Source organism: Vicia villosa, linkage group LG2 (genome assembly GCF_029867415.1).
Source record: "Vicia villosa cultivar HV-30 ecotype Madison, WI linkage group LG2, Vvil1.0, whole genome shotgun sequence".
NCBI lineage: Eukaryota > Viridiplantae > Streptophyta > Magnoliopsida > Fabales > Fabaceae > Vicia > Vicia villosa.
The window spans coordinates 54,301,957-54,374,045 of record NC_081181.1 but is presented as its reverse complement, the minus strand read 5'-3'; the positions used below and the strand labels follow the sequence as shown (position 1 = coordinate 54,374,045).

Sequence of the window (72,089 nt, the reverse complement as noted above, 5' to 3'; positions counted from 1 at the left end):
ATTTTATTATAAAACAATCTCCACACCAAGCTGGAAATTTTGGTTAGAATCGCCTTATTCCAAACTTTCGACCAAAATTTCCCTTGAGCAAGGCTGTCTTCTACCATTAAGCCATTATATACTTCTTTCACAAAATATTCTATTAAAATCTCTACCCCCTCCTATATCCAAATGAGCTATCTCCATCCACCAGCTTGATGAACCAGAGTTAACTATGTTCCTCTCTAGACTATTCACCCCATACCTATTTACTAGAGCAGTATACCATAAGCCCTTTTTTCTACTTTAACTTTCCACTTCCATTTTCCTAGTAACTCTACATTGAAAATCCTCAAATTTCTAACTCCTAGGCCCCCTTCTTCTATTGGTGTACACAAATTTTCCCATTTAATCCAGTTTATTTTCCTCTCGTCCTCGCAACCCCCCCCCCCCCCACCCCCCCCCAAGAGGAGAGAATGGGTTTATTATGAGAGAGAAGTGTTATATTATGAGGAGAGATGAAAGTTTTTTATGGTTCAATGTTTTCGAATTCTCCAAATAATGTTTCATCCTAGAATTAAGTGTGAAAGGGAATCTTGACCTGTTTTCTCACGTGAAGGAGAAACAAAATTAAAGAGGTGAATCTCTTTGTTTTCTTTTAAGAAATCTTCTGACAATTTAATGTACCATTATTCTTTTTATTTTCCTTTTTTATGTGAAAGAACTGTTGAAACATTGAAGAAAGAATGAAAGAAAATTAATTTGAATTTTGTTTTTTCCTTCCCTCTGTCCATCTCGTGATTCGCGTTAAGCAGCTGGTGAGTGACAAGTGGCCATTAGAGCCACTTGTCCCCACCTGAGAAGATGATATAATTTGTTGATTCTTTATACTTTGCCTACTGTACTTATTGTGTACTTCTGATCTAGACCTTTCGATGTCAATACTGTGTTGAAGTTGACTAGATCAGATGATTGAGATTTATCTGTTTTAACATTCTCTTGCTATTTTAGTTTTTATTTCGAAGAGACAAAATTTATTTTAAAAACCAGCATAAGATATGCCAGAGAGATACAGTATAGAACATGAAAACCAAAAGCAAAATAAGATCCTTATTTTACATATCCATGGCCAATATAAAACAAAACCAGCCACTATAGCACCGCTAATGACAGACCCCCAATCACTACATATATAAGAAAAACAACTAGGTTCCAGCTATAGCAAGATAATTGGCCTCAAATCAGGAACTTATTTGCTGTGGGAATAAAGAAGCAACACCAGCACCAACTACTTACCGAGCCTAGAAATTGATAGCAATTGAAGCAAGCAGAATGCTTGTACAATAGTGTCGCCGAGACAGAAAAGGACATTACAGCATAAGTGCTTCTGCAGCAGATATCCACATAAAAACTAGAGACAAGAGGCCTATCCAATAATGATTCTTGGATTCTGTGGTGTCGTTTTTTTTACCTCCCCGTTTCACTTGGGAGGACGACACGCTAGACCCCTCACGCGAAATTTGGAAGGAGAATGCGCACGTGGTGGGATGAATTTTGTTTCAGTTCTTCCTACGATATCACACGAACTTTCTTATTGTCCTACGAGTAGGAAAGGGAAAAAAAGATCTCAACTAAACCCTAGGAGTTTGCTAAGTGTGGGGATTCACCTAGACTAGAAATTCTGGAGTCCGGGGGGTCGGTTATACATAGGGAAGTGTTTAAGCACCCTACATATCCATAGTACTCTATGAGAACCTTCTCTGTGTCATTGTGATTGTGTTTATTGCTAATGATTGGGAAAGTTTCTCCTTTGTGTTAGGAGAAGGAATTGAATTGATTTTAAAAGACAAACAGACAGATAGACAAACAGACTATTTTTGATATTTTATTAGCTCGCTGAGATTCCTTGTGAACCTCATGCCTACATATCCCTAGTGGAAGTCAGAGCTTAATGTAGTTCGGGGAACTAACTAGGGAAATTAATTATTTTTGGGTGCCTTGCTTGAAGCTCAAGGTTGAAGCTTGAATTAAATCTCTGTTTACAGTAAAGAGACATGAAGTCATCTTTATAGAGAGGTATTTCTACTATTCCACCACAAACATTTAAAAGAGTGACAGAATAACTGAATTCATTTCATTCAAGAGGGGGACCTTACTTGTGTATGTGCAAGTATACTAGTCAAATGCCTCTTAAATGAAAGAAAAATGCTCATCCAAATTAGGGAAAGTTACCACATGTCTGGGTTTTACTGCCAGCTCATGCCTTTCAAAATCCTAAATGGGAGACTTGATTAAAATGAAATGTAATGTTTGTTTGTTTGAATGTGGTGAGATAGAGGAAAGATCTCTCTATAGAGATAAGCTATGTCTATCTACTGTTTGAAAGATTTGATTTTTTTAGCTGGCTTGCATGAGGCCCAAGCTTGAGGCTTTTAATTGATTTATTTATTAAAAGACTGATTTTTTTTGGAAGCTAACCCTTTCCAGGGGTTTAGACTCAGCTGGAGAAATTGACTATTAAAAGACTGAATTTTTATCATGTTTTTGGAGGCTGACCCTTTCCAGGGGTTTTGACTCTTTTGGGGAATTATCTTTTAAGAGGAATAAATCTCTGGATTTGAAGGAGTGATTTTGGAGGCTGACCCTTTCCAGGGGTTTTGTTAAAATGAAGGAATGTGTTTTTGGAGGCTGACCCTTTCCAAGGGTTTTTGTTGAAATGATTGGCAGAAAGATTATCTAGTGGAGACCTCTTGTTTTAAAGCCACAGATTAAGGCTGACTCTTGCTGGTGATGAGCAAATATGGATCCTAGACTCTGCTAAGGAAAATTGATGAAGATAAGGGTGACAGAGACTGTCCATGTCTCTCATTCCAAAAAGTGTACTCAATATGAAATTGAGACAATCTTAGCTTGTTTAAAGTCTGGTTTAAATTGGAAGAAACTCACCAGGGTATGTTAAAACGTGACTAAAGACCTGTTCCTATGTTCATAAGAAACCTGATGGGTCCTTGTATACAAGCTCAAGAGGAAGCTGGAAATGCTTTTAAGAAGCCTGTGGGTCCTTGTACAAAGCCCAAGAGGAGGCTAATTGAGGGTCATCGAGGGTCCTTGTTATAGCACAAGAGAAAGCTATGTAGTTTTGAACTTATTTTGGCTTTAAGCAAATGGGTAAGAGGTTTCACCGGGAATAATTCCTCTTTGGGTGGATGTGCCCTATTTTTGTTGTTCTAAGGTTTTTGCCAAGATGTTTCACCGGGAATAATTCATCTTGGGGGTTTGAACTACAGATCTCTAATTAGGAAAGAGCCTTCACCGGGAAGACATTCTCAATCCTAGGCCATATTCCTATAATATATATATATATATATATATATATATATATATATATATATATAGTTTAACTGTCCTAGGGTTTACACTCAGACGTAGTTCTAATATATATAAACAGTTCTATATTTGACAGTAATTTAAATAAAGACTGTAAATTGAAAGCTTGTAAAGCCTAACCTAGATGGAGTGGAGGCCTTTGTAGAAGTATGTACAAAGCCTTACCAGCAATTTTTTTATTGTTTTGTTGATAACAGTTGAATATTTATTATAAACAGTTAAGGGTTTTGAAAACAGAAGAAGTGAAGATGGACAAAGGTCACATAGGTATCTGAAGAGTTTCACCAGGAATAATGCCCTTCAAATACCAGAAGAATGTTTTGAAAACAGAAAGGAGATTTTGAAAATACAGTTTTTGAAAACAAACTATGAAAAGAAAGAAGGTGTTGGGTCTTACACTCTAATAGAGGCTCACTGAAAATGATTTACTGTTTATGAAAACAGTTGGAAAAAAAGATTTGAAATGATATAAGGTTTTGTTGTTTGAAAACCTTAACCATCTGTTTAATCGGAGACTGAAAATAGTTTTGAACATTGACAAAAGTCAACTTAATTAAGGCAAAGATGAAATCTATACCTAATTAAGACCTAAATAATTTAGGGTTTTATCATAAAATTATTCACAAAATAATTAGGTTAAAACAAAATGAAGATATATATTTTCAAAGTATTTAAGAAAATACTTAAAACATACTATTTTAAACCTAATAAAAATATATGAAATAAATAATATTTTTATGATTTTTTTGATTATTCACAAAATAGGTATATTAAATAACAAGTGTGTGAAAAATGAGGTGAAAATGGATTTATTTGATAGGTTAAATAATTGTGTGAAGTTTGTGAATAAAACAAAGAAAAATAGTGGTAAAAAAATTGGGTTTGTCTCCTCCAAGGTTTGAACACACGCCCTCTAAGTCACCAGCTCAAAATAACACCACTGAGCCAACGCGCGCTTGGTGATTATAACACTCACCCATTTGGTTATGTTTCAAAACAAGTGATAAATCATTGAAAAATAAAAGAATCAAAAAGTCTGGGGCGAGGGGGATTCGAACCCCAGACTTGAGGCATGAGGAGACTAAGAGCGCATGTGAGGCCACTAGGGCAAGTTATTCATTCGTTTAGAAAACGCCTATCATTAAAAATAAAATAAACTTTGCCCAGAGATTTGAAATTTGCGCGCCATAGCCATGGTCGTCTTCTTCCTCAAGCTCTCAAATTTTGAATTTGTGAACTTGCTCATTTCTCAACCATTTGCAAAGATGTAAAGACCAAACTTGCTCTAAATTCACTCACGATTCTAAATATGTAACTAATATGAATTTATATTAACTACATCTACTGAATTATCTAAAATACGTGAAGAACCCTAAAATTTGAAATTTAAATTAAATGGCTATACTGAAGCATAAATGATTGATGATAGAGGGTTTTTAATCCTCTTATGATGCTGAATGAAATGGTGTTGAGTTTTAACCAAAAAGATACACGAATTAAAGAGATGGAGTTGAGAAACTTACCTCTGAAAATGGAGATCGTGAGGATGTTAGAGAGCACCTGGGCTTGTATGAATGATCCTAAAAGCTTCCTTGGGACTCAGTGATGCTAACTAGATGCTTGTTGTGACCTCAAACCTTTTGAACTGCTCTATGGACCTCCCTCGATTTGAGCTTCAAGTGGACATGGAGGGTGATGAATCTTGAGTTACAGATGAGCTGCAGCCATCTGAACAGCTTCACTATGACCTGAGGAACGTGTCTGGATGCTTGGCTTTGTTGGAAACCTTCTGAATTGCTCTATGGACCTCCAACTGCAACAGCTCCAAAGTGAGAGCAACAATGGTGTTCCTCCACTTACAGAAGTGATCCAGGTGCTTGGATCACCTCAAATGAACCCCCTTGAGATGTTAGAATGCTTACTTTCCAAAGATAAGCTCTGGTTTGAAGAAAACGATTCTTCTTGCCAAAGAACTTTGAAAAACCATAAGCATGAGAAGAGAAAGAGAAAGAAAGGAATATGGTTGCTTTGGTGTGTTTTCTGAATGAGAAAGAGCCCTCGTTATATAGGCAATTGGTTCAGAGTAATTGTGTATATTGAGCTTGCTTAGTGAAGTGAGTTTGGTTTCTTAGCCATGAAGAAAATTTGAAAAGATCCCAAATGCAATGATGCATTTTCGGGCTAGCTTCCCCAACCATTGATCTTGTATGATCTTAGGGAACATTTCTGATTCAGAGGAGAGTTCTAATTGGCTTAGAGCAAGATTCCTTGATGATTCACCATTTGCCATAAATTCAAAAATGCAATCATTACATAATCACATGCCTTTGTTTTTGGGAATCTTCTCTAATCCTTATGCAATGATGAATTTGGATGTATGGCATGTTTTCAGATGCATTAGAGGTCGGGTAGCATCATTTAGAGAAGTCACTTGCACAAAATTGCAAAGTTTCAAATTGTACATGACCTATAATTTTCACTTCAAGTGCCTAACTTTGATCAACCATATCTTTTAGCTCAAAATGAATTTGGGAGAGGTTGAGCACAATTTGGAAATCCCTTAATATGTACTTTGATTCATTAGTTTAGTGTTTCCCCAAATTCTTTAGGGAAATTAGTGAAAAAGTCCCATGAAGTTTGAAGAAAACTAGGGTTTTCTTGCATGTTTTGTGAAGGCAGCCACTTTGAAGCTCCATAACTCTTCAATGGTTGATTTTTAGCCAAAACATCATATGTGTCAAAGTTGTTTATTGGATCAAAATCTACAACTTTCATGTTGAAAGTTTTTTTCAGTTTGTAGGTGAAATTTTGAGAAAATCCCTTCCAAAGTTTGGCAAAAATCACTTGAAAACACTTAGAAAATTTTCTAAGTATGAAAAGTCAAACTTTTGACTTTTGATTTTTTGATTGATTTTCTTGATTTTCTTTGATCAAATGACTTTAAATATCATATATTGATGATTAGAAACTCCAATAGTCATGGTTGACCAAAATTTCCAAAAAGTCAAAGATGATCCTGTGCAGTTGACTTTTTTTCCAGATGAAGTGAATTCTTGGACTTTTGTGATGAATCAAAATCTCCTCTTCAAATGAGTGATTTGAATGGATTATATTGAGGGAATAAGAGCTCTTGAGTCATGCTTTGAGTCTTGGATCCATGTCCTGATTAAAAGTCAACTATCCTGGTGAATTAGGTCAAATACCCTAATTGTCGACCAGATGAAAATGATGACTGTAGGTCTTGAATTGAGGTGTGATGTCCAGTGGATCTTGTCATATGAGCTATTTGAAGATGATTGATGTCTTTGAATGATCCCCTGGGGCTTTTTAGGGTTTCCCAAAGATGATCCCTGATCTCAGTTCTTGATAGGCTCAAAAACCCTAATCTGGTGACCTGAGTAAACCTGTACTCAGATGACTGGGTGTCTAATCAATCATAGGTGAATAAAAAGTGAAGCTTTTGAGTCCTATGATTGTGTTAGAGACCAATCCTTCTATTGATTGATCCTTTGCCTGAGTTTTCCTGTCTTTGAACATCCTTGATTAAATGCCAGATGAAGAAGTGACTGCTCTGGGTACTTGTTTTGACCTGATAAAAATCCTGAAGATATGTCATCTCAGGGGGGTCAAAAATTAGGGTATGACAGATGCCCCTATTTAAGTTTCTTTTATCTGGAGGGAGAGAGATTGATATCTCGATCTCTCCTGCGTGAAATAGACTTAAATATCAGAGAATGCCCGAATTTTGGGCGCTCCTGAGATGTTGTAATGGATAAAATCTTTGCATGACTTGATCCCGTGGTCGCACTTGGCGGGCGATGAGGAGACAAACTCCTGTAGAAATACTTGATGTGGATTCTGGAGAATGGATGGCAGTGTAGGATGCGCAACCCATCTTCTTTAACTAAGTGTTGATACTTAGAAAAAGGTAAACAACCTCCCCTCGTTTCGGATGTCAATATCTCGAAACTGGTCTAAGTTGTGATTTTGGACAATATCTCAGATAAAGAGAAATTCTCCAAAGATTTGTTTCCTCATCAAACTTCTCATCAGCACTTGGAGATGAGATACCATTTGATGGTAATAAAGAACTTCAAAGGTTTGTTTCTTCATCAAACTTCTTACCAACACTTGGAGGTAAGATACCATTTGACGGTAAATAAAGAAACTTCAAAGGTTTGTTTCCTCATCAAACTTCTTACCAGCACTTGGAGGTAAGATACCATTTGACGGTAAATAAAGAAACTTCAAAGGTTTGTTTCCTCATCAAACTTCTTACCAGCACTTGGAGGTAAGATACCATTTGACGGTAAATAAAGAAACTTCAAAGGTTTGTTTCCTCATCAAACTTCTTACCAGCACTTGGAGGTAAGATACCATTTGATGGTAATAAAGAAACTTCACCATCTTCCCTTTTGACTTGACGTCTTTGAAAGAATGTCATATGGCCTCATGATCTTTTGAGGGGCTAATGACTTTGCTTGAAAGCGGACGAACTGTTTTCGGGGTGAAAACCACCATTCGTCGACTTGTGCCTGGGGAATCAACAAACTGTTTTCCTAAGAGGAAAACCGCCATTTGTCGACTCTGAAGGGGATGAAACATTCCATAAATGGACAAACTGTTTAAAGAAACTGCCATTTGTCGATCTCTTGAGTGTTTAACAAACAAACTGTCTTTCCTTGGGGAAAGACCGCCATTTGCCAATTGCCAGGGGAACAAACTGTCTTCTACTGGGAGAGACTGCCATTTGTTGACCCTGCCATGAAAGAAAGTGAGCAAACTGTCTTCTGCCGAAAGAGACTGCCATTTGCTGACTTTGTTGAGGAATCTTTAAGCGAAACGAACTGTCTCCATGAAGAAGGCTGCCATTCGTTATTTTTGCCCGAAAAAGTGAGTGAACTGTCTTTTGCCGAATGAGACTGCCATTCACTGACTCCGCTGGGGATCATTTGTCGATCTGCTGGGGAGATTCCAAATTATTTTCTTTGACAAAGAGTGGCATCTCTTGACCCTGCTGGGGAAATACCAAACTGTTTTCCAGGAGGAAAAACTACCACTTGTTAATTATGTCGGGGAATCCACACTTCTTGGAGAAGAGAACCGCTCATCGACCCTGTGGGGAATTCCAAAATGCGAAATAGACTATCTCATCTGAAGAAGACTATCGAGCGTCGCTCTGCGGGAGAATCTCGGCTGGGGAACTCCAAAAGTGAACAAACTATTTCTTTGAGGGAGACTACCCTTTGTTGACTTGCTTGGGTAATTTGGGTGTATGAACCTTCTTCATGAATAAGAAAAGCCTTTCACAACTTTGCAGGGGAATCTCGAGTATATGCCCAAGTAATTTGGGTATTAACACGATCAAAACCTGGCTCGACTCTCTCATTACGCAAATATGGTGTGAGACGAAATGCATGAATATTACGATGATTATGAAATGCAAAGTGAATGTGAATAGAATTGTCGCGGATGTAAAATCCTATGATACGACTTGAATCTTGTTGATCAGAAGATGTCCTCTTCTTGTAGTTCGAACTCTGTTGGGGATACCTCGTTATCAGTTGGCCGCTGTCCGAAGTGAGTAATATGAATTGAAGTGAAGATCCGTCATCGGGAGATGTTCGCAAAGCGACCTCATGGGGAAATCTTGGTTCTCGGAGTCTCAACCGTTCTCGGAGCAACTGTTTGCATTCTTCCTATTGTTTGTAAACCTTAGAAATAAATTTCACCTTTATTTTTTGCAAGTAAATTCATTTTTATTTTATGAAAATATTTGTTTCAAGAAAATGACTGTTTAAACAAAAAATGCATTTCAAGAAACTGAATAAGACTAGATTTGCAAAGAAAAGCACAAGGCTCAAATTATTATTTATGGAATGGTAACCAGCCAAATGCTTGATTCCATGGAGTATTTACAAAGTTGGAAATTGGTAATTTTTTGGGAAAAGGGCTATGATGAAACGTGACGACCGTTATCTTTCCCTTCCACTCCGAGTTGTGTTGTATTCGTGCTTCGTAGAAGATGACCTACTGCTGATGAATACTCTGCTATGGATTTTTGAATGATCAAGTTTGTCCTGAACACAGTTACTTGCCATATATCCCTAACTTTTGCGTAAACTACCCCTCTCTGGTTTTAAGTCTACCGGGATTGATGATATATTTTTTATGTCTCTAACTTTTGCCTGAATCGCCCTTTCGAATTTTCGATTCACTGAGACGCTCTTTTTTGCCTAAGTCGCTCTTTGCGAGTTTTCAACTTAGCGAGCTGTTCTTTTAATTATTTAGGTGAAGTATTTCTTGACTGCGTCGACGTTCACAGGACGGGTGAATTCTTCTCCATCCATAGTCGTGAGTATTAAGGCTCCTCCTGAGAAAGCTCTCTTGACCACGTAGGGGCCGTCATAATTGGGAGTCCATTTCCCTCTCGAATCTGTGAGAAAAGATTGAATCTTTTTGAGTACAAGGTCGCCTTCTTTGATTGTGCGAGGTCGAACCTTTTAGTCGAAAGCTTTCTTCATTCTTTGTTGATATAGCTGACCGTGGCATAAAGCTGTCATGCGCTTTTCTTCGGTTAAGTTCAATTCATCGAATCTGCTTTGACACCACTCGGCTTCTATTAATTTCGCCTCCATCAATATTCTCATTGATGGGATCTCAACCTCTATGGGTAGGACTGCTTCCATGCCATATACAAGGGAGAAAGGAGTTGCTCCAGTCGAAGTACGTACTGATGTACGGTAACCATGAAGAGCATACGGGAGCATTTCATGCCAATCTTTGTAAGTGATGACCATCTTCTGAATGATTTTTTTGATGTTTTTGTTAGCTGCTTCTACAGCTCCATTCATCTTTGGTCTGTAAGGAGATGAGTTGTGATGCTCAATCTTGAATTCTTCACAAAGCTCCTTCATCATTTTGTTATTCAAATTTGACCCATTGTCAGTGATTATATTGCTAGGAATGTCGTAGCGACAGATGATGTGATTCTTGATAAACCTGACGACAACTTGTCTTGTAACGTTTGCATATGAAGCTGCTTCAACCCATTTGGTGAAATACTCTATAGCTACCAAGATGAAGCGATATCCGTTGGACACTTTTGGCTCGATCATTCCAATCATGTCGATTCCCCACATGGAGAAAGGCCAAGGGGAAGAGAGTATGTTGAGAAGAGATGGCGGCACATGAATTCTATCGGTGTAGATCTGACATTTGTGACACCTCTTTGCGTACTGGTAGAAATCTGACTCCATCGTCAGCCATTAATATCCTGCTCTCAGTATTTTCCTTGTCATGGTATGTCCATTGGTGTGAGTACCAAAGGAACCTTCATGTATTTCTCTATGAGTACTTCTGCTTCTTTTCTGTCAACGCATCTGAGCAGAACCATGTCGAAGTTTCTCTTGTACAGAACATCTTCATTCAGGAAGAATCTACAAGTCAACTTTCTCAAAGTCTTTCTATCTTTCTTTGATGCCCCAAGAGGGTACTCTTGCTTTTGAAGAAGGTTCTTGATGTCGTGATACCACGGTTTGTCGTCGATGATTGCTTCTACTGTGAAAACATGAGCGGGCCTATCCAGGCGCATAACATCGATCCGAGGAATGTCATTCCAATGATTTATCCTAATCATGGAAGAGAGTGTGGCTAATGCATCAGCCAAGTTGTTTTCTTCACGAGGAATGTGATGAAAATCTACCCTGTCGAAGAATGGTAACAATCTCCTCGCGTAGTCTTTGTAAGGAATTAGCCCTGGTTGGCGTGTTTCTCATTCTCCTTTGATTTGATTGATGACCAAAGCAGAATCCCCATATACATCCAAGTGTTTGATTCTTAGATCCACGGCTTCTTCGAGACCCATGATGCAAGCTTCATATTCGGCCTCATTGTTTGTGCACCTGAAAGTTAATCTGGCGGTAAATGGAACATGGGTACCCTGAGGTGTAACAATGATTGCCCCAATTCCTCGTCCATAAGCATTGACAGCTCCGTCAAAGATTAAGCCCCACTGGGATCCTATCTCAGGTCCTTCGTCTGGTAGTGGCTCGTCGTAATCTTTCATCTTGAGGTACATGACGTCCTCGTCCGGAAAGTCGAAACTGGTTGATTCATGACCATTGAGTGGGTGGTGAGCCAGGTGCTCAGCTAGAATGCTTCCTTTCACAGCTTTCTGTGCGTGATACTCAATGTCATATTCTGATAACAACATCTGCCAACGGGCAATTCTCCCAGTTAAAGCAGGCTTCTCAAAGATGTACTTGATTGGATCCATATGAGAGATCAAACAAGTAGTATGTCGAATCATGTACTGGTGGAGACGCTTGGCAGCCCAGGCCAAAGCACAACACGTCTTCTCGAGCATGGAGTAGCGGGATTCACAGTCAGTGAATTTCTTGCTTAGGTAGTAGATGGCATGCTCTTTTCTTTTCGTCTCGTCTTGCTGTCCAAGGACACAACCCATGGAATCTTCTAAGACGGTTAAGTACAGTGTCAAAGGTCTTCCTTCCACTGAAGGAGACAAGATGGGTGGTTCGAGCAGATATTCTTTAATGCTGTCGAACGCTTTCTGACAATCGTCTGTCCAGACGCAACTTTGATTTTTCCGTAGAAGTTTGAAAATAGGAGCGCAAGTTGCAGTCATGAGATATATGAATCTCGAGATATAGTTCAGACGTCCAAGAAATCCTCTAACTTGTTTCTCGGTTCTGGGTGAAGGCATTTCTTGAATTGCCTTGACTTTGTCTGGATCTACTTCAATTCCTCGTTTGTTGACAATGAAACCAAGGAGTTTTCCTGAGTAGACACCAAAGGTGCACTTGTTGGGGTTCAGGCGAAGCTGAAACTTTCGTAAGCGTTGAAATAACTTCGTCAGATTTTGTATGTGATCTTCTTCATTTTCTGATTTGGCAATCATGTCGTCCACATATACTTCCACTTCTTTATGCATCATGTCATGGAAAAGCGTAGTCATGGCCCTTTGATAAGTTGCTCCTGCGTTTTTTAGTCCAAAAGGCATAACACGATAGCAGAACGTGCCCCAGGGGGTGATGAAAGCTGTTTTCTCCATGTCTTCAAGCGCCATTTTGATTTGGTTGTATCCTGAAAATCCGTCCATGAACGAGAAAACTTTGGATTTTGCTGTACTGTCTACCAACATATCAATATGTGGTTAAGGAAAATCATCCTTAGGGCTAGCTTTGTTCAAATCTCTGTAGTCGACGCACATGCGGACTTTTCCGTCTTTCTTAGGAACGGGAACAATGTTAGCTAACCACTGAGGGTATTCTGAAGTGACGAGGAAACCTGCGTTGATCTGCTTTTGAACTTCCTCTTTGATTTTCATGGCCATCTCCGGATGAGTTCTTCTTAATTTTTGCTTGACCGGAGGGCATTCTGCTTTTAATGGCAAGTGATACTCCACTATACTGGTATCCAACCCTGGCATATCTTGATAAGACCAAGCGAAGACATCTGAGAATTCTTTGAGCAGTTGTATCAAACTCTCTAATCTTAACCACTTTTCTGTTTCCATTGGAACCAAGGTTAATGATCTCTAGAGGCTCATTGTATGGCTGAATGGCCTCTTCCTTTTGTTGAAGTAATCGTGAAATTTCCTTTGATATTTCTTCGTCTTCTTCTTCCTCTGCCTCGAATACAGGAAACCCAAAGCTTGGAGAAGTCATACGGTCGTTCGTTTCAACGGGGTATTTTATGATTAATCTGCATATGTGTGATAAATTTTATTTAGACAACGAGGGAAGACTCGGTGTATGCAGTTAATGGAATATTTTGATGTTTTTTAGGGTGTTTTTTAGGATTACCAATTTCCGAAAAAAGAAAAGGAAAAACTAACGAAGGAACAGAATGACATTTTTATTTATTGACAGTCATTTCTTGAAACAAAGACCCTATAAAACAAAACTCTATTGCTTTGGGCGAAGCAAAGAGGGACATTTTCCTAAGAAATAGTAAAATGCAAAGCCCTATGAAACATCTCTTCACCCTGGCCTATGGTGAGAGGACAAAATAACGGTGAAAGTTCCTACTTAGGAGTGCGAACAACAGTTGAAACTTCAACAGCTGTCCAGTAGTGGCGAACCCCATTGTGCACTAAGTAATCTGGAACCTTAGGCTTAAGCTGGCCTGTGGTAGGTCTTGATTTACCAACCACTGTCTTTGCAACACTCAGACGATCTTCTTCTACTTCAGCAGACTGAGCGGTGTGAGCATACCCATTTCCAAGTGGAGTATGTCGGTTTTTCTTTTGAGGAAACTTCCAATCTTCTGAATGGAGAGACTCGTTGTCGGAGATACTTTCGAGATCATCCTCTTCTGTATTTTGGTCTTGCTCTTCTCCCAAGATGGCATTGACTAGATATGTGAACTCTAAATCAGTAGCCTCGGAAGGTGACTTGGGGATATAATCCTCAATGATGATTTCACCAGTCGATGATGATGAATAGCAAGGGTTATACATCTCTTTTGGCTGAGAGAGGTACTCATAGTCAATGTTCCATCCAGTTGGAACAATATCTTCAAGAGTGATTCTTGAACTTTCAGGAGCGGAGTATTTCACCATGTAGTCGAATTTTCTGCTTGGTTCTCCTAATGTATCCCAAGTCTCTTCGGGGATAGGAGGAACTTCTTCTGATGAACCATGACTTCTGGTGGTGAAACTGTTAGTAACTTCGTCACTGCTTGGTTGAGTCTTACTTTCAGATCTTTTAGTCGGTTAACAGCAAGGTGAATCAGACTCTGGTAGGGAGATGTATCCTGCTTTGTTAAGATAGGATAACCATTCCTCTTCATCGGTGTTTTCCGTACCGATGGTATTGACTGTTTGCTGAACAGGTTGAAGAAAACCTCCACTGCAGAAAGTTTCTTGAATTGGGAGAACTACCTCAATCCCTGGGATAGCATTTGATGATGTTGGAAAGAATCCAACTCCTGTTTTGTTCTTGTTGTTGGTAGGAATATTAATGTGCCCCCAACCACTGGTAGTGCCATCCTTTACAACTTGGATTGCATCTTCGTATGAAGAGATAGACGCTGCTTTCTCCTTTCCTTTGTCCAAGGAAAGTGCTTGGAATTTAGTTCCAACAACTTCTTTTAGTTCTATGTCGGAGAATGATGACAGGTTGCTGACGATCAGAGCTCGTTCTCAAAATACGGTTACCAATTTGTCATTTCTTATGAACTTCAGTTTTTGATGAAGTGTTGAAGTAATTGCCCCAGCCTCATGAATCCATGGGCGACCTAGCAAACAACTGTATTATGCTGGAATGTCCATGACCTGGAAAGTGATTTTGAACGTCTGAGGTCCAATAGTTATGGGAAGATCCACTTCTCCAAAAACTGACTTCATTGATCCATCAAATGCTTTGACGATGACATGACTTTTTCTTAGAGGGTAATCTTCGAAGGATAATCTTGATAATGTGGATTTAGGCATGACGTTGAGAGAGGATCCGTTGTCTATTAGGACTCTTGTGAGTATATCACCCATGCAGCTAACTGAGATGTAAAGTGGAAGATTGTGGTCCGCTCCTTCTTCAGGAAGATCTTCGTCACAGAAACTTAGGTTAGTTCCGGCGGAGATGTTGGCAACGATGTTGTTGAATTGGCTTATAGTAACACGAGGTTCTACAAAAGCTTGTTCCAAAACTTTCTGTAGAGCTTCCCTATGAGCTTCAGAACTCAATAGCAGGGAAAGAACAGAAATCCTAGACGGAGTATGTAGTAATTGATCTACAATATTGTATTCACTCCTATGGATTAACTTCAAGATCTCATCATTTTCTTTCGCTTGAACAGCATTGGTCGGATGATTGTCTTGCCTATGTGGTACTTCCTCCGAAGGTTTCTCCACATTTTCTGTTATTCTGTTGAAGACTCGTCCACTTCTGGTGACTCGACTAACATCAGCAATGTTGACAATAGACAATAATGGTGTTTCCTTACCATTTTCAATGAATGTAGCGTTGTATTTGTATGGTATAGCCTTGTCAAATTCATACGGTACAGGACCTGGTAAGTAGATGACTAATGGAGCAATTGCTGTCTTCCTGCTATCGTACTTAACTTGCATTGGTTCAACTTGATTAATTTGAGGAGATACGGTAAAGACTGCATCATCTTCTCTGTTGGCAAGAACAGTAATGGTATTGTCATCCATCATCTTTTGAATGTCGTTGCGAACACGCAAACATCTTCGTGAATTTCTTCGACAAATCTCGCATCTACTGTAAGCGTGGAAATCTGTTCCAAAGTAGGCAAGTCCATTTAAAGTCTTATGGAACCTGACTACCGATCTTTCAAGATCTTCAACTTTGTAGATTTTGTTTTCTCTTGGACATCCTTGAACCATGTTGATGTCATAATCAGTTCTGACTCGGATATGTTGAATCCATCCTAAGTCCATTTGTTCTTGTAATGCAGCTTGAACTACGGCACATCCTTGATTATTCTTTGGACAAATATCGCATGTGAAGTAGTTGTGAGGTGGTACATGGCCGTACCCAGCTTGTTTAGCGTGCATCTTGACAAGATTTTCCCCTATCTGACGAATGTCGTAGATTTGAATGACGTTAGGGTGCTGACCTATCAGATTCACTGAAGCTTCTTTATGCTGCGGCAAAGGATTTGCTTGGACGTTTGGACTAGTATCTTTGAAGGATAGCATTCCACTCTTCACTAATTGTTGGACGTCAATCTTGAAAGGGAAACAGTTCTCAATATTGTGACCTGGTGCCCCCTGATGATAGGGACAAGATTGGTCAGCCTTATACCATGGTGAGGAACTATTTGTAGGATTTGGAGGACTTCTTGTCTGAATGAGTCCTTTTGCCAGTAATGTTGGAAACAATTCCGCATACGGCATTGGTACGGGGTTAAAGGCAGGATACCTTGGAGCCCGATTGTTGTAATTTAGAGGTCGAACCTGCTGCTGAGGTTGCTGCGACCTTTGTTGAATTTGTTGTTGCGGGACCTGAGGTTGATAAGCTGGCGCTGAGTTAACAACCGGAGTTATCGCTGCAACTTGAGGTTGGAATTTCTTCTTGATTTTGTGCAAGACATTGCTGACATCTTGATCCTTTTTCTTCTGGAAAGAACTTCCATACTTCCTTGGACCAATAGAAGATTCTGGTTCTTTGTTCAAGCGTCCTTCCCGAACTGCTTCTTCTAGACGTACACCCATGTTTACCATCTCGGTAAAGTCACTTGGTGCACTTGCAACCATTCGTCCGTAGTAAAATGGACTCAAAGTTTTGAGATAGATTTTTGTCATTTCTTTCTCTTCAAGTGGTGGACAAATTTGAGCAGCAACTTCACGCCATCTTTGAGCGTATACCTTGAAGCTTTCTCTATCCTTTTGAGTCATGGCCCGGAGTTGATCTTTGTCGGGAGCCATATCCAAATTGTACTTATACTGTTTGACGAAGGCCTCTCTGAGGTCCCGAAAAGTACGAATCTCTGAACTGTCCAAGTTCATGTACCATTTGAGTGCAGCACCAGTCAGGCTGTCTTGAAAATAATGAATGAGTAATTGTTGATTATCAGTCTGAGTTGACATTCTTCGAGCGTACATTACGAGATGACTTTGTGGGCATGAATTCCCTTTGTCCTTCTCGAAATCTGGTACTTTGAATTTGTGAGGAATCTTAACATTTGGAACCAGACAGAGGTCTACAGCATTCTTTCCAAATAGATCTTGTCCTCGAAGAGTCTTGAGTTCCTTCTGCATTTGCAGAAACTGTTCCTGGAACTCGTCCAATCTTTCATACACGCCAGCATCCTCACTTGGAGCGTGATGATATACTTGTCTGCCCGGTGGAGGAAAAGTATGCATAATCGGTCGTGGAGAAGCCATGACAGCAGATCTTGGAATCTCAGCATTCTGTTGTGCGAAACCCATTGCCGTTGCTCTTGGAACTTCAATTTCCAGAGGTTTGTAACCCTCCAGTGGATGCATATCCATGGTGACTTTTGGAACTTCAGAAGCTGGAGGTATGTACCCTTCGGGAGTAAAGTTATACGGCATGCCCCAAGGTCGATCAGGCGGCATGGAATACTGAGGAATGGGAGTAGAAACAATCTCGGAAACCACAGTCCTTTGCGGTTCTTTTGGCGTTGGTCGATTCTGCGCAACTACTAGGGCTTCTACCATACTATTGAGTCTTTCAACAGTACCTTTGAGAGTATTAATCTCTTCTCTAAGTTCTTCATTCTTTTGCTCAAAGTCTTCCATTCTTTTCTTGCGACTTGAACGAGTGTTGTATGGATGAGACAGCTTGAAAGTCTCGGTTCACCTCCTTCTCCTCCTCTCTTTCTGGAGAAAGGAAAGTGACTATTAGATCCGCGACAATTCTCGTGTCAGTGCGTACAGCTAAAGCGATGTATGATATGCAATTAAGTTAATATTTTTCAAGGAAACACCATAATTACGTTATGAAACATCAAACTTTTATTAATTAAGCGAAAACGCCGTTTTTACACACTTTGAAAAGGGAAATACAGAGAAACTGAGAGAAAGGACTCTAAAATTTTGACGAAGAGCCGACTTCACGCTCTAACATCTTCTTCTGTTTCTTGAGCTGAGCGTTCTCTGACGTGAGCTGATCGATGATCCAGGAAGCAGGAGGGATATGATGAGAAAGTGATGATTGTGTCACTTGTCGATCGAGTACTTCAAGTAACTCATCCTTCCTTCTAAGGATGTTTTGAATCTCAATATTTTCCGTGTTGACGATTCGATACTTGTTCCTCCAAGCATTCCTTTCTTGGCATACCTTATTTAATGCCGCTTGCAGTTTTTCAACATCGGTTAAGAAAAGGTAAATTGGTTCCCTTAGTGGAATAGCTTCTTGATGTTGATATGGCATCCTGATCTTGAATGCTCTGACGCGTACCCATTGAAGGTAAGGATCCAGGGAGATGCAAAGATGTTTTCCTAACAATCTTCTCCCTTTGCTGTGAACAAGACGCCAGGCTTGGACAATTTCCTTCTTCAGCATGTTGCCATGATCGCCGATATTTTTGAAGAACAGACCCTCCAATTGGATGTTACTTGGAATATTTTTCATGGGATAGCCATATTGACGACGGGCTAAAGCTGGATTGTAACTGATTCCTCCCTTAGTTCCAATAAGGGGTATGTTGGGAAAACTTCCGCAACTGAAGATGATCTTGGTTTCGTCGTTGTCAGGACTACACCACTCAATGTCCGTATGAGTGAGGGACGTGATTTTCTGTGACCAGTAAAGGCCATCCCTCATGCTCCAGAAAGTGCTAGACTTCGGCAGGTGCGAAACGAACCATTCGTATAACAACGGTACGCAACATGTGATTAATCCTCCTCGCTGCAGGTTTCTTGAATGCACAGAGTGATAAGCATCCGCAAGCAAGGTTGGAACTGGATTTCCAATTAAGAAGATCTTAATTGCGTTGATGTCGACGAAATCGTTAATGTTAGGGAACAAAAACAATCCGTAGATAAGCAAAGCCAAGATTTCCTCAAAAGCGCTCATATCTTGGATGCTGACAAAGTACCGAGCTTGATCAAACAGGAATTTGGAGGGCAATCCTTGAATTCCTTCTCTACTCACCATATGAGTTCTGATGTCGACTACGTTCAAAGGAGTAGTTGCAGCAATGATAATGTCGTCAGGATTCTTTTCCAAACCGGAGCACGGATCTTGCGCGTACACGAGTATTCCAATCAGACGAGAGTACTCCTCCAACATAGGCATGAGCTGATAATCTGGAAAGGTGAAGCAGTGATACGTTGGATCGTAAAACTGTACCAAGGTGGGAAGGATCCAATCCACAATGTTGGTATTGAGCAAAGGAAGAAGTTTTCCATACTTCTCCTTGAAAGCCTGGGGGTTGACCACCAGTTTTCCGAGCTTTCCCAGTTCCTCGACCTGGGGAATCTTGAAGGTGTATTTCCTAGCTCTCTATCTTTCGTAATCCATGGTATAGATCCTTAAGTCCTTTCTCCGTTTCTCTCTTTCTATGAAGTTTAAAACGTTTGTTATTTAGTTTCCTTGAAAAACGACTCGAAAAAGACTCTTTTGTTTTTAGTTGTTATTAATGAATGATGCATGAATGCATGAATGCACACACAAGAGTTTTAAACAAACATGGCGTTGAAGGGTATAGTGGTCATGAAGTCAAAACGCAAACCTCGCCCCAATGGTAAACTAAGGATAAGGATTTTTGTACCTGTAGAACGGGTTCTAGGGGTCTCAGAGTTTTTGCTCAACCTTAAAGATACGTTGATTGGTATCTATAAGAGAGTTTTCTCTGAGTGTAGTATCTGCGTGACAATTACTTTCGTAATCACCGCTCTACGTCCTAAAAAAGGCTTTAAGTGGGGTTAATGTGTTTCTAGGTCCTCCTGGTACAAATCAGTCTCGGAATGCAGTGGCGCAGTTAATCACAACCAGCCAGGCGAATCCCAAAAGTAGACTTGGAAACCAAGATTAGAGGGTCTTCACCGGGAAGAAATCCTCCATCCTATCTTATGTTGCACTCAAATCCGGGTATAGGATTTCTCACCACAAGGGGGAATCAAGCCCTTTCCCGATACAGAATAAACAAAATAAACAAATATATATGCAACAATCACATGATATGAAACAGAGGTTAGGCAGGACCTCTCTTGTTTGAGGGGGAATTTGGCATCCCTAATTCCTCATTGGGGCTGGACCAGCAACAGGTCAACCATTGGCTTGGATGAAAAACCAAGGTTTTTAACACTTATATCCCCAGCAGAGTCGCCATTTTTACTGTGGTGTCGTTTTTTTTACCTCCCCGTTTCACTTGGGAGGACGGCACGCTAGACCCTTCACGCGAAATTTGGAAGGAGAATGCGCCCGTGGTGGGATGAATTTTGTTTCAGTTCTTCCTACGATATCACACGAACTTTCTTATTGTCCTACGAGTAGGAAAGGGAAAAAAAGATCTCAACTAAACCCTAGGAATTTGCTAAGTGTGGGGATTCACCTAGACTAGAAATTCTGGAGTCTGGGGGGTCGGTTATACATAGGGAAGTGTTTAAGCACCCTACATATCCGTAGTACTCTACGGGAACCTTCTCTGTGTCATTGTGATTGTGTTTATTGCTAATGATTGGGAAAGTTTCTCCTTTGTGTTAGGAGAAGGAATTGAATTGATTTTAAAAGACAAACAGACAGATAGACAAACTGACTATTTTTGATATTTTATTAGCTCGCTGAGATTCCTTGTGAACCTCATGCCTACATATCCCTAGTGGAAGTCAGAGCTTAATGTAGTTCGGGGAACTAACTAGGGAAATTAATTATTTTTGGGTGCCTTGCTTGAAGCTCAAGGTTGAAGCTTGAATTAAATCTCTGTTTACAGTAAAGAGACATGAAGTCATCTTTATAGAGAGGTATTTCTACTATTCCACCACAAACATTTAAAAGAGTGACAGAATAACTGAATTCATTTCATTCAAGAGGGGGACCTTACTTGTGTATGTGCAAGTATACCAGTCAAATGCCTCTTAAATGAAAGAAAAATGCTCATCCAAATTAGGGAAAGTTACCACATGTCTGGGTTTTACTGCCAGCTCATGCCTTTCAAAATCCTAAATGGGAGACTTGATTAAAATGAAATGTAATGTTTGTTTGTTTGAATGTGGTGAGATAGAGGAAAGATCTCTCTATAGAGATAAACTATGTCTATCTACTGTTTGAAAGATTTGATTTTTTTAGCTGGCTTGCATGAGGCCCAAGCTTGAGGCTTTTGATTGATTTATTTATTAAAAGACTAATTTTTTTTTGGAAGCTAACCCTTTCCAGGGGTTTAGACTCAGCTGGAGAAATTGACTATTAAAAGACTGAATTTTTATCATGTTTTTGGAGGCTGACCCTTTCCAGGGGTTTTGACTCTTTTGGGGAATTATCTTTTAAGAGGAATAAATCTCTGGATTTGAAGGAGTGATTTTGGAGGCTGACCCTTTCCAGGGGTTTTGTTAAAATGAAGGAATGTGTTTTTGGAGGCTGACCCTTTCCAGGGGTTTTTGTTGAAATGATTGGCAGAAAGATTATCTAGTGGAGACTTCTTGTTTTAAAGCCCAAGATTAAGGCTGACTCTTGCTGGTGATGAGCAAATATGGATCCTAGACTGTGCTAAGGAAAATTGATGAAGATAAGGGTGAAAGAGACTGTCCATGTCTCTCATTCCAAAAAGTGTACTCAATATAAAATTGTGACAATCTTAGCTTGTTTAAAGTCTGGTTTAAATTGGAAGAAACTCACCAGGGTATGTTAAAAGGTGACTAAAGACCTGCTCCTATGTTTATAAGAAACCTGATGGGTCCTTGTATACAAGCTCAAGAGGAAGCTGGAAATGCTTTTAAGAAGCCTGTGGGTCCTTGTACAAAGCCCAAGAGGAGGCTAATCGAGGGTCATCGAGGGTCCTTGTTATAGCACAAGAGAAAGCTATGTAGTTTTGAACTTATTTTGGCTTTAAGCAAATGGGTAAGAGGTTTCACCGGGAATAATTCCTCTTTGGATGGATGTGCCCTATTTTTTTTGTTCTAAGGTTTTTGCCAAGATGTTTCACCGGGAATAATTCATCTTGGGGGTTTGAAATACAGATCTCTAATTAGGAAAGAGCCTTCACCGGGAAGACATTCTCAATCCTAGGCCATATTCCTATAATATATATATAGTTTAACTGTCCTAGGGTTTACACTCAGACGTAGTTCTAATATATATAAACAGTTCTATATTTGACAGTAATTTAAATAAAGACTGTAAATTGAAAGCTTGTAAAGAGTAACCTGGATGGAGTGGAGGCCTTTGAAGAAGTATGTACAAAGCCTTACCAGCAATTTTGTTGTTGTTTTGTTGATAACAGTTGAATATTTATTATAAACAGATAAGGGTTTTGAAAACATAAGAAGTGAAGATGGACAAAGGTCACATAGGTATCTGAAGAGTTTCACCGGGAATAATGCCCTTCAAATACCAGAAGAATGTTTTGAAAACAGAAAGGAGATTTTGAAAATACAGTTTTTGAAAACAAACTATGAAAAGAAAGAAGGTGTTGGGTCTTACACTCTAATAGAGGCTCACTGAAAATGATTTACTGTTTATGAAAACAGTTGGAAAAAAAGATTTGAAATGATATAAGGTTTTGTTGTTTGAAAACCTTAACCATCTGTTTAATCGGAGACTGAAAACAGTTTTGAACATTGACAAAAGTCAACTTAATTAAGGCAAAGATGAAATCTATACCTAATTAAGACCTAAATAATTTAGGGTTTTATCATAAAATTATTCACAAAATAATTAGGTTAAAACAAAATGAAGATATATATTTTCAAAGTATTTAAGAAAATACTTAAAACATACTATTTTAAACCTAATAAAAATATATGAAATAAATAATATTTTTATGATTTTTTTGATTATTCACAAAATAGGTATATTAAATAACAAGTGTGTGAAAAATGAGGTGAAAATGGATTTATTTGATAGGTTAAATAATTGTGTGAAGTTTGTGAATAAAACAAAGAAAATTAGTGGTAAAAAAATTGGGTTTGTCTCCTCCAAGGTTTGAACACACGCCCTCTAAGTCACCAGCTCAAAATAACACCACTGAGCCAACGCGCGCTTGGTGATTATAACAGTCACCCATTTGGTTATGTTTCAAAACAAGTGATAAATCATTGAAAAATAAAAGAATCAAAAAGTCTGGGGCGAGGGGGATTCGAACCCCAGACTTGAGGCATGAGGAGACTAAGAGCGCATGTGAGGCCACTAGGGCAAGTTATTCATTCATTTAGAAAACGCCTATCATTAAAAATAAAATAAACTTTTCCCAGAGATTTGAAATTTGCGCGCCACAGCCATGGTCGTCTTCTTCCTCAAGCTCTCAAATTTTTGAATTTGTGAACTTGCTCATTTCTCAACCATTTGCAAAGATGTAAAGACCAAACTTGCTCTAAATTCACTCACGATTCTAAATATGTAACTAATATGAATTTATATTAACTACATCTACTGAATTATCTAAAATACGTGAAGAACCCTAAAATTTGAAATTTAAATTAAATGGCTATACTGAAGCATAAATGACTGATGATAAAGGGTTTTTAATCCTCTTATGATGCTGAATGAAATGGTGTTGAGTTTTAACCAAAAAGATACACGAATTAAAGAGATGGAGTTGAGAAACTTACCTCTGAAAATGGAGATCGTGAGGATGTTAGAGAGCACCTGGGCTTGTATGAATGATCCTAAAAGCTTCCTTGGGACTCAGTGATGCTAACTAGATGCTTGTTGTGACCTCAAACCTTCTGAATTGCTCTATGGACCTCCCTCGATTTGAGCTTCAAGTGGACATGGAGGGTGATGAATCTTGAGTTACAGATGAGCTGCAGCCATCTGAACAGCTTCACTATGACCTGAGGAACGTGTCTGGATGCTTGGCTTTGTTGGAAACCTTCTGAATTGCTCTATGGACCTCCAACTGCAACAGCTCCAAAGTGAGAGCAACAATGGTGTTCCTCCACTTACAGAAGTGATCCAGGTGCTTGGATCACCTCAAATGAACCCCCTTGAGATGTTAGAATGCTTACTTTCCAAAGATAAGCTCTGGTTTGAAGAAAACGATTCTTCTTGCCAAAGAACTTTGAAAAACCATAAGCATGAGAAGAGAAAGAGAAAGCAAGGAATATGGTTGCTTTGGTGTGTTTTCTGAATGAGAAAGAGCCCTCTATTTATAGGCAATTGGTTCAGAGTAATTGTGTATAGTGAGCTTGCTTAGTGAAGTGAGTTTGGTTTCTTAGCCATGAAGAAAATTTGAAAAGATCCCAAATGCAATGATGCATTTTCGGGCTAGCTTCCCCAACCATTGATCTTGTATGATCTTAGGGAACATTTCTGATTCAGAGGAGAGTTCTAATTGGCTTAGATCAAGATTTCTTGATGATTCACCATTTGCCATAAATTCAAAAATGCAATCATTACATAATCACATGCCTTTGTTTTTGGGAATCTTCTCTAATCCTTATGCAATGATGAATTTGGATGTATGGCATGTTTTCAGATGCATTAGAGGTCGGGTAGCATCATTTAGAGAAGTCACTTGCACAAAATTGCAAAGTTTCAAATTGTACATGACCTATAATTTTCACTTCAAGTGCCTAACTTTGATCAACCATATCTCTTAACTCAAAATGAATTTGGGAGAGGTTGAGCACAATATGGAAAGCCCTTAATATGTACTTTGATTCATTAGTTTAGTGTTTGCCCAAATTCTTTAGGGAAATTAGTGAAAAAGTCCCATGAAGTTTGAAGAAAACTAGGGTTTTCTTGCATGTTTTGTGAAGGCAGCCACTTTGAAGCTCCATAACTCTTCAATGGTTGATTTTTAGCGGCAAAATACTCTTGTTAGTCCCGTAAGTTAATTTCGGGGTTCATTTTGGTCCCTTAACTTCAAAAAGTTTCAAATTGGTCCCTTAACTCTTAAAAAGGTGTCATTTTAGTCCTTTTTGTCATATTAGCGACGAAAAAACTCAAAAATCGGTCGCTAAATCTGTCGCTAATATGCCAAAAAGGACTAAAATGACACCTTTTGGAGAGTTAACGGGCCAATATGAAACTTTTTAAAGTTAAGGGACCAAAATGAACCCCGAGGTTAACATATGGGACCAAAAAGGGTATTTCGCCATTTTTAGCCAAAACATCATATGTGTTAAAGTTGTTTATTGGATCAAAATCTACAACTTTCATGTTGGAAGTTTTTTTTAGTTTGTAGGTGAAATTTTGAGAAAATCCCTTCCAAAGTTTGGCAAAAATCACTTGAAAACACTTAGAAAATTTTCTAAGTATGAAAAGTCAAACTTTTGACTTTTGATTTTTTGATTGATTTTCTTGATTTTCTTTGATCAAATGACTTTAAATATCATATATTGATGATTAGAAACTCCAAAAGTCATGGTTGACCAAAATTTCCAAAAAGTCAAAGATGATCCTGTGCAGTTGACTTTTTTTTCAGATGAAGTGAATTCTTGGACTTTTGTGATGAATCAAAATCTACTCTTCAAATGAGTGATGTGAATGGATTATATTGAGGGAATAAGAGCTCTTGAGTCATGCTTTGAGTCTTGGATCCATGTCCTGATTAAAAGTCAACTATCCTGGTGAATTAGGTCAAAAACCCTAATTGTCGACCAGATGAAAATGATGACTCTAGGTCTTGAATTGAGGTGTGATGTCCAGTGGATCTTGTCATATGAGTTATTTGAAGATGATTGATGTCTTTGAATGATCCCCTGGGGCTTTTTATGGTTTCCTAAAGGTGATCCCTGATCTCAGTTCTTGATAGGCTCAAAAACCCTAATCTGGTGACCTGAGTAAACCTGTACTCAGATGACTGGGTGTCTAATCAATCATAGGTGAATAAAAAGTGAAGCTTTTGAGTCCTATGATTGTGTTAGAGACCAATCCTTCTATTGATTGATCCTTTGCCTGAGTTTTCCTGTCTTTGAACATCCTTGATTAAATGCCAGATGAAGAAGTGACTGCTCTGGGTACTTGTTTTGACCTGATAAAAATCCTGAAGATATGTCATCTCAGGGGGTCAAAAATTAGGGTATGACAGATTTAAGAACCATTGGGATAAATTGTAATTTACTGCTTTGTGGTCTTATTCTTGAAGATTATATTGTTACGAGCTTTCCAGGTACTCCAAATGCAAGCGAACCATATTACTCTGACTCGATTAATAGCTCTGCTGCCTCCATCTAGAATAGCTCCGAACTTCTCAAAGTGATCCCAACATTCTTTAGGGAGCACCGCCTGCAACCTGAACCACCTTATGACATAATCCCATAGACCTGCAAAATACGGACACTCAAAGAACAAATATGAGGCCAACTCATCTTGACCGCAACCAACCCACACTGGTGGTTATCTTGATTTATAATGCCTCTTCTAAGAAGATTATCTTTAGTTGGGAGTCTATTATGAAATAACCTCCACACAAGGTAAGATACAATGGACCAGGATCTAAACGGCTCTCCTGGTCCATCATGTGGCACAAAATGGTTCCATCAAAAGTATCTTGCGCAGTGTGGAGGTTATTTCATAATAGACTCCCAACTAAAGATAATCTTCTTAGAAGAAGCATTATAAATCAGGATAACCACCAGTATGTGGCTGGTTGCGGTCAGGATGAATCGACCTCACATTTGTTCTTTGAGTGTCTGTATTTTGTAGGTTTATGGGATTATGTTATAAGGTGGTTCAGGTTGCAGGCTTTCTATTTTAGTTTTAATTTACTTTAACTTTAGAAATTCATTATAGTTTCGTTTTTACTCCAAAAATCATGAAAAAAATTCAAAAAATCTCTTTATTATTTTACACCTTCTGTAAAATTTTCAGAATTTTACTATTTTATTTCTATTTTCTCTTTTAATTACATTTTAATTAATTTAAAAATGCTTTTATGATTCAAAAATTCTGACATGATCCAATGATGGCTTATGATCTATGGTGATCTTAGTTTATTTTTTGTTTGAGGTTTTGATTTATTTTTGTTGTTTCTACCTTTATTTTCATAGGTGAAAAATCTCAAAAAAAAAAAGGTTTGATTTTCTTATTTGAGTAAGAGTTTTGGTGATCCATTTATGGTGAAAAACTCTTTGATATCTCCATCTCCATCCCTCTTAATCTCAATCCTTTTCTTATTTCTTTGATCAATTGGACTTAAAGATTCATCTTTGTTCAATTACAGTTTAATTAGTATTGATGAACTTTCTTTATTTCAAATCTACTTCAAAGTAATCATGAGATTACTTTAAGTACTTTGGATTAATGATAAGTTTTTCCTAATTACTAAGGAATTTTTTATTGATGTAATGATCTCATTAAGCTCCTCGACTTTGTCTTGATCATTTTATGTTTTATTTTACATGTGGTGCAAATATCGAAAAATTATTTATATATCATATTTCCAATTTGTTTTTCAACACATAGATTGTTATTGACCGGCCTCGTCGAAGGGTGACTTCTATATAAGTTACTTGGTGATTTCTTAACATACCTCTAAATTTTCCCCGAATCGAACAAATGACCTTTAATACTAACTTTGTACTTGTGTTAACTCTTTACTATTCTGCACTTTACGATTCTGCTCTTTACCATTCCGCACTTTACTTTTCTGCTCTTTATTTTATATTATTTATCATCCATTGCATTTTATATTCATGTTTTTTCCTTTTGCTCACTTGAGCTTATATTTTGTATATTTGTTATAAGACATTTGATAACCCTAAAAATGACTCTCTAAAACCTTGGACAGTTGTTACTATATCCTATGCTTGGAGGACAGACTTTTCATTTGAGGTCTCGACACCCTGATTGTTTCTCTGTTGATATTATGAATTCCTTGGGGTTTACTCCAAGGCATTGTGATTGGGATTTCTCTGTATGCACTCGTTACTCTGGCCAAATTTTGTCCCAATTCCATTGGTTTGTAAGTTATTTATTTGAAGATGTTATTTTTAATTCAAGAAGGTTCAACTGGTACATGGAAGCTTTGAAATAAAAATGATGACTTGGCTTGATTCTTAATTCATCTGAGGCTTGGTATCATCTTGATATTATATTTTCTTATTCTGTTAATCCAAAGGATGGGAAATTTACATTGACTTCTTAATGTCAAGTGTTGGCTTCTTGTTGGTTAGACCGTTTACTTACCTTATCTTTTATTTTATGCTTTAGGATAGTCCCTTAATCTCATCCCCTTCTTAAATTTTCAAAATATTCTCCCTTTTTCAAAAACTTTCTTATGTTTGTAAAACTCTTTTTAAAATCTCTTGATAAAAAAATTTCTTTAAAATCTTTTTGCCCTTTGTGGCTTTATATTAAAATTGTCTTCTAAAAGATTAGGCACGAGTAATCGTCATAGTCGAGATATAATACCCTATCTATTAGAACATGAAATGTTCTGATCAATATTTCTAGTTGTGATGATAACATTATATATGAATTTTGTATAAGACAATGTGGTACTCTAATTATTCACGTTTTCCATTTCAGGAAAAGTCAAAAAGAGTATGCACAAAATCATCATTTAGAAGCTTTGACCCAGAAGATCTGGATGGCCTCATCAAAACATGGTCTGGAAGACATCAGAAGATGGTCTTAAGGAAATCAGAACATGGTCTTGAAGGCATCAGAAGATGGCAGTCAGAAGCAAGTGTGGACCTCCGTTTTTTAATCCCGGGCCATACCTCTGATCTGTAGAGATACGTGAACTGACTCTTTTTTATCGCTTAATGCTTTTGCATTTTTTGAAAATTCACAGAGTCGCCACCGACCTTTTATTTTATCCAATTAAGGAAAGGTTTATAAAAGAAACAGAAAAAAGACCTTTAAGAAATTCTGGGTAAGGGGGTAGGTTATACAAAGGGAAGGTGTTAGCACCCTTTGTATCCATGGTTATCCATGGGCTCTTAAGTTTGCTTAGCTCACTTGTTTTTCGATCACTTTTCAATTGCTTTAGAATGCTCATATGTGGTTTCAAATACTTTTGTAAATTGAATTTTGTAATGATCCGTGTGTGGATGTATACAAAATGCTTGTTTATCTTTCGAAAGATGTTTTGAAAAGAACGTTAACTTTGTAATAATCCGTGTTTGGATGTATACAAAGTATTGTCTTTTTTGAAAGTTTTGTTTTGAAAAACAACAGTGTATGAGAATTTGTTTGTTCTGATTTGAGCAAGCAAACTAGGAGGTCTACCCTGAGTTGTAAGGTCTTTATCCTATTTCCTTTAAAAATCTATCCTTTCACCGGATATAAACGCAAGGTTCGATTTTGTACTCAAAATAGTAGAATTTTGACTTTGATTTTGAAAAGAATGAGAAGGGATTACCTTAAGAGGTGCAAGTGTGATTGTGTTTGTATTCAGATATTTTATCTTTGAAGTTAGTGATCTAACGGTTCAATTTTATCTTTGACATACACGCAGTTTATATTTGCTGGAAATTAAAATGCGGAAATGTAAAGTGCGGAAAGTAAATCTACGCTATTACATCGATTGTGCAGGAAATGTAAACTAGCCTATTTACATGAATTTGACATCCTATACATTTATCTAGGAATTTAAATTGCAAGAAAAATAAAAGGCATGTTTTTGGATTTTTTATGATTGATTTTAATTATAATTAATGCATGATTAATTAAATTAAAATGAAGAAAAAAGATGAAAATAGATTTAAACCTAGAAATTAAGTTTAAAATATGTACAAAATACTTGTCCATTAATTTTTAAACAAAACTAATTTTTTTTGAATTTTTGAAATTTGATTTGAAATTGATTAAGCTAATTAAAACATAATTATGCAAATAATTACACAAATAATTAAAACTTAAAGAGAAAATTATTCAAAATATGTACAAAATTAGTTTATAATATATAAACAATATTTAACATTAAGAACAATTTTTTTTATGATTTTTTGATTGGTTAGAATAATTAAAAAGCAAATATATAAATATATACTAATTAATTATGCAAATATTGAAATTTTGAAGAAAAATAAAATATTTTTATTTCAGAAAATAATATATTATTTTAGAAGTCTAAAAATATTTTTTGTGTATTTTTTGGATTTTTAAAACTATTTTTAATTAATTTTGCAAAGAAATTAAAATATAAAAAATAAAAGGATACTGATCAGATGTGGAAATTGAATGAAGGAACATGATGCAGCTGCATGATCTGGCGCGTTGGATTGGATGGATAGTGGATCAGATGGTTCAGATTTTGAGGCGCATGGCCCTTAGTGTACCTGCAAAACACTTGATTAGTGGGAAATTTAAAAAAACTGCGCGCGCGTGCCAGCCAATAGGAGGAGGACACGCATCATCTTCAACCTCCAGACGCCACTTTCAACAGCGCTTTTATGCAAAAGCGCTATAATTGATGAACCCTAATTCTGCAAAATAACGAATAGGGGTAAACAGGCATAGAAATTAGGCGCGATGGTACCATTCAACTCGTCTTGTTCCACTGAATGTAACCATGCCCTTTATTTGCTTTAATTTTGGCCCTAATGAAGAACCCTAATTTTGAGCTAAGAAAACCCTAAAATGGTATATGCTACAAACAGCCATTAAAATCCAATTGAAGCTCCAGAAACGACCAGAGCTTCAAACCAAACACAATTATGCATCTACATCTTGTTAAATATGCGTGTGTTATGAGATATAAGTTGGTTTTAGTTTGAACAAACCGTGGCCTATATAGCTCGATTCAATGAGGTTTAAGACTTGGAAATGATTGGAATTGTTTCAGTGAAGCTCAGAGATGATGTTTGAATGTTTATTTTGTATTGAAATTGACTGAAACTTAAAATTCGAATTTCAAGTTTCTTTGAAAATTACAAGTTGTTACAAGAGTGCTATGTGCTTATGAATGCTACTGAATTCGTTCTCTTTTCATTGTTGGAGTATGCTAGCCTATTTATAAGCCATGGAGTGCTTAAAAACTAAGCTAAGAAGCCTTAATTGTCTTTGTTGGAATCTTGACTTTCAAACTTAAAATTCAAGCAACCATTGCTTCATTTTTCCACACTCTTGCCATAGACTTGCTTTGCACCTTCCTTGCTGCATAATTAAGTCCCATGTGGAGACTTTAGCTTAGAAAATAAGCTATGCTTTATCCTTTCTTTTTTTCCTTTTTAATTTAATCTTAAATGATAAAATTAAATCAAAAAAATGGAGAAAAATGTTATGGGCTTGGTCTTGGTCGTGGGAGGCCCATAATATTATGGAAATGATGCTTGAACCATGAAAACTTGGCCCCATTTGGAAAAAATACATTTTTGAGCAATGTTGGTTTTATGCATTTTCCAAAATTTAGCCAACTTCAACAAGGTGTAAATCCCTCAATTTTTGTCATATGAAGAAGATCTTGCACTTTTTGGAAACCTCAAAGAGTCCTCTAACCAATGTCTTTGGTCTCATGTCAAGATGATTTTTGGTTCTCCTTGTGTGTCCTTTTGAAAAAAGTGTCTTTTTGTTGAATTTGAAAATGACTTGTAATGTCTTTGATCATATTTTTCAAATGGTGAATCCAATGACCATGGTATCAATGGCATTTGAAAGATAATTGAATTTCCTTCAAAATGAGCTTTGGTTTGAATTTTTTGGATGAAGGATGAGAGAGTTATGATCAGTCAAAGTTGAGTTGACTTTTCAGGCAAAAACCCTAATTTTGAATCTTAGGGTTTTGTTGATTTTTGATCTTTCCTTGATGAATTATGATCATACAATGATCAAATGATGAATCCTTTGACAAAATATGGACTTTGACAAAAAATTTCATTTTTGACTGTCTGTTGACTTTTTTGGTCAAACGGGTCGTCTGTTGACTGTTTGAGCTGCTGACGGTGCGTCTGAGTGAATTGAAGTTTGAAAATTTGTATGATGGTACTTTGAGATATATGGATGTGTATGAAATCCATTTGAGCTCTCAAAAACTTGTTTCTCCTGTAAAAACAAGAAAACCCTAGTCAGGGACTGTTTATGTAGGAGACAATTAAGCGTACCTGATTTTTGTGCAGTGTTGAGTCTCTGCTAATCGCGTGATATTCAGAAGACTTCTAGAACAAAAATCTTGGAATTTTGAATTGTGAAAGATTGATTTGATTGATGGTACAAAACACTGAGAATTGTACTGCCAGCAGTTTGGCTGTCAACTGACTGTTCAGGTATTGACGTAGCAGTTAGAGTGAAAAATCAACAGTCAAAGTTAATTTTCTTTTTTGTTGTTTTTGTTTTTTGTTTTATGTGAAAAATGAAAGTTTATTTACATGACTTGTTAGAAAAACACAGACATAATAAATAACTAATATTTACTGTATGCGGGCAAAATTACCGATAATAACCCTGAAAATCATTTAATGCACAGAAAAATGAATATTTGACTGGCAGAAAACACATAAAATATTATCTGAGTAATTAAGCAATATTATGACAAGTAGTACAATATTTAATACTGACAGTACAAATATTACATACTATATTGAACAGTACGACGAATGAACGGTACATTTAAGAAATACGGCAAATCTTAAAAATGACGATTGATAACCCATGCTACAAATAGTAACATGTAGATGATTGGGAGCATTAGCATCCCAGGTCCACAGTGTTCCGGGCTATGTAGACAGAAGAAAGACATGATCACCGTAGCAATGGTGATGACCATAAGAAAACATGTTTCCCACCGCTTTGCCATTTTATCGGGGAAGAAGAAAGGATGGATTATGAAGTGGAAATTTGAGAGGTGAATTAGAATTTGATGTGAGATTTTTATGGAAGAAAATGAGAGGTATTTATAGAATGGAAAGAAGGATAGAGACGTTGGGGAATGATGTGATTCCGTACAAAAGGAAAATTTGAGTGGAAGTAAGATTTGAAAGAAAGTGTATGATAGTGTTGGGAAAAAGAGAGATGTGGAGAATAAAGTTAGGATTTGATTTTTGAAAAAGAGATTTGAAAAGATTTTTGAAAATAATGGAATATAGTACAAAAATTAGTGGGAAACAAAAGATAATAATAATCTACTTGTTATCAGTACAGTCTGAGTTTCCTGATTCTGCGCCTGCAAAAAAGATTTAACTCTGTACCAATTGTGTCAGTACTATTTATCTGTAAATAAATAGCATGTGTGAAGTAATAAACAGCATTTGGCGTTTGCGTAAGAATAAATTCAACTGCAAGCCAAATTACTGTATAAGAAAAATTCTAAAAACTAAGTATTTCATATATCAAGATCTTTGTTGAAATAAAAATCCATGATTATATGAGACTTTTAATTTTCAGATTGGAGTTTTCTTGAAAAATGATGCGGGCAAATTTTGGGGTATAACAGCAAGGCTCTAAAGATTTGATGGTATCACGCTCCAAAGAACTTCCATAGTCTGATGGCTGAAGTTGCATCTGCATCAACGCTAAAGACTCTGATATTCAAACGTCATTCTAATAGTCTGGGTCCAGAAGCAAGTATAAGATGAAAAGGCTACAACATTAAATCTGTCTGACTGACAAAAGGAACGTTAGAAGCTACAAAAGGCAAAGTCAGCAAAAGCAGTTGAAGTATGGCTCGAGGTAGTTGACAAAAGAGTGAAACATTAAATGCAGCAGTGTGCTATTCACGCAAAGCATTTCATAATACCCAACGGTCACTGTTGCACCCCAAAATTTGCCCTCTTTATTTGAGCTATAAGTTAATGATGACGTTTATTTCGTCATTCAAAAATTGAAGAAAAATAATAAAGAGTTCTTGAGTTGTTAAGGAAGTAAAGTGTGAAGAATGGTTTAAAACAGTGAAGGTACGAGAAAATTCACAAATACTATTTGGAAGGTGATATGAGCTAAGTTCCCGTGCAGTCTCCGCTGTTTCGACGATATCTATAACTTTCATGTTCGGCTCGGAAGCCAATTCTTTGAGGAAGGTTACCAAATCTGCAAATTACTTGAGGTTTCGCAGTGAAAAATAGTGTTGAATGTAGGGTTTCGGACCTCGGAAAATTCATATCTCCTAATCCGCTCGTCGGATTCGCTTGAAAATTTAGCTGGAGCTCCGTACCATCATTGTCAAGATTTCATATGTTCGGACCGAAAGCCAATTATGCACTGAAAACTCCCAGCATTTTAAAGATCGCCGTGTCGTTTCGGTAAGAAATGTGCTTTCGAGTATGTCGCGCTGAGTTCAAAAATTCATAACTCCTTCGATTTTTATCGTATGAAGTCCATTCCAGCGGCATTTTCTTGGAGATTTCGTTAGCTTCGATTCTTCGTCACACATGCCTGTTCAGATTTTGAGCCGAAGTTGGAGTTTTATCGAGTTCTTTGAGCGGTACGCACAAAATTCTGCACAGTCGCGCCAGATGAATCGACGTTTCTCGTCATTCAAACGCGCGTAATTTCTTCGTCGCTTATCGGATTGAGACGATTCTCGCGGCGACGAGTCACAAATTTGGTCATCTTCACAGTGGCATTGGTTTCGTTCCGGAATTCAGGGCCGAACCGAGTTTCCTTAAAAACGAGGCAGAATAAGACGCACTGAGGGTAATTTGGTCATTTCGCGTTGACAATATATAAACATTTTGCTCTTCACAAATCAAGGGGGGACTCTCATAATTTCAATTCACCAATTTGTCACAAACTTTTTCTCTCAATTCTCTCTCAATTCTCATAGATCAAAACCACAAATTACATAGAACTTTCATCAAGATTCATCAATTTTCACCAAGATCAAGAACATGGATTTGCTGTGCGTCTTGCCCCAGTTTGACTTTTTTTAATTACTCCACGCCTTTGACTTTCCGAAATTCTCCATGTCTTTAACCTTTTGCAATTCTTCGCACCTTTAACCTCTGGAAATTCTCCACCCCTTTAACCTTTTGGAATTCTCCACCTTTAACCTTTTGATGTTCTCCACCCCTTTAACCTTTTTGAAATTCTCCACCTTTAACCTTTTGAGGTTCTTCACACCTTTAACCTTTTGAGGTTCTCCACACCTTTAACCTTTTGAGGTTCTCCACCCCTTTAACCTTTCAAATTTTTCGCCCTATGGATTTGATATCCACTGCCCCAATATTTTCGTGGAAAAAGATGCCTCTGATCTCCAAGCCATAAAGGAAGTATCCCGAGAAATAACCTTGTCTTACAAATGTGATACGTATGCTTCAACGTTTAGATTGAAGGGTATTCCTTGATCTCCAAGATATGGAGGGTTATCCATAGTGTTCTATCCATCTGAATTTCTCCCATGTTTGACATGCCCCTGATTGTTATTGCTTCGAGATGTGACCCAAGTCGATTGAACCTTAGGATGAATGCCCCTAGTTAATAGGATCTTTTATTGTATGCCCCTGTAATCCTTGAAATTTTGCCCCTGTTTAGGAGAACCCTCTGGACGTGGTTTCCCCATTCAAGAGTCTTTATTAGAAATGGTCGCCTTTGATTAAACCAATTTCGAGATTTCGTAGATGACGCATGTCCTTTGAGAAGTAACTTCAATGCGATGCGCATGCAAGTTTTGAAATCGAAGTCCGTTATGAATTAGAACTGGATGAATGAAGATGAATGTTTGAATAAGCGTAGTGGTTAGGAACAGTTTTAACAACCCTAGGAGTCAGTATAACAAAATCCTGCTTAATATGCTTTCATAGTTAACCTTGCCTCAATTAAGACTTTTGAATGTTGTAACTTGGCCTGGTTCATGGTTTAAGAAACAACGGATATAAGGCTCAAAATTTATTTAACCCACCCCTTTCTCCTTGATGTTCTCCAATCCTAAAGTTTGTTTAATCCAATGAATGTGTTTCATTTGCAAGAGAATTGTTTCAGTTCCGATGATGAGCGGAAGCATTGATGAAGATCCAAGCACCGATGAAAAATGTTGTAGAGATCCAAGCATTGAGGGGAAGCTTCGATGATTTAGCAGTCACGAGATTATCCTTTGTATTTTGCTTTTGTTTTTCTATCCCTTATTTTTTCATGAGCCAATTCCTTTGAATTTGATCCATCGGGATGCCCTAATTTTTGCCTAAGTCATTTTTTGTTTTTTTTATGGAATTTTCCATCTGACTTAGCGAGCGCTTTCCTCCTCTTTTTTTGAATGCTCATTTTGAAATATTGATCCTTGGATTTTGAATATTGTGACTGCCATGTTGACTTTGATTTGTAAGCTTTTACATTGATACGTCCTCGTTGATGTATTGAGGAAGAAGATGCTGTGAATATTGTTTCCATTGCTGTTAGCGATAGGCTTAAGGATCTAGAGGGGGGTGAATAGATCTCACAGAGTTTTTCGGAATTATTTCAAACTTAAGCGAAAGCGGTTCTGAATCGACTTGCGTCTATTCTGGACCGCTATTGCAAGGGTTGTATATGTGATAAAACCACAAGATAATTGGGATTAACAATGAAAGGATATGTTATCGAATCAATTCGTTTCACTAAAGAAAATCGATTAACTTCTAATTTGATAAACTTTGGTTTGCAATGCAGTGATAATGGAAGAAGCAAAAAGACAAACACTTGGTGATAATGTTCAAATTGATGGTGATTCAATGTGTGGTGAATTGTGATGTTTATGCAAGTTCTTAATTCACAATTTTAACACTTGAATCGTTGATCAATTTGCAATTATAACCAAATATGAACAGAACGTAAATGAAAAGATAAAAGCGACAAGAACACAATATTTGTTCAGGCAGTTCGTCAATCGTCCTCGCTACGACTACGTCTGCCCCCAATTCCAAACTGAAATTGGGAAATCTTCCATTAATGTTGAAAGCAGTTTATACAAAGAAGATAACAAAGCGATAAATAATAAACCAAATTTGTCGATCCTTTGAATCTTCTTCCCCCTTAATCTTGAGCCAGATCAAGGTATCCCAAGAGCTTCACTTGATCCCTTTTCTGCAGTGTCTTGAATTGCCTTGAACCCTTGTTCTTCAATCTTCACACTCAGTTGGAACCTTGATGAAACCTCTTGATAAAAACCCCCAAGATTCACCAATCTTGGAGGACAAAACCCTCGGATTTTATTCACCAAAAACCCCACAAATCTTCACCCACTAGGAATCTTCAATTCCGTTCCATGGACATTATCGATCTTGAACGCAAACCCTCAACGCAAAAATGATTGTGTAGTTGTGTTGGAGTTGTGTCGATGATCGAAGATGAGAATCCTTTGTGTATCTTTCAGTTGTTGGTGTTAAGAACTTCAATAATGAACATTAGATCATATATATGAGAGCTGGTCAGTTGGAGCATAGCAGATCAGCAATTTTGGCCTGTTTGATCAAATAGGTCGACCTCTTGTAGTGCTTAGGTCGACCTAACAGAGCTGGATTAAACTTGGATGAAATTCTTCCCAGTTAGGTCGACCTGTTGAAGGTTTAGGTCGACCAGAATCCTGTTGAGATACGTTCTGAAGAGTTTTCTTCAGTTTAGGTCGACCTAGTTGTTGTGTGAGTCGGCCTAACAGTGAGATGTGTAAATTTCATCAATTTAGGTTGACCTGGATTGTGAGTAGGTCGACCTGTCTGTGGCATTTCTGAATCCTTCTTGTTTTCCTTGTTTTGGGTCGACCTAGATGCAGAGCAGGTCGACTTGCTTTGTCTTGAATGGCCAAACTTGCTTTTCCTTGAGTTTTTTTGCTTGTGCCTTGTTGCTTGTTTGCTTGTGGAGTTTGCCATGGATCAAAAACACCTTTGTGAGTGTGGGCTTGTATTCACATACTCCCCCTTTTTGATGATGGCAAACAAGTAGTGAAAGCTTCGGCAAACAAGTAGTGAGAGCTCCCCTGGACTTGTATGCGTAAGCTCCTTCATACTGAGCTCCCCCGTACTCTCAGCACCTATCTCCCCCTTTGACAACATCAAAAGAAATACAACGAATGAATAGTAGAAGAGAGAAACGAGATAAAATAGATATAACGCGAACATGCTAAGTATAATAGGTAAATGGCAAGCAGAGATAGCATAATATCCAAACAATTTTAAAAGTACACCCAAACACACATAATATTCCAACTAATTGAAGGGAAACTAGACTAGGTACTAGAACATGTAGCAATTCAACATAATGATGATGGAATGAAATGCAATGAGATGATGTTATGAAAAGTGATGCATCCTAACGCCTGCCCCGTCTTCCTCTTCCTCTTTGAAATGTTTGAGGACGATCTTCTTCAACTTGTTCAAACAGATCAAGCACAGAGATGTTAAGAGTATTGAAGCTTTGGCTTAGATTGGCCTGACGGTTCAATGCAGTCACCTCAAAATGATTCTGTCTTAGAGTCGAGTTGGATGCAAACGTCTCAAAATCGCTTTTGTGGTCTTGAACTAAGCTGTATAACGATTGATATTGTCGTTGTTGTTCGTCATAGCGATCTTGTTGAAGTTGTTACATGTTTTGGAATTGGAGCTGCTGTGTGTCGAAGTGTTGTTGTTGTAGGAGTTGCATATATCCTAACATGGAAATGATGTTGGTTTGATCCGGCGGAGGCGGAGCTGTGTATCCCCAAGGGATTTCCTCTCCTTGAGGAGGAACATATTGCCAATTTGCATCTGCATCATGTGGAACATCTTCCATAAGGTGATCATCATCATTTGCTATGTCTTGATCATTGCCTTCTTCTTCATTACCTGCAAGGTGTCCAAATTCGGTGGGATCGTCATAGTTGTATATGATCTTTCCGGTTCCCTTTTGAATGAGATAGTAGGTTTTCCTAATTGGATCCCAATGGTATCCCATGAGGGTTAAGGTCGTTTGTGAGAAGTCTTGAGACTGTTGCATGTGGATGTAGGGCAAATGATCAAGCCTCATGCCGAAATGGTTTAGGATTGTTTGAATTATTGAACCATAACACAAAGCTGTAGTTTTCTGTTGTACCTCATGGAACTTGGCAGCTAGAAAGTATGGCCAATGTACACACGTTCTGTTTTGCAGCAGATACATGAGCACAACTTCATTGCGTTCAATTCTTGAGAATCCTCCTGCTCTTGGTCGAATGACTCTTGAGATGATCCAATTTAGGAGCCTAGGATCTCGCTTTAGGTGACCAGTTGTGATTGCTTCATTCGGTTTGTCAAAGACGGAAGGGTCTTTGAGAATGGATTTCATGTAGGCCACATGATCATAGTTTCCCGGTACGTCACCGTCTTCCATACAGAATTCATCTCCTACAATTTTGAGACCAAAGATGCTTATCCAAGCCCGTTTGTCAACAACATGCGACCTGGAGCCCATTTTAAATCGGAAATTACAACCGTCCCCTTTTTCGAACCCTGCTTAGAAATCCCTAACGGTATTTTCACAGTACGGAGTGTCACATTGCACCAATGGATGAATGTTTTGGTGTTCAATTAGCAACATCGGGAATATGCATACGTTTGACAACATTTGGGTTATAGATATATTGCCGAACAGTTTTCCTTTTCATTTGCCACTTCTCAAAGTTTTCCCTACAGTCAGGATGAACAAGAGCACTTACCGGTTGAGAAGATGAACCAGATGCAATTTCCTTTCCCTTTCTTGATTTTGGAGGCATGGTTGTTGAGGATTTGAGTGAGAGAGATGATTTTTGGCTGCCTTTGGACTTGAGAATTTAGGGTTGGCCGTACAAATGATATGAGAATGAGCAAAAATGGAAATTGAAATGTTTATCTATGTATGGGGATGGGTCGGGTCGACCAACAGACCCAAATTTGGGAATTTTTGTAGCAGTAGGTCGACCTAATTGAAGGCTGGGTCGACCTAACAGAAGAACCTTTAAAAAAAATCAAATTAGGTCGACCTAAAAGAAGAGTAGGTCGACGTAACTGGACATTTGATGTTTTCTGTTGAAAAATAACTTCTGTAGGTTGACTCTGATGCAAAATAGGTCAACCTAAATTGCTTTAATTGTTGAAAAATGCTTTGGTGATGTTTATATATGATGGATTTATACCTAGTTACTTGCTTGTATGCCCAAAACATGATATGCTATGACTAATGATGAAAAACATATACAAGTAAGAGAGATATATGTATGAAGTCACTATAAGCATGTTAATTGATAGCATATTATAGTATCAATAATATTTTTGGAAGTGAACAACAAACATGTTACCGCCTTCTCAATATGTAGGTGTCTCGTCATCATTTCGTAGTATCTTCTAGTCAATGTGGAATGATGCCTGATTTGATGATGAACTACCTTTATACTAAGAGAAATGTTAGCTTGAGTATAATCAATATATATATAAATTAAAGGAATAAAATTAAGAAACAAACGTAATTAGCCCAAATTAGAGATATCTAATATCCCTAATTCCCTACGAATGTTGAAGAACTGCTCTGTTGCTAGAGGTTTGGTGAAGATGTCAGCTAGTTGCTTCTTGCTCTCTGCATGTTCAAATATAACGTCTCCTTTGTCTACATGATCTCTTAGGAAGTGATGCCTTATTTCAATATGCTTGGTTCGTGAGTGTAAAATAGGATTCTTGCTCAAGTTTATGGCACTTGTGTTGTCGCACATGATAGGTATACGATCAAGCTTAATGCTAAAGTCAATGAGTTGTTGCTTGAGCCATAATATCTGAGCACAGCAGCTTGCGGCAGCTACATATTCTGCCTCGGCGGTAGATAATGCAACTGATACTTGTTTCTTGCTAAACCCGGTTATTAATGAATTTGAGAATAGATGACATGTTCCACTGGTGCTCTTTCTGTCGAATTTGTAGCCAACAAAGTCTGAGTCGGAGAATCCCACCAAATAACACTCATTGCCTTTAGGATACCATAGGCCATATGTAGTAGTTCCACGTAGATATCGCAGAATTCTTTTGACAGCTTTTAAGTGTGATTCCTTTGGACAAGATTGATATTTTGCACACATACATACACTAAACATGATGTCTGGTCTTGAGGCTGTAAGATACAATAGTGAACCTATCATACCTCGGTACAATTTCACATCAACCTCTTTACCTTTCTCATCTTTGTCTAGGTTAGTATTTGTAGCCATAGGTGTGACAATCTCCTTTGCCTCACTCATTCCAAATCTTTTAAGCAGCTCTGTACAGTACTTGGTTTGACTTACGAACGTTCCATGACTGAGTTGCTTGATTTGTAGGCCAAGGAAGAAATTCAGCTCTCCCATGAGACTCATCTCAAATTCACTCTGCATAAGCTTAGAAAATTCTTTGACAAGTTTTACATTAGTCGACCCAAATATAATATCATCTACATAAACTTGAACTAAGAGTACATCTTTATCTTTTATTTTAATGAAGAGAGTAGTGTCAACTTTACCCCTAGAGTATCCTTGACTAAGTAGAAATTTGCTCAACCGTTCGTGCCAAGCCCGAGGGGCTTGTTTGAGACCGTATAGAGCACGTTTCAGCTTATAAACATGAGTTGGATACATGTAATTCCCAAAGTCGGGTCGCTGAGCGACATAGACCTCTTCATTTATATATCCATTTAGAAAGGCACTTTTAACATCCATTTGGAATAGTTTGAAATCTTTTGAACAAGCATAGGCAAGTAAGAGGAGAATAGCTTCGAGACGTGATACGGGAGCGTATGTCTCTTCATAATCAATACCTTCCTCTTGATTGTAACCTTGGGCAACTAATCTAGCTTTGTTTCTAGTAATAACTCTGTTTTCATCAAGTTTGTTACGAAAAACCCATTAGTGTCGATTACTTGATGATCTCCCGGATGAGGGACTAGGCCCCAAACATCATTCCGTTTAAATTGGTTTAATTCTTCTTGCATGGCCATTAGCCAATGCTCATCAAGTAATGCGTCCTTAGCGTTTTTCGGCTCAACTTGTGAAACGAAATCAAAATGATGACAAAAGTTACTTATCTTGGAGCGTGTTGTAACGCCCTTTGAGATGTCCCCTATTATGTTGTCAATTGGATGATCTTTCACATTTTTCCAGGCCTTAGGAAGTTCTTCATTGTTTGATATGCTTTCTTTTTCATTTTCATCATGAGACTCATATTTCTCTTTCTCAGCATCTTTCTTCACAATAGTTTCATTCTCGTCTTCCTTATCTTTGACAATGTCTTTAGTAGATGGACCTGCACTATTAAAAGATAGACCTACACTTCCTTTACCAAGTATAGCTCCCCAATTGTTATCTCCATAGGTGACATACCCCTTTTTCTTTGCGTGAAACTCAACGAAAAGTGATATTTCTCCCGTCATGTGTCTTGAACATCCGCTATCAAGGAACCACAACCTTTCGGCAATGTCAAGACACTTTTCCTGCAAACTTAATTTAGAGAGGGAGGTCCCCAATTTTCATTGGGTCCTTGGTAGTGAGTACATAATTTGTTGCACTTAGGCAACCATTGAAATACTCCTTTAGGAACCAAAATCCTCCTAAATTTGCATTTTTCAATGGTATGACCCTTTTTGCAACAATAGTGACAGGTAATATGATGAGAATATGTTGTTTTGCTAGTTGATACTTTTGGTACAAAAGTGTATTTACTATATAAAGGAGTATACGATCTTTTGAACTTATTCGGATCAACCGCAAAAGTCACTTTTGGTTGTAGAGCCTTGTCTAATTTGGCTTTTAGATCTCTTACTTCTTTTTGCCAAATATGACATGTCTCACAACCAAACCATGATGTAGGATCTATCTCAACTTTATCCTTTTGAATGTCTAGCATAGATTGTTTTAAAGCTTCCATATCCTTTTCGGTTTTCTCAACTTTTGATTCAAGATATGAAAAGATTTTCTTATTTGAGGCCAAAACTTTGAAAGCTTCAATTGCATCTCTATGTAATTCTTCAAAGGCAAGTTTTAATTGAGAATGAGATACTTTATCTATGAGTTCAGGTTTAAGATGACTTACAAGTTTCTTTTTCTTGTGTTGATGAGCCATAAGGCATAAGTTTGCTGATTCTTCTTCATCGCTTGATGAGCTTTCACTAGATGAATCGTTTTCCCATGCTATGTAGGCTCTTCTAGATTTGTTGTGACCTTTGCTTTGGTTCTTCTCTTTCTCCTTCTTAAGGTATGGACAATCCGGTTTGTAGTGACCGATTTTTCCACAATTGAAGCAAGGACCTTTGATTTTTCCTTTGTTATTGTCATCTTGTTTGAACTTGTTTGATTGCTTTCTATAGTTGATCAAGACTTTGTCGGAATGTTTTGCTCCATTTTTCTTTAGGTATTTGTTGTATCTTCGCACAAACAGTCCCACTTCCTCATCATCGGAGTCTTCATCATCACTTGTATCACTATCCTCTAGCTCTTTTCTTGAGGTCTTGGAGCTTGAAGCTTTTAGAGCTATTGACTTCTTCTCTACCTCTTTCTCCATGTTCTTCTCTTTCTTTGCCCTTTTCTCATGCATGTCAAGGCATTTAAGATGTTGTTCATGTTCTTCTAGTTTACCAAAGAGAGTGGTGATGTCTAAGGTATTTAGATCATTTGCTTCCTTTATTGCTGTAACCTTGGGTTGCCATTCCCTGTTCAAACATCTCAAGATTTTGTTAGTAGCAACTGCATTAGAAACAGGTCTATCAAGAGAGTTTAAACGATTTTTCAAATGAACGAATCTCTTTTGCATGTTTTCGATGGATTCACCATCTTCCATGTGAAAGAGTTCGAACTCTTGAGTTAACGTATTGATTCTAGCTAGTTTGACATCATCAGTTCCCTCATGGGCAACTTGCAATGTGTCCCACATAGCTTTAGCGGATTTACAATGGGAAACGCGATAGTATTCATCAATTCCTAGAGCTGAGATTAGAATGTTTCTCGCTTTCCAATCTTCAGCATCCCAAGTATTTTCTGGTTTTGGAACAACGGCACCAGCTGCATTTGCCATGGTGATCTGAAAGGCGCCATTGACAATAGCTGTCCAGATGTTCCTATCAATGGAATTGATATGGACACACATACAATCCTTCCAATAGCCATAGTTTTCACCGTTGAAAACTGGAGCTCTATTGTGAGCCCCTTTAGGTCCGGAAGCCATCTTTCCAATAAGTGTTTCACGTACCACGGAATAAACCAGAGCTCTGATACCACTTGTTAGACGCTAGGCTTAAGGATCTAGAGGGGGGTGAATAGATCTCACAGAGTTTTTCGGAATTATTTCAAACTTAAGCGAAAGCGGTTATGAATCGACTTGCGTCTATTTCGGACCGCTATTGCAAGGGTTGTATATGTGATAAAACCACAAGATAATTGGGATTAACAATGAAAGGATATGTTATCGAATCAATTCGTTTCACTAAAGAAAATCGATTAACGTCTAATTTGATAAACTTTGGTTTGCAATGCAGTGATAATGGAAGAAGCAAAAAGACAAACACTTGGTGATAATGTTCAAATTCATGGTGATTCAATGTGTGGTGAATTGTAATGTTTATGCAAGTTCTTGATTCACAATTTTAACACTTGAATCGTTGATCAATTTGCAATTATAACCAAATATGAACAAAACGTAAATGAAAAGATAAAAGCGATAAGAACACGATATTTGTTCAGGCAGTTCGTCGATCGTCCTCTCTACGACTACGTCTGCCCCCAATTCCAAAATGAAATTGGGAAATCTTCCATTAATGTTGAAATCAATTTATACAAAGAAGATAACAAAGCGATAAACAATAAACCAAATTTGTCGATCCTTTGAATCTTCTTCCCCCTTAATCTTGAGCCAGATCAAGGTATCTCAAGAGCTTCACTTGATCCCTTTTCTGCAGTGTCTTGAATTGCCTTGAACCCTTGTTCTTCAATCTTAACACTCAGTTGGATCCTTGATGAAACCTCTTGATAAAAAACCCCAAGATTCACCAATCTTGGAGGATAAAACCCTCGGATTTTATTCACCAAAACCCCACAAATCTTCACCCACTAGGAATCTTCAATTTCGTTCCGTGGATGTTATCGATCTTGAACGCAAACCCTCAACGCAAAAATGATTGTGTGTAGTTGTGTTAGAGTTATGTCGATGATCGAAGATGAGAAGCCTTTGTGTATCTTTCAGTTGTTGGTGTTAAGAACTTCAATAATGAACATTAGATCATATATGTGAGAGCTGATCAGTTGGAGCATAGCAGATCAGCAATTTTGGCCTTTTTGATCAAATAGGTCGACCTCTTGTAGTGCTTAGGTCGACCTAACAGGGCTGGATTAAACTTGGATGAAATTCTTCCCAGTTAGGTCGACCTGTTGAAGGTTTAGGTCGACCAGAATCCTGTTGAGATACGTTCTGAAGACTTTTCTTCAGTTTAGGTCGACCTAGTTGTTGTGTGAGTCGGCCTAACAGTGAGATGTGTAAATTTCATCAATTTAGGTCGACCTGGATTGTGAGTAGGTCGACCTGTCTGTGGCATTTCTGAATCCTTCTTGTTTTCCTTGTTTTGGGTCGACCTAGATGCAGAGCAGGTCGACTTGCTTTGTCTTGAATGGCCAAACTTGCTTTTCCTTGAGTTCTTTTGCTTGTGCCTTGTTGCTTGTTTGATTGTGGAGTTTGCCATGGATCAAAAACACCTTTGTGAGTGTGGGCTTGTATTCACAATTGCTTCCTTATTTTTTTGATGAATGCGAGGAAGGAGATGTGCTTGAACCTTTGCTTTGCTTGACTGATTTTCTTGACCACAAAATACACCATTGAATTAATCGAAATCTACCCTACCCCTGGTTGAAATCACGGTTTATTTGAAAAATAGAAACAAACTCCAACTCCTGGCTCGAGGGGGTTGACTACGGTATCTCCTTATTTCTCCACTGTTTAGGGATTGAAACAATGCCTTACATCGTCGGCTCGGTCTTACATTGAAAGCATATGTTTAGCAAGATTTAGTTATTTGTATCCGTCATTCTCCCTTAAGTTTGTTAGTAATCGGAAATCGAAATTGAAATAGAATAGAAGGGTGCGAGTGGAAAGTCGTAGTAGTAATAAATGAAGCGAATGAATTGACTCCAAAACCTGCATGGTTACCCCATTAGAATTGCTAATCAGAAGGTACAACTTTATACATGGTAACACTTAGCGATCATAGGGGTTGCAATTTTGATATGATAAACACCTATTAATCCTAGGGACAATCTCCTTTGTAAATCCATTGACCTTGTTTTACTCCTTAGTTCCTAGACTTGTAGAAGTAAAGGGTAACCTCGAACTCTCCTTGGGCATGTCAAACCTGTCGGGAATAAATTGTTAGCGGTGGGTTTTCGTCATCCGGAACTTCATGAGTTTCCTTTGACTGAACCTCTTTCACTTTTTCTAAGGGTAGTATCACAACTTTTGCAACCTTCAGTGTTTGTAAATTGATTTAGAAAACCTACGACCCTTTTGCCCTTTGGTGGGGAGTTAACATATGTCGCCTTCCCTCCATTGTAATTATGCATCTTTGCTCAGGATATTGCCCCAGTTGGGCTGATCCTTGCCTCCTAAGTTATCGCAGAGCGTCCTTGTAAGCTTTGCTATGTTCTAAGATGAACCCCTTTATGCCTAGATGCCTCTTGAGTGTATCTATGGGGGAACTGAAGGATAGAAAAACACTTAGAAAGGGGGGGTTTGAATAAGTATGACTTTAAAAACTCTTAAGATAAAAAACAATTGCACAATGATTTTTATCTTGGTTCGTTGTTAACGAAACTACTCCAGTCCACCCCCTTGGAGTGATTTACCTCTACTAAGGATTTAATCCACTAATCAGCCTTGATTACAATGGTTTTCCACTTAGATACATTCTAAGTCTTCTAGAGCATTCTGATCACACCTTGATCACTCTAGGAAAACAATGCTTAGATACCCTCTAAGACTTCTAGAGTATCCGATCACAACTTGATCTTCTCTAGTTCTTTTACAAATGAATGTAAATAAATATTACAACAGTATTACAATGCTTCTTAATAAGCGTTAATCACAACTGTGATAATTCTCGTAAGTTCTAAGCTTAAATATCACTAAGATATTACAACAAGGTGAGGTTGAAGATGAAGTTTGATAGCTTTTGATTCAACAGCGTTTCAGCAAGATTGTGCAAAGAGTTCGTGAATTCGTAACCTTGCTTCTGATCAGAACTTCACTATTTATAGGCGTTTTAAGAAGATGACCGTTGGGAGCAATTAATGCATTGTGTGGTTCGTACAGCATTGCATTTAATGTTTCACTCTTTTGTCAACTACCTCGAGCCTTGCTTTTCCTGCTTTAACTGACTTTGCCTTTAATAGCTTCTAATGTTCCTTTTGTTAGTCAGCATAGCCTGCCATCTTGTACTTGATTCTGATTTGATCTTTGTAGATACAATGTTTGAATATTCAGAGTCAATACAGCTTGGTGCAGAGCATCTTCTTGTCTTCTGACCATGAAGTGCCTCTAGCGTGATACCATAAGAACTGCAGTGCTTCTGCTTCTGATCTCAAGTTCTTCTGATGCTTCAGTAGACCATGTTTTGATTCTGCTTAACCATCTTATGATGTCTTTCCAGAGCATGTTCTGATGTTGCATACTTGAACCTTCTGAGTCATAGCTTCTTAGCGCTGATTTGTGCATACTCTTAATATATTTCCTGAAATGGAAAATGCATAGGATTAGAGTACCACATTGTCTTAAGCAAAATTCATATACATTGTTATCATCAAAACTAAGAATATTGATCAGAACAATTCTTGTTCTAACAGGAACTTCTTTGTTGAATTGATCCTTGCTCGATGATAACCTTTATTGTATTTACAATCCTGTTACGAAAGGCCTAGACATGTGGCTGGCATGGTGAAAGGCATCCTTTTTCTCTTTGTAAGACCAAATTCATTTTCATCTCCTAATAATTTATCCTTCTCTCTTCATAGTTTGTGATCCTCTTGATTTTCTTCGTGAGTCACGGGAAATCGGCTAGCACGGTAAGTATGGATACGGGAAAAGGTAGGAATGCAAATGTAAATGTATGAATCAAAATGCAAATGCATGCATATGCCAAAAGACTCCTCTTTTTGTGTACACTGCGACTCCTTATATGAAATGCAACGCAGACGTGCGACTGATATAACCCTAAGGATAATTTATACGTATTTAGAGGTGACGTTAGACCCTAGTGAAATCCTTGCAACCTAGATGTTATGATGCGCCAATGGAAATCCCTTAGATTAGGGAGTATGCAGAAGTTAGCAGCTGGTGACCGTTCAAGACAGTCACCAAATCTCATGGCCACGAGAAGCCGTTCGACGTGTACTAACGAAGTTGTCCCTCGTGGGAAGGTTCTCAATGCGGAACAAAACCTATCTAAGGAAGATACCAGACGAAGTGAAATCCCTACAGGCTAGGGATGAAAGATGTATAAATGGAAATCAAAACCCTAGAAGTTAGGGGATGCGCGGGAGCAAGCATGGGGTGACCGTTCAAGACAGTCACTAGATCTCATGGCCATCGAGAGGCCAATTGACGTATGCTAACGGAGATGTCCTTCGCGCGAGGAATGTGATCTTAGAAGTGGAATCCCTACCGGCTAGGGAGTGCGTAGATGTAGGCACAAGGTGACTGTTCAAGACAGCCACTAGGTCTCATGGCCATCGAGAGACCAATTGACGTGCGTGAATGGAGGTGTCCTTCGTGGGAAGGACATGATCTTGGAAATAGAATCCCTACAGGCTAGGGAACGCGTAGGAAGACCTGCAAAATTAAAACGCAAATATTCACAGTATATAAATCGCAAACATATAATAAGCACGTAACCCTAAGTTCATAGGTTCAACACAACAGCTTAGGGAGTCTACCCTTCCCATGGGTATGTTCTAACAAGGGTCTCATGGGGCCATTCGTAGACTCCGAGACTTTTTGTCTCTTTGGATTTTAGAACAACTCATTTGCCTATGAGGTTCGAGTTTTAGGGGTAGGTTCTCAAAGAGATCAGCCAAATACCAAGTCCTGCCCTCAACAAAGTCAAGCCTCGTTTTGGACATTTCCGAATATTCAACCCACTCTGAGTGGAATTATCAATAAGACTCGTAGGCATGCAAGTCTCCCTGGACTTAAGGATAATTCTCACACTTAGGTTTTACTAGCAATTTATATATGACCCAAAAAAATATAGTAAAAACAAATATGCAATTAAACAAATGAATATTTATTTAAATTACTGTAAAAAATTACTGCAAATAAAAACCGTAAATAAATAAATAAATAGAGAATTAAATATTTATTAAAACCTAAACCCTAACCCCAAAATCCTAACATGAAAATTTAGTCAAACCCTGATAATTAACCAATGCCTAAATCCTAAACCAAAACCTAGGAGCATAATAATTCACCATTTTAAGTTATCCCCAGCAGAGTCACCAGCTGTAGCAACCTTCCCTAAAAATTAAAATTTAGAGTCGCCACCTATTCTACCAGGGCGAATAGGAAACCCTACGCAGTTAAGAGAATTCTAGGTAAGTTATTATATTCGAGTCAAGGGAAGGTGTTAGGCACCCTTAACCCTTTCCTAAGGTTTTAAGTTTAAGGCAAAGGTTTGTGGCTAAAGATGTTAAGGTAAAGGGTTTATAGCTAAGAAAATGAATAGGGTGAAAAGTGAGATTTGAACTAATTGAGGTTTTGGGGAAGGGGACTCGCCTTGTTTCCAAGTGCCTACGTACCTCCTTATGGGGGGTCAGAGTCAACGTAGTTTGGGGCAGGGTTGTACGCCTTAGAATTGATCTGAATGTATTTAAAGGTATCCTGAATTACCTTATCATAGCTTTGAAATTCGTAGTTTGTAATTTTGTAAAAGAAATTGTGTTTTAATATGGCGTACAACCCTAATTATAATATGTTTCATTAATCGCGGTGATCAATAATAGGTTTGATCACCATAATTAACAAATTGGAAGAATTGCTAATTATTCTAATCGATTGATTCGATTATCACCGTTAGCAAACTGATGTGTTTTAAATAAATTATTAGAAGGAAATTATTCATTGTTAATCATCGTAATCAATAGGTTTGATTAAAATGAATAACGAATTAAGGAGGGATTACTAATCATCGTAACCAATTGAATCGATTAAAACCCTTTAGTAAATGAACCTATTTAAATATATTATTTAATTAATTAAATAATTGATTATTAACCATCACGATCGATTAATTTGATCGAAACGAATAATAAATAAATCCTAATGTTAATTTTAAACTAAATTAATCTAAAATCCTAAATTAAAATAAATAACCTAAAACCTAAATTAAATCTAAGTGAAAACAAAAGATAAGAGGTTTATATAAAAAGGAAAAATAATAATAATAATAATAATAATAATAATAATAATAATAATAATAAATAAAAAAAATGGAAGAACCTGGCACCGATCCTGTGAGGGCATTTTGAATGGTGTACCATGGACTGTTGCTGTCTGGTCCTTCAGATTAGGGTCAAGAGAGATCCAACGGCCTGCGTGTAATGGTGCGTCATAGTCCTTCAGGATACGTTAACACTGAATCTGCTAGAAACCCATAACACAAATATTGTTAAAAATAAATGGCCACGCGCGGGACTCGAACTCAGGAGCATTTGGTCACCCATACGACTTTGCCAACTGTGCTGAGAACGTTATCTGATAAATAACGCAAACGAATATTACATAAATGAAAAACAAACGAATTTTTAAGTTTCACGAGCGTGCGCTGCATCGTCGTCTTCCTCCTTCAGTTTTTTTCTGAAAAAACACTTTTGCCCACGGTTTTTGTTCGTGACCATAGACCTTCTCTTTCAAACCGTGATGCACTGGTGCCGATTCTTGACGCCTCTGGGCTGGATAACGATTGGGATAGCTTTAGAAATGCTCCAGGAACGTGACTTGATCCTCAAATCTTCTTGAAAGTGGATGCAAATTGGAATCCGAATAGGTTCTTTTCTTGAAATTTTGAGAGTTCAATGAGGGTTCTTGAAGCCAGAATCTCATCCCCTGATCATTAAGATTCCTTATACATATATAGTAGATGGATTTTAGGTAACAATTTGAATCAAATATCCATTGAATCAAAGATTGAGATTTCATGAAACATGATTTTTTTTTTCAATCATTCTAATTATGGCCAATCTTGTCCATTCTCTCACCAATATTCTTTCCACAAAATTGATTCAAATATATTGCCTAATTGATGATTGAATCTGATTGGAACGCTCTCTCCAATCAAATCTTTGCTAATTATCTTATTTATTTGATATTTACCATATTTTAAATGCATAAAAATCAATATAAAATCAAATAAAAATCACAAATTCGTGGCATTGGGATTAGATCTCCTTGATGACTTGAGAATCAATATTGGATCATAAAAGATTGGGCTTCTTTGCAAAAAAATCCATTTTGAACCATATTTGTTTCACCTTTCTCATCCAAAATTTACCAACTTTGACAAGACATATCTCCCTCAATTTTTAAGATATTGAAGAGTTCTAGGACTTTTTGGAAAGCTCAAGATATCCTTTACAAGCCACTTTGGAACACATTTTTCATTTGGAGATTTTATCTTGATGATATTGCTCTTGACATAAAACTGCTTTTGGTTGATTTTTAAGAAGGACCTGTAATGTTTTAGCTCATATATCCCAAATGAAGCATTTATGGCCTTGGCATTAGAGAGACAAAGTTGTATAGAATTCAATTTCCTTCAAAATAGGCTTTGGTTGGGAAATTTCTGAGGTTCCATATGAAAGTTATGACTGGTCAAAGTTCAGTTGACTTATGCTTATAAACCCTAATTTAGCAACTTTAAATCTTGTTGATTTTGAAGCTTTCCTTGATGATCCATGATCAACCCTGTATCAAATGATAAATGATACTTTAAAACAAGGATGTTTGACCAAAAATCAAGAGTTTTGATTGTGATTTGACCATAGTTGACTTTTAGGTCAAACTAGTCGACTGTTGACTATTTGAGCAATCGAATGAGCAATCTTTGGAATTGAAGCTTGAATTCTGGCATGGAGATACCCAATAAGCCATATGAAATCCATTGGAGACCTTGATTCATCATTTTTTTAAGAGAATGCAAAACCCTAGTTCATGAGGTCTTTAGTTATGAGAGAGTGCCTTAGGTTAACCCTTGAGCCTTGAATCATTGTATGAGTTTGAAAGTGAAATGAGATGGGCAAATTTTGGGTTATGACAACAATAAAGTGCAGTGGCGACTTTCCCTAAAATAATGAGTCAAATCAATCTAATGACTTTGATCTCAATTTTCCCCGCTACACAAGGAGACCTCGTCTTTCCACTTTTCTATTGGGGAGTTGACGATCAACCTCTATGATGTTTCCTGTCTGCTCCACCTGCCGATCAGAGGGAGGTTTTTGGACCATTCCCGGATAGAGAGGGTTGAAGCCATAGAGTGGATGGTGGATTACCTGGGTATGTACCCAAATATGGAGGATTATGAGTGCAGAGCAATTAATGGGGAATATATCCAGTTCTCCAGCCTGAAAGAGCTTTATGTGAACCACTTGGTGGCAGCAACGGAGTCCGAGGAGGAGGGTGATGGGATTTTTGTTGAGTACAACCGTGGTTGCGCTCTGCGATGTTGGTTCATGTTCTTGGTTGGCACTTCCCTCTTTGTGGATAAAAGTGCAACCTAAGTGGACATGACTTATCTCTGGTACTTTATTGATCTGACTACAGTTCACGAGTGGAACTGGGGGGCCGCCATTCTGGTATACCTATACCAGAAGCTGAATGAAGCCTCTAATTGGAGGACCAGACAGTTGACTGGATCTTGCACACTCCTCACGGTACATTTCTTTTTAATTATATCACATTTCTTTTTAACATATTATCGTATTTGTGTTTCAGAGTTGGATCATCTCTTACTTCCACTACATCCACAACTACGATCTTGATCCCTCTTACACTGACACCTTGCCCAGGAGTGCACGATATGTCCTCCAAAGGGGAAATAAGAAAGTGAGGCCATATCGTGTAGACCTCGATCATACTGCTCACAATGACATCCAATGGACGCCCTTCAGAGACTACGGTGATGTTGTCCCATTCGACCGCATTGCATTATATTCTGGATGGTTGGCATGTGGGGCCAACAGCATGGTTAGATATTTGCCGGAGCGGTGCATGAGACAGTTTGGGCGTGTTCAAATGATACCGAGATCTCCATTTGAGGCTACTCCTGACACCGTTACCTACCGAGATCTCGCTATTATATTTGAGGATTGGGCGCATCATCTAGTATCGGAGGAGTATCGACGAATGCGGGCCACTCAGAGCTGACACTGTGTAGATGGATACGTGACATGGTTTTATCAGGTGTCACATCCTATCATGATACCTGATGCTCTAGGATGTCCACCTAGGTCAGTGCACAAGGAGCTCTTGGAGAACCAACAGGTTGAGGATGACCATGCCACTGATCTCATGCCGAAATGCCAGCGGATACACTCGATTGGACAGAAGGCATTGAAGAGAGGGATCATTGAGCAGGGGGGTTCATAGGCGGTTGTCATAATACAGAGGATGGTTAGTGAGACGTCCGAATCAGCGGCGTATAGGAGGCAGAGGAGGTTGCAGAGAGTTCGCATTATGCATATTCAGTAGTATTCGCCTATTTATGCATTGTTTATGACTTTTTTACGGTGTTGTAATATTTTGACATTTTGCACTTATCCGAACAACTATTTATATATTATGATATCGCTTTTTTATCTATAATCTACATCTTTTTTATTTTCATTAAATATTTGTTGGATAATATAAGGTATTAATTTTGTTGTTTTTAAAAATGAAGAACCAGATAATATTTCGGATATGCATATCTGAAACTGCTTCATGGCATTTTTCGGACATGCATATCCGAAATATTTAAAAGTAGTTCAAATATGGGTGCTTTCGGATACTATTTATATATTATGATATCGCTTTTTTATCTATAATCTACGTCTTTTTATTATTAAATATTTGTCGGATAATATAAGGTATTAATTTTGTTGTTTTTAAAAATGAAGAAACAGATAATATTTCGGATATGCATATCCGAGGCTTCATAGCATTTTTCGGACATGCATATCCGAAATATTTAAAAGTAGTTTAAATATGGGTGCTTTCGGATATGCATATTCGAAATATTTGAAGATGAGATTAAGGTGCATTCGAAAATGCATATCCGAAGAATATTTTGGAGTTTTCATGAGTGTTTTCCATCTTATATGAGTACAATGAGAAATTCCCGATGTAATATTGTAGAAACTAATTCTTTCAAGTTTCAACTCCCCCTTTTAGTCGAACATTTTGTTGACAGAGATGTAATATTATAAAAACTAATTCTTTCAATTAATATTATAGAATTATAATTATTCTACAGTTTTTTTATACATTCTGATTCTTAGAAGAACGGGACCTTAGTAATCCAAAATTTGTGTCAAGAGATCATGACACTGGCCTCAATTATAATTATTTTATAGTTGAAACATATATAGGTACATTTAATCAAATTATATAAAGAAAAAAATATTTGTATTCAATGTATTGAAATTAAAATAATTAACTTTAAAAAGAATAAAAAATATTTTTATTATAAATATTTGTATTTAATATATTGAAAATAGAAATAATTAGATTATTTAAAGAATATTATTTTATTTAAAATTCTTAAAAAAATATTCCTGATACACTCATCAGTATGATTTAAAATAAATATCATATTTATTATCTTGTGATTTATCGCTTAGTTTCCCTTGGGTTTACTAGTTGTTCTAACATAATCCTTAATTACTTTTCTTAGGTTTACTTTCAATGAGTATTTATAAATGTACGCTATAAAATTCTAATGAGAAGACAATCAAATAAGGCTGCTCAATTTGACAAACACATGCACACATGATAAACCAAACCTAATGAGAAGACAATCAAATAAGGCTGCTCAATTTGACAAACACATGCAATAAACCAAACCTAATGAGAAGACAATCAAATAAGGCTGCTCAATTTGACAAACACATGTATGTTTTTGTTGTTTATAAATATAGTGGTTTTTAACTTTAGTTTCTTTAAATATTTTCTTCAAAGAATTGTCCTCCTAAAAATTTTAATTTAAACTTTTGATCCCTCATAACAAAATCGTAGCTAAAATTATCTATAATTCTGTCACTAAATAAAAAACCGTCGTTAAACTTCGGTAGGGACCAAAAGTTAAAATTAAAATCTTTAGGAAGATTATTCTTTGAAGAAAATATTTAGAAGGACTAAAGTTAAAAACCGCTATATTGAGAGGGACGAAAAACTTATTTAACCAAAAGAAAAGTTCAACCTATTAATAACATTTTCATAAGACAAACAAATAAAACCAATCCAAATATTAACAATATAAAATATATATTTATGTCGGGCCTTATAATCCTCATTAGTGAATGAGGAGAATTTGTCCTGTCTTCCTTCTAATTAAACCTGATATTTCCATTTTTTTTTATATTGACTAAAATATGTCTCTCATTTTATTTTAAGAAAATAGGCCATTCAAAAAATTTTAGTATTCATTTTTATCAAAATTTTTAAAAACTAGGCAAATACCATATCAGTTTCCAAAGTTTAAAATTTTTTGATAATTCATATCGATTAAGGTTGTATAAATTTTTTTTTCGATTTTACAAAAATTTGATAGTTCATATATTATAGAGCAATAAGAAAACGAAGTTAACACTTTGATTTTTTTTATTTTTTTATATATTTGGAAAATTTGATATAAAATCATAATTTGTGTTTCAAAATTTTATAATTTATATCAAATATTTAAAAAAATATAATATAAAAAATAAGAATTTATACCGGATATTTAAAAAAAAAGTATAAAATAATAGATTTTTGAAAATAAATTTTTAAATCTATTTTTAAAAGATAGATGTAAAATCTATGTTTTTATACGGAATTTTTAAAGATCGAGTACATATTCAAAAAAATTGAAATTTATTTTTTAAAAAAACCGAAATTAAAAATTTTGTAAAAATTCAATAACAAAAATCCAAAAAAAAACACTATGTTTTTCAAAATTTCGAACAACTTTTTTAAGCATATTTTAGTAAAATTATATAAAGTAGGGTCAAGGAAAAGAGAAAAAGGGATATGAACTGACGATGTAAAATATTTTTACATTGTCAACCAATTACAATTATGTATCTAATTAAAACACAATTTTAATTAAAAAAAATTAGTATAACATAGCAAGTGTAAGGATTTTGATTAGGTGTATGTGTAAAATTTATTTAACTGTCGGTGCACTACCTTTAAACTCCAGAGAAAAAGAGTGCTAGAATAAGGTCTTGCAAAAGAGAGATTAAAACCCATATAAATAGTAAATGAACTCAAATATAAGAGAAAGACAAACATACATATTTAAAGCAAAACTACCAACTTGAAAGAAAGAAAAAAAGGAAAAGGAAAATATTCAACAAATACCAATTTAATTGATAAACATTTGACGCACATCTATCCAAGTGCATAGCTGAATCTCTTACTTTTTAATTAGAGGCTTGAGTTCGAATTCAACTATAAGCACTTAAATTTTTTTGAAATTTATTTTATTGGCCATTGGAGACCTCCTCAATTTGAGAGATCACAATGTTTCTGATACGCGCAGAATATATCCATGCAAATCACCAAAGTTGTATATTGAAATTTCGTTTTTAATATATAATATGTAAATATGTAAATAACTATTCTTTAAACACTATTAGAGTAGAGAATACACTCTACCGAAAATGGGAGTTACAAGTTGGAGAGGAAGAGGGAAATTTCGGACATAATAATATAGTATTTTACTAATAAAAGAAAAAAAATCTGTTTTTTCTATTATGTCTTTTCAAGCACTTTTTTAAGGGGGTAATAAAGCACTATTATAAGTGTTTGTTGGTACTTGTATTTGCATTGTAGTCACATTTCTCACGTCCCAACTTGTTTTAAACTTAACTTTTTAAAGCTACGAATACAAACTTGATATTGAATATGTGTGTTTGGCTATTCATCAGGGGATCCATATGCCGCCGGCATATATTGTTCTGATTATTCATACATTTTCTATCATTTGCTTATTATACATTACTTCATCCATTTTCTTATAAGTTTTTCATTTAACTTGGACATGGCACTTAAAAACAAAGTAGAAAGACAATAGTGTAAATAAGACATAACTTTAGTTATTAAACAATTTCTCATGCATGAATGATCCTTATCTCTCATAGGTAGCTTACATCATCATACTTGAGACCAGTTAGTATATAACTCAAGAGCATTGAGGTGAGGAGAAACACCAAGAGTGAAGCTTCTATTGTCAATCAAAACTAAGCATGGTGGTGGCTAAGGCTTCTTCTTCTCCTTCTGATCCCCTCACAAATAATCTCTTCCCTTGTTCCATCATCGATGCTCAGAAGTAATTATCTATATAATCTCATTAGTATTTTATACTATATTTGAATTCACTTTAGTTATTAGATTTCTTATATGATACTATATGATAATTTTATATATGATTGTGCAATTAACAGAGGTGATCCATTGGCATTTGGGTCATACTGGAAGCAGATGAATGATGAGTGTACTGTGGTGATTAAAGGATGGGAGTTGATGAGTTACTATAGTGATTTGAGTAACATGTGTTGGTTCATGTTGCCAGAACTCAAGGATGCCATTGAGAGAATTCACCATTTGGTTGGAAATGCTGTGACCAAAGATAGATACATAGTGGTTGGAAATGGTTCTTCTCAGCTCTTTCAAGCTTCTTTGTTTGCTCTGTCTCCTTTAGATGTCCCTGATCACCCTGTCAATGTTGTTGCTGCTGCCCCTTATTACTCGGTAACGTTTCTTTGATCGGGTTAAATCCAACTTGTGTCCCATAGAAGGCTAATTAACATTGTAATTTCTATTTTATAGGAATACAAGAATGCGATTAATATATTGCATTCAAGGATGTTTCAGTGGGGTGGTGATGCTGCTGTGTATGATAAAAATGAACCTTACATCGAGGTGGTGACCTCCCCGAACAACCCTGACGGGACTATTCGTGAACCAGTGGTGAACTCTGTAGCTGAAGGGAAGTTGATTCATGATTTGGCATATTATTGGCCGCAATTTACTCCGATTACTCACGAGGCTGACGATGATGTTATGCTCTTCACATTCTCTAAATGCACCGGTCATGCTGGTTCTCGCATCGGGTGAGTTCATGCACGAATGTATGGAAGGCATTTATGTTTTTTAGTTATTATATGCTAAAGTTTGATATTTGTTTTTGTTAAGATGGGCTATTGTGAAGGACATTGAAGTTGCTAAAAAGATGGCAACATTTGTGCAGACGAATTCAATGGGAGTGTCCAAAGAATCCCAAACACGAGCTGCTAAGATCATTGGAGTGATTTGTGATAGTTACAAAAATTTCAACTCCAATGAATCTGAACTCTTCTTTGAATATAGCAAACGTCTCATGAAGGAAAGGTGGGAGAAATTTAGGGAAGCTGTTGAGCAAAGCAAGGCTTTTACTGTAGCCAAGTATCCAAAGGCCTACTGTAACTTCACTATTAAGATATCTGAAACATACCCTAGTAATTTACTTCTCATTTCTCGAAGCTTTTTTCGACGCTTTCATTTCAATAATTAGTTTTTTGTGTCTTAAGGTTTGGCTTGAATACAGATATTTTCTTGTTCGATTCCTACAGGTTTTGCTTGGCTGAAATGCGAGGAGGGGAAAGAAAATGGTCATAACTATCTAAGAAAATTGAATATTTGTTCAAGAGAAGGGGAGCGATTTGGTGCTGATTCAAAGTTTGTTAGGGTTAGCATGCTTGGCATGGATGATGATTTCAATGAATTGGTAAAGAGGCTATCAAATGTGAAAATGGAATAAGATCGGATGATGTAAAACGTGGGAACTTCAACAGTGCCTTCAAAAACTTTAGTGTTTTGGTATTGTTTGTTGATTACAAATTCAATAAAATTGAAGTTATGAATTACATTTAAATATATTAAATGAAATTAACTACACTACATTTGAAAGCAATATCATACTACTCACCGTAATTCTAGAAACTCTTGACATCGTACAATGTAAATTACTAAAGGTCAAAAATTCAGTAATACAAAAGCTAAAGATTCTCTTTCAAATGTAAATCAAATCATATTACAATATAAAGACAATGGAAAAGATGAAATCAGATAGTGGAAGAAAAGCAAAATGAGGTTTCAAAACATACATTTTCTGCACATAAACGTATTTGATCGAAAGGAGGACTTGCACACGAGGTACAGGCTTGTCTGCAAATTCCTGGCGTGAACTTTATAGACAGTGAGCAACTTACAATCTGTTGCCAAATTGATTATCTTGAAGAGATAGATATTTGGCCAAATAAATTTTAACTTCTTAAAGAGTCCGTCCAAGACCTCATCCAAATGTTTGAAGTCGCTGATCATTGAGGATGTGACACAATCACCAAAAACAGATAGAGTACCTTAAATAAGCCTTAGTTCATATTCTCCTGCCATTGTTATGTATCGCACCCATGGAAGAGCCTGATACCCACTCTTCTCAATAATCTTCAAATATCTAACCTAAAAGACAAAAACATTACATTTTAATTACCTTTTCCAACAAATCAATCAAAGCTTCTACTAAATGAACAATACTATCAAATATGTGGTAAAACATAATTTCATCAATATATCATGGTCATGATCAGAAGATTATGGCGAAAGTTGATTCATGTAGCCGACCCCACTTAGTGGGATAAGACTTGGTTGTGGTTGTTGTTGTATACTTGTATATCATATTGTTGCTGATGTTTTATTGATAAGACTTGGTTGTTGTTGTTGTATATCATATTGTTGCTGAAGTTTTATTGGTACAAAATTATGCGTAACTGCATATTAACTTCTGAAGCTTTTCTCATATCAAGTTCTTATTTTTACCATCAATTGATTCAATTCTTTGCTAAAAAGATTGATTAACATTTTTTGAAAACTTCTGCATAACCATGGAATTGTGAAAACAAAATTAAACTAAAACAGATTTGTTCAGTTCACTACACCCTCAATTTATTGAAATAATCATAATGTGGGCAGAGACAAGTTCTAACAGTTTATCTAAGCACTCAGGGAACCCTCCCATAAAAGGTAGCTACGAAAGGGAAGAACCAAGCAACTTAAATACTACACCGAGCATCCCATACTACTTGATGCAGGACTTGGGCACCCCATAATAGCCAAGTGCCTACTATCATAGAACCTCTCGCCTAAGAGCCGACGTCACGGCAGCTGGCACTCTACAACGATTTGCTCGGCCTTTCCAGTCAGTCCTTCCTACGCATAGCCCTTTCCGAGTCGCTGACAGACAGACTCTGATACCAATTGATAAGTTTCCAAGCACTTGGGAGTTGGGAAACCCTCCCTTAAAAGCAAGCTATTAAGGGAGAAGAAACAAGCCACGTATTTACTACACCAAGCATCCCATACTATTTGATACGAGACTTGGGCACCCAATAATACCCCAAGTCCCTATCAGATACACCAATAGGAAAATGGTGAGAAACAACAGGAAGGAGTGAATGATATATTGCTACAATGAAGGAAATATTCACCTAAATTTTTATCAGACATGGTCATTGAAGGAAGCAAACATTGTATCCAATATTAAAAAAATAGCCTAACAATACTCATAAGAAAATCTTGTTTATGTAGCATACCTGTATTCCAGAAACAGTAAAATAAGGTATCTCAAATTTCACACGTATAGGAGCTTTTCTCTCAGGAGTTGCTTCCTCATCTGTTATACTGGGAAGGCGAAACTCCGCTCTTAACATATATTCCTGAAAGTATGAAAGAGAGAAGATTTGAATCCAATAAATCACATCAAATTAAATATAGGTATCAAGATGGATATTATTTAAAGGATTCAATGTCAGTTCTACGTTACCTTGCCTCCAGGGAAGGATCTAATTTTCCAGATCAATGCATCTTTTTCAGGTGCATATGATGCAGATCCCATTGATGTTCGAATGTTTGGATTGGTTGCATCAACAGGCACGGGCAACTCAATCTCAACATTTGTGGCAGTGCTATAAAATAAATCCTATTAGTTGGCGAAACAAGGATATTTAGGGAAGTGTAAAATCTTGGGCAAAAACCACACAGAATGAATTAAAGGGAAAAGATCCCGCATCTTCTGTCAAGGAAAACATAAAGCAAATTGACAGATATGAGAAAAGAAGTCTTAGTACCTACGTTCCTTAAACTGACTCCTAGCTTTTACCATAATTTCAATCCGACTCTTTGAATGCTTTTCAACAGTTGCTTCCACCCAAAGTAAAGGTTTAACCTGAAAAGAGATGGTACGATCAACATAGATTTCAAAACGATCTCTCTCTCTCTGTCTGAGAGTGTTGTGTGTGTGCACCACCTCTCAAAATAGAAACTTATTTTATATCAACAGAAGATGAACCTGTGTACTGAGTCTGTATGTCATCAAATCAAATGACCCATCAGGAGGTATGAAAGAAATTGTTCGATCATTTTCAAACCGAGCCAACCGAACACACCTTCATAAAATGCCAGACATTATTTGAAAACTAGCATCAAGAAGAGGAAAAATGCTTGAAAAATGCATATCAGATATTTAATTCTGGGTGATTAACTTGTGAAGACAATAAAGTCAATCATACATACTGATGAAACTTGATGTCTTCCAAGTCTATTGCCTTTCCCTTGGTTGTTCTACCTTGTGCCTCTAACAACACTCGATCGTTTAAACCAAGTTTACACTCAGGCATACCACTGCATTATAATAAGCCAAGGACACATGTCAGTTTCCAGATAGACACTCAAGCATGGATGTTGGTTAATAGATACTTCACAATTAATGCTCTCAACTGTGAATGTATTACATGTATCCAGTGGTTGGACCTGTCTGCAAAATATCTAATGGGTAGAAAATTGACATATATGTCCACTGTTCAGTATGAGTTCCAAAAGAAAGCTTCAAGTGTACCAGATGGATCAAGCAACATCCATGGACCATGGGGAATCAATACAAACAGAAAAAAAAAACATAAAGTCCAAATCGCTAATTTCATTTGCATTCCTCAAATTTCCACTAGAGATAATACCAAGAAAAATATAGTATACAAAACTATTCAATATAAGGAATCAGTATAGGCTTGGTTCCCTAATCCCTAATGTATATCATTATCACTTCAGTCCTCACCAATAACCACATATACATACATACCCTATAGTGTCCATATATGAGTAGACACAAGAATAGAAACATTGAAAAGTAAAAGAAAAACTAGAAAACTGCCAGCAATACTTCATCCAAAATGAAATTTTAGCAAAATTAGATCAAAATTCAAATTACGCATATTAAGAAAAGTCGTTGACCAATGATCACATTCAATCTAGGCAGTCTCAATAAAAAATTAAGTCTACGGTCTAAATTACTCTACTAACAAATTGATTCAACGAAAATATAAGAAGTTAAATTAAATGAGGAGTATTTTAGTCTTTAGAGATCATGTCATTAAATAGGAAAGAAATAGTGTAGTTTGCTTATACTTCATTCAGAAGGAGTATTAGAATTTAGATGTTGCAATCAATACCAAAACCTAAAAGATCTCAAAACAATACCTAGAAATGCAGTAGATCTCAAGCAAAGCAAGAAGCAAACCTCAAAAATGTTCTCATCTTCAGTGCCCCAACAACGTCAGATCTAATTAATTGTCCGTTGCTATTGACGAGTATATTAACACTTTCCACCACGTCCAAGAAAACCTGAATGCAAAAATCAAAAAGTACAACTCAGTGGCCGAGACCATCATATCACAATTCAAAAACATACAATTATTCACTTGTCTAATAATCACCTCGTTTTTCTTGTAATTAATCCCTTCGCTTCGCCAAGACACGGCATTAGTCACGGCCATAGGAGGTCTCTGAGTAACTTCCATTCTATAAGCATCCGTCTTAATAAACTCACTAAGAATCTTCGCCTCAGTATATTGAGGATAACCGAAGTCCATAACTTCATCAAGTAGCTCATACTGCCAACCACACGACAAATCCAAATATCAAAATTCAAAACCAAACCACGAAACTCAACAAACTCATTCATACAAAATCACTTCGAGCAACATTTTTACCACAACAACGAAGTTATCCCTTAGCGATTCTTCTTCTAATTCTTCAAAATAATGCTTAAACACCTGCCACAAACAAGAATTTTACTGATTGCGCGTTACTTACAAAAACTAATTCAATGAAGGATCGAATCAGAAAAGTGCTTACATCAACTAATCGATGCAGGAAGAAAAGAAGACTAGCGGCATTACAGTTTTGTCTCGTGGCAATCACAAGGTAAACATTGCTATGTTGTATAAACATATACGTAACACCGTTATCGTAAACAACCGGATCTTGACACTGTTCATCATCCTAACCAAAAAAGGAACATCGAAACTCGAATCATTCATAACAACATCGTGTGGAGTGTGAATTTGAGTTTGGATCTGAGAAAATGAACAAGTGAAATGAGAAATGGAAGTGAAGTGAAACCTGCTTGTCGATGAATTTGGTGAAGAAGCGTTCAGCTTCGATGGCGGAGACGTCGCCGCGGTAGTCACGCCAGACGAGGATGCGGCCTTTGATGTCGAGGAGGAACAGAGCAGAAGCTGCCCCTGACATTGATGATGCGTTCGAAAGCTGGATCGGATCCAATTTGAATCGGCGTCACGGTGGTGATGGAAGAGGAAGACGACGGAGAATAGGGACTAACGACGCCGTTACCACCACCAAAAATGAGTTATTGAAGCATTTTTGGATTTTTAAAAATTGTTATCAATCCGTCAAAAGAAAATTATTATTGTGAATTTCAACTTTCTTTTTGTTTACATAAGGAATTGTAACTCTTTTTTTTAAAATAAGGCTGATATATAATAACGGGAAAAAGTGGTACAAAAAGAGAGGGGGACTATACCAAAACCCTCTCAACCAGAAGAGAACCTAAAGAAAGGGCAACCAAGCCTATTCTTTACAAAATCTGCCCTTAAAAAAAGAGGAAGCGAAGAATAATGAGTAGTACCAATTAAATCTAAACCTATGTTAGCGAGGGTATCAGCACAACTGTTCCCTTCTCTATATATGTGAGAAACAATAAAATTCCAATTAGAAACTAAATAAATACAGTTTAACCATCTGGATCTAATAGCCCACGGGACCCTATACGGAGGTTTAAAAGCAAGAACCACCGCCATGGAGTCCGATTCCAACCAAACATTCTTCCAATTCTTCTCATGGGCGAACTCAATTGCTTGCATAGCACCCGAGAGTTCAGCAGTGAGAGAATTAGACATACCCAAAAAAGAAGCAAAAGCTCCTAGAAAACACCCACCATTGTCTCTAGCAAGACCGCCGCAAGCCGAAAGATCCGAAGGAGAACGAGAGGCACCATCACAGTTTAATTTAACCCAATTCAACGGCGGGGGCTGCCATAAGACTTCCTTAATATTCGGAGCTCTCGGCGGCCGAATTGTCACCTTAAATCTCTTAATGAAAGCAAAGTCATTCATGTTCAAATGAGATCTTGTCGAGACATGATTACCAGCAACTAGCACAGAATTTTTAATCACCGAAATACAGGAACAAGTCGTGAGAATAAGATCATAAAACCTGGCCTTATTACGGGCGAACCAAATCATGTGCAGTAACGAAAATACAGTCGTAAGCGTAATCACTCTACATTGGACAGGGCCGTCTTTATCTAAAGTCCTCCAGATATCCTCCCATCCAAGAATTGTGAAAGAGAGGTTGAGCATGGAAGAGAGCCAAGTCCAAAGCTTCAAAGCAAAAATACAATCAAAGAAAATATGCTGCTCCGATTCAGCTTCAGTACCACACAGCGAGCATCTGGAAGGGAAAGAGAAGCCTCTTCGATGCCAATGGTCATCGGTGGGAGTTTTATGATGAAGAAGCCTCCAAATCATAAAGGATATAGAGAGAGGAATTAATCTGTTCCAAATTAACCGCCACCGATCCTGCGGGATACCTCTAACCCTCTTTAGATCATAAGCCAACACTAACGATAAATCACCCGATGCCGAGCTGTCCCAGCATCTTTTGTCAGGCCAGGAAACCAACGGAAGATGACAACTAAGAAATTTCTTTACCGTTACCAAGAATCCAAGAGGAATTATCCATAATCATTTTCATCTCTTTTTTAACACTGTACCAAATAGAAGAGTAAATATGGTGAGTGATGAATCTGTTATTCCTTGAGATTCTTCTACGGAGAAGGACGGCCCAGCTGCTGTCAGAGGTAACAAGATCCCAAGCAAGTTTTAAATTGAACGCTTCGTTAAGCTTACATATGGAACGAAGCCCAAGACCTCCTTCCGCAGTAGGCAAGCAAACCGTGTTCCAGTTAACCGTGATAAATTTTTGTTTAGACGTGTCGCCGCTCCATAAGAATCTTTTAATTGCTCTTTCCAAGACACGAATAAGCGATAGCGGCCAATCATAAATTGTCATACTGTGCGTAAGCATCCCTTGAATAGTAGATTTAATCAACTCTACCCTTCCCGCAAACGAGAGCAGCGCCCCTTTCCACGATGCCAGCTTAAGGTTAACTCTGTCGGCAATAGGTTGAAGAAACACCCTTTTAGGCTTTCCCTTAAACAGCGGCACACCCAGATAAAGGAGAGGATTATTACCAATGATGAAACCGGATAAGGAGGCAAGGATATTGAGACGAGAAGAAGACATTGCGCCACCAAAAATAAAAGATTTACCACAATTAACATGCTGACCCGAAACATCAGCGTACTCCTTGAAGGCTAAGGTGAGATTTTTAATATTGGAGATCTTACCTTTACAGAAAATAAGCACATCGTCCGCATATAAAATATGAGAGGGGACCGTGATTTTCCTCGGACCGGTAATGAGATCAAGCTTTCTGTCAGCTACCAATTGCAGAATTTTCCTGCTCAGAACTTCTTCAGCCAAACAAAATAAAAGGGGCGATAACGGATCGCCTTGCCGAACTCCTCGAGAGCAAGTAAAGAAACCATGTAACGCTCCATTAATATTAATGGATAAAAAGGCAGATCTGAGGATGACGCTAATCCAAGAACAGAAAGTTTCATTAAATCCAAACTGCCGCAAAACTTTGAAGAGGAAATCCCAATTAAGAGTGTCAAATGCTTTCCTGATATCAACCTTAAGCGCTAAATTACCGCACCAAACTTTGCTGCTCAACAGATTAAAACCTTCAGAAGCTAGACCGGTACTTTCGTGAATTTGTCTACCTTTGATAAAACCCCTTTGTTCTTGAGAAATCAGCTGAGGCATAATAGAAGCGAGACGGTCTGCAAGGATTTTAGAGATCAGCTTGGACTTGAAATTGGCAATAGCAATGGGCCGGAATAGATCCAACGAATCCGCGCCATTGATTTTGGGAATGAGAGCAATGGTGTTGGAATTGAACCCTGGCAGCATCGATCCTGTAATGAAGAAATCCAGAACAGCGTTTGTGACATCGAGCTTTACAATATCCTAAAAGTCTTGGTAAAAAACAGCCCCAAAACCATCGGGGCCTGGTGCACTGTCCTTGTTCAGGGCAAAAACGGCAGCAGTAATCTCTTCAATTGAGGGGATCTTCGAGAGTAGCGCGTTCGTATCATTATTTACCAAGCAAGGAATTGTATCTTCCACCATTTTGAAATCCTGCAACAAACCAGAGTTAGCCATAAACAGAGATTTGAAATAATTAACGGTGCACTCCGCAATAAGGTTCGGTTCAGTTAACACCCGGTCTTCATTCTTAAGAATAGAAATCGGTTTCATTTTACACTTTATTTTGGAAACACGGTGAAAAAAAGCTGTGTTTCGATCTCCCTCCAAATGCCATTTGATGCGAGCTTTATCTCTCCAAAAACATTCCTCTATGGCCAACGCAGAGGAGAGATCATTCTGAGCCAAAGATTCTTCCTCCTTAAGATTATCCCTGTATCCATCAACCTGGATTTGCTGCTGAATGGTGCAAAGTTTGTCCTCCGCAACTTTAACCTTGATCGTCACATCGCCAAAGGTATGTTTGTTCCACTGTTTCAATTCTTTTTTCAGCAACTGGAGCTTTCTAGACAGAACATACATATTGCAGCCAACCACTTTTTGGCTCCAAACCTTAGCTATAAGATCTTTGCAGCCTTTGTGAAGAGTCCAAGCCTTAAGGAATTTAAATTGCGACGCGACCCTCACCGGATTGATATGAAGTTCAAGCAAAAGGGGGTAGTGATCAGAAGACACTTTAGCAAGAGTGGAGACTGAGATTTGATTACAACAGTCAAACCACAATTGGTTACCAATACAACGATCAAGTCGTCGCTCCATAGTGAACGGAGCATCTCGCCTATTCGACCAAGTAAATTCCGCACCATTCGTAGGAATATGAATAAGATTAGATCGATCAGTCCACTTCTGGAATTGTAACTCAATCCTTTAGAAACACTTTAAATTTGTTATTTTAAAATTATAAATAAAAATAAAATTCATTCTTCCCTCCATCTTAAATTAGATTTTTCTTTTGAGTTTTGAATATTTTTTAAGATAGTGATTAAATAATTTGATTTTAATTATAAAATGAGTTTAATTTACTAAGATACTCTTCTTATTGATATTTTATAAAAGGTATAATTTGAAGAAAAAAAACACTGTATGTTCGGGGGAGTCACTAGGAAGCATTGATACATAGTGTAGGACTAGACATATTTGTGGAAGACACAATCACCTATTTAGCGCAACATCGGGGGAGGGTCGAGCAAGGAGCTTTGTTATTTTTGGGACTTTCCGTTTGAGCAACACACCTTTGTGGGAGACACACCACTTCTCCAGTTCTCCACCTAAAACCTTAAGGTGATGTGAGTGGGTTCTCCCACTTATAAATGTTTAAGTCACCACATTTATATCCAACGCGGGACTATTTTCCCCACACCCACACTTGCATTATTCTCAACACTCCCCCCTCAAGTGTGAGTCCACAATGCTCCTTCTCAAGTGGAAGCTCTCTTCCGCATACACTTGTATCCATTGACTCTCTTCAATTACATGTATATGTTGACTCTCTTCAACTAAATGTATTCGTTGACTTTCTTCAACTACAAGTAAGTCGGTCCCTTTTCTCGTAACCTAAGGCTTTAATACCATTTGTTAGGGGAGTTACTAGGAGCATTGATACAAAGTTGAGGAGTATTCACCTATGTGAGAGACACACCACTTATCCAACGAAGCATTGATACAAACTTTGGAATACGTAGACCTTCAAGCATTTTCAAAGGAGCTTGATCAGATGGTTAGACAGAGACATTCATGATGGTGAATAGATTAGAAGAATTGATAGGCAAGTTACGGTATCCAACAAAAATGGAGTAACTCGTTCCTGGAAACTTGTGAAAAATGACTATGATGTTATTATGGTGATGCTTGGACTAGCGGATATTGTCTTGATAGTTGTAATCTCGTAGTTGTTATAATGTGTTTAGTTGTTTTATTTGTTTATCGTGTTGTTATTTTTTGTGTAGTTGTGTTAAGTTTGTTGTACTTGAATGTTAACTTGAATATGAAATGAAAGTCTAATTTAAATTGAAATTTCTTGCTTACAACAAATAAATTACATCTCAAGATTGGCATAAAAATTATGTTGTAGAGCTAGACCTAATATTCGAACAACTTTTTCCATTGTGTTACGGTTGACGACACGTACTGCATAATGTTATCATTTTATTTACCGTATCAATTCGGTTCGAATATGGGTGTTGTTAGGGCGTCTCTTTTTCTTCCTTCGCATATGGTCATTGTGCCACCCCTAGATAAAAAGACCAATAATCCTCATTTTATACCACCAAGAATGTACATTTAATACGTTTTTGACATTGTAAATGGGGGATAGATGTCGTCTAGGATCTAGGCAAGAATATGCACATGCCGCTATGACATGAGAGCAAGGCATACGAAATGCTTGGAACTTTCCGCATTCGCACCAAACTCTATCTAGTTCGACCCGATAATATCCCTTTGGCCTCCCCTCGTTATGATTCATTGTCTCTTATACATTGAACCGACCTTTAATACGGTCAAACACTGTAACACCTGTCGACCCCAATTTTTGACTCTGACATCCCACCTCATTTATGATAATAGTGTAATCATCATCATTATCATTGTTCATACATCATTTGCTAACCAAAGATATACAAAAAGATTTGTGCATTTAAGCACCCTTCGATCTCCAGTTTCAGAGTTGTGCATCCTTTTCAACAAAACTCGATTCTATTATGATCAGCACAATGCAAGGATCAAAATCCCTCAGCTAGTTGCCATTTATTCATTGTATATACCATTTAATTTCATTTTGAAAAATTAGGGTTCTTAGTGTTTTTTGGGAAATTCTTGAGCCATAGTGAGATAAATTTATGATTGATACATTTCTGGAATCGTGATTAAAAATGGAACAACTTTCATGTTTGTGGTTTTGAAAATGATTGAGTTTGGAGCAAGATGCGTTTTCCAGAAATTGAGAGCTTGAGGTTGAATATGAAGTTCAACCTGGTTTTAGAACATGTTTTTAATTATATAAAATTGAGCGCATTTTGACATCACTTGTAGCGCGTTGGCTCGGTGGTCTTGTTTTGATCTGGTAATCATAGTGGTGTGGGTTTAAACCCTCATGAAACCAAACTATCTTTTTACCACTTGTTTCTTTTAATTATTTTAATAACTTTGACATTTTATTTGAAATAGTAAATTAAGTTATTTCCACTTGATTTTTTGCATACTTCTTATTTATCTTGTCTATTTTTAGAATATATTTTAAAATCACAAAAATATTTATTATTTAATCATTTTTAAATTAAATCAAAAACAAGTCTTTTTAGGTTTTTAAAGAGATTTTAAATCAACTTCTTTAATATTTTCACCAAGTAACTTGTATATATTTTTGAGTGAATGAAGTAGGACTAGGATAAAATCCACCTTGATGATAATATGTTCCCTTAGTCCATCCACTTAGGGTTTCCTTTGATTTAATCAATTAGGTTTAGGTGTACATCGAAACAAAACCCTAAAACCTTAATTGTGTGATCCTTGATCTTTTAATCTCTTAGCAATGCCATGTTAATATAATTTGTTGCTATGATCTCTCCTTACTTATACACATGTACATATGCTTGTTGATTTACATTCTTGTACATTTATACTTTGGTTATGTTATTATCTTTGTATATATACATTATTGAACTAACCCCACATGCATGAGACATTTATCCATCATCACATCATATTCACTCATACATGAAATGATCTTGAGGTATGTCATCCTTTTATTCATTCAAATTTTATCTTTGAGTTTATACCTTGATATATTGTTGAGCTCACCCTTGATTGTATCCATGATACACATGATTATCACACACATCACTTGATATATTCAACATGATTGATTGCTTAAGATGTTGCTAAATTTCAAAGGAATGGGAATGGTATTGACTAAAATTGTCAAGGTACTCAATCTCTTTTCCAAAACTCTTTTAGTTTGTGCTTAGTATTGTTAAAGCTTTGCACCTCACTTGTTTTGAAAATGGTTTTGTATTGTTAAAGCTCAAACTTTTAAAATCAACCATTGGTTTTGCATTGTTAAAACTCAACCAACCTCTTTTAAATCACCATTGCCTTGTATTGTTAAAGCTTGACACCTTTTTAAACTTGTTAAGTATTGTTAAAGCTTAAAATTTTTAAAACCCCGTTGAGTATTGTTAAAGCCCTTTGATTTTACTTTTAAGAGGGACTGTAAAATCTTTGACTTCCCTATTGCACTTAAGGGATATGTAGGCCTAAGATGCAATGTCTTATCGAGCTCGCTTTTAAAATCTTCTTTTCTCATCATCCAACTCTATTTAAACAAAAACAAACAAAAGCATTTTTATAACAAATACAACAATATATATTTCAAAGAGGTTCCTACGGAGTACCGTAGATGTGAAAGATGCTAATACCTTCCCCTTGAATAACAAACCCCCGTACCTAAATCTATGATAAGTTTATTAGTTTTGATTTTAAAAACTTATGTGGGTTTTATTTCGCTCTTTCTCCCATTTCCTTTGGAAACAATAAAGCGCGGTGGCGACTCTGTTAAAATATCTGAGCTAAGTCAATCAATGGCTCTAGTCTCACAAATTCACCGCTACAACACCATAAGTGATATCTTTGGCAGTTTCATCCAGAATAAATTTCATAGATATTTCACTAAACAATTTCCCTAATTACAACACTGGCCGCCATTTTGAACCTGTGGTATCAAACAGTGACCCCAACCTAAAATATGTTTCTCTCACCAATGCGGTTTTCGGTAGGTTTATGATGCCTTTAAAGATAGAGTTCATTGATTGCATTATATTTTTTGTCATGTACCCCCATTGTTGACCATTGTCAAATGCCCAGGTCCGCTTCTCCACTAGAATGTTATCGATCCACCTTAATGCATCCACATTTGTCAATCGAATCTCTTCGCGGTAGTCTTGGAACGATGACTTTGTTAAGGCATATGCCACATTAATAACCTTTTTTGAAGCGTCTTATATTTTATCTCCCTCGTGAAGTTTTGAGCGATATGTCAAATGCAATAGACATGCATAAAAAAGGGTTCTTGCCAACTGTTATTAGGGTTATTGTAAACACTCTCAATAGAAGAATGTAAGAATGTCTGTCCAAATCAAACAAAGGTTGGGTTGAGGAGCAATGTGTAAGCGGAGGTTCATGAGAAAGAAACTCAAGCCACCAGTCGTCTCACCTTCAACCAGAGCGAAGGAAATTGGAAAAATATTAATGTTGCCATCTTGTATCACTGCCATGAGTAATGTTCCTTTATACTTCCTGTACAACCATGTTTCATCAATTTGCATAATAGGTTTGCAAAATGCAAAACCTTTGATGCATGGTTCATACGTCTAGAACAGTCGATGAAATATTCTATTTCCACTAACACAAGTTCTGTCTGGCGCGAATTCTGAGAGAGTCTCCAAACTTATAACAATTCCCGGAGCATAATACTTGAGTGCGGCCAAAATTTTTGGAATTTATTTATATGAAACCTGTCGCACGCTCGCGAAAATGAACAGAG

General features: G+C 37.1%; 3 protein-coding genes across 4 annotated transcripts; 2 read left to right on the top strand and 1 right to left on the bottom strand.

The window, feature by feature from the left end:
• Positions 1 to 52,314: 52,314 nt before the first annotated feature.
• On the top strand, positions 52,315 to 53,170 carry LOC131649073 (uncharacterized). Its single transcript, XM_058918818.1, has 2 exons — positions 52,315 to 52,485; positions 52,739 to 53,170. Exons 1-2 carry the CDS (start codon positions 52,315 to 52,317, stop codon positions 53,168 to 53,170), a joined length of 603 nt encoding a protein of 200 aa, XP_058774801.1.
• A 3,671-nt stretch (positions 53,171 to 56,841) lies between these two features.
• LOC131650676 (L-tryptophan--pyruvate aminotransferase 1-like) lies at positions 56,842 to 58,906 on the top strand. Its single transcript, XM_058920378.1, has 5 exons — positions 56,842 to 57,314; positions 57,430 to 57,736; positions 57,815 to 58,098; positions 58,181 to 58,482; positions 58,597 to 58,906. Exons 1-5 carry the CDS (start codon positions 57,232 to 57,234, stop codon positions 58,782 to 58,784), a joined length of 1,164 nt encoding a protein of 387 aa, XP_058776361.1. The 5' UTR covers positions 56,842 to 57,231; the 3' UTR covers positions 58,785 to 58,906.
• Positions 58,907 to 58,957: 51 nt separating this feature from the next.
• LOC131650675 (AP-1 complex subunit mu-2-like) lies at positions 58,958 to 63,820 on the bottom strand. 2 transcript variants are annotated; one of them, XM_058920376.1, is made up of 11 exons: positions 63,479 to 63,818; positions 63,212 to 63,358; positions 63,067 to 63,129; positions 62,791 to 62,967; positions 62,595 to 62,698; positions 61,595 to 61,702; positions 61,371 to 61,467; positions 61,150 to 61,247; positions 60,846 to 60,987; positions 60,616 to 60,738; positions 58,958 to 59,485 (listed from the first exon to the last, which is right to left on the bottom strand). In XM_058920376.1, exons 1-11 carry the CDS (start codon positions 63,605 to 63,607, stop codon positions 59,387 to 59,389), a joined length of 1,287 nt encoding a protein of 428 aa, XP_058776359.1. In that variant the 5' UTR covers positions 63,608 to 63,818; the 3' UTR covers positions 58,958 to 59,386. The 2 variants fall into 2 exon arrangements, with proteins under 2 accessions (XP_058776359.1, XP_058776360.1); XM_058920377.1 differs by lacking the exon at positions 58,958 to 59,485 and having other exon boundaries at positions 60,846 to 61,001; positions 63,479 to 63,820.
• Positions 63,821 to 72,089: the final 8,269 nt, after the last annotated feature.

Excerpts from the sequence above, each read along its gene's own strand:
- LOC131649073 (XM_058918818.1), top strand. The coding sequence starts at position 52,315 with ATGGAGGATTATGAGTGCAGAGCAATTAATGGGGAATATATCCAGTTC. Across the intron at positions 52,486-52,738 it reads GATGTTGGTTCATGTTCTTG|AGTTGGATCATCTCTTACTT; the intron begins GTTGGCACTTCC and ends TTTGTGTTTCAG.
- LOC131650676 (XM_058920378.1), top strand. The coding sequence starts at position 57,232 with ATGGTGGTGGCTAAGGCTTCTTCTTCTCCTTCTGATCCCCTCACAAAT. Across the intron at positions 57,737-57,814 it reads CTGCTGCCCCTTATTACTCG|GAATACAAGAATGCGATTAA; the intron begins GTAACGTTTCTT and ends TCTATTTTATAG. Across the intron at positions 58,483-58,596 it reads GATATCTGAAACATACCCTA|GTTTTGCTTGGCTGAAATGC; the intron begins GTAATTTACTTC and ends CGATTCCTACAG.
- LOC131650675 (XM_058920376.1), bottom strand. The coding sequence starts at position 63,607 with ATGTCAGGGGCAGCTTCTGCTCTGTTCCTCCTCGACATCAAAGGCCGC. Across the intron at positions 63,359-63,478 it reads CCAAATTCATCGACAAGCAG|GATGATGAACAGTGTCAAGA; the intron begins GTTTCACTTCAC and ends TTTTTTGGTTAG. Across the intron at positions 59,486-60,615 it reads TTACTGTTTCTGGAATACAG|GTTAGATATTTGAAGATTAT; the intron begins GTATGCTACATA and ends TTTGTCTTTTAG.